This window comes from Mirounga leonina, unplaced genomic scaffold (assembly GCF_011800145.1).
Source record: "Mirounga leonina isolate KUSES-001 unplaced genomic scaffold, KU_Mleo_1.0 Mir_151, whole genome shotgun sequence".
Taxonomy (NCBI): Eukaryota; Metazoa; Chordata; class Mammalia; order Carnivora; family Phocidae; genus Mirounga; species Mirounga leonina.
This window is the reverse complement of record NW_023270377.1, coordinates 80,592,662-80,664,750: the sequence shown is the minus strand read 5'-3', so window position 1 is coordinate 80,664,750 and position 72,089 is coordinate 80,592,662.

Here is a 72,089-nt window from a genome sequence, read left to right as displayed (position 1 = left end):
CCAGAATGTTATGGAACTCTTTCGATCTTAGTTTTAACTGAGCTTACTAGAGGGGTACCAATTATTCCTAAATTTCAAAATGAGATACCAAACAATCTAAGCAGGATTTACAAAGGAGTTCTCAAATTGTTTTTGTGACCTTGTCCCCTCAGCCACTCATGGCATATAAAGAAATCATCTGATAAGGCTGGGAAAATGGAAGGCTGGAAATTTCTACCCTCACCTCAGTACCAATGAGAGCGACCTCAAGACCTGGTGAGCTTGTTAGAGGTCTCCTGGACAGTGAGTGACATAGTGAATGGAAACTGGGCCATACATGAGAAATATAAAGGGCCATAGCTGGCTAGAGTAGCCTGTTGAAGAAGAGTAGAGAGCTATAAATGGAAAGTAACTGTATTCCGACAGAAAGAGAATTGCAGATGTGGGTCAGAGAGATGATGGAGGGGGTGGAGGAACTATAGGCCCTTCCCAAGAGAGAGATCATGGGCAGAATTCTAAACCTTCAAGATTCCAGTCCCTTGTGTCCACTCCTGTATGATCCCCTCTCCTTGTATAATCACCTCCATTGAGTAAGACCCAGGAATATGATAAGATATCACTACCATGATTAGGCTACTAATCCTCTGAGTTAATCAAAGGAGAGAGTTCCTGATTCATCCTGACCTAATTAGATGAGCCTTTAAAAGATGACAAAGTATCAAAGAGACAGTCTCCTGCAGGCCTGGAAGATGCAGCCTCCATGAGTTCTAGAGATGCAAGGAAATAAATGTTACCAATAACCAGGTGAAATTGGAAGAGGAGCCCTAACAGCATTTGAGATCACCACTCTAGCCAACACCTCGACTTCAGCCTAGTGAGACCCTGAGCAGTGGACTCAATTAGGCTGTGCCTAGACTTCTGATCAACAGAAACTATGAGAGAGTAAATTTACATCGTTTTAAGCCACTAGGTTTTTAGTAATTTACTTCATGGCAATAGAAAATTAATATGAGGACCTTCCAGAGGAGCAAGGAAACCTCAACAAAAATGTGCTGGAGATAGATCACCAGATGCCTAGAGCTGAGGAAGGTAATATAGGCAACCAGTCAGAATGTACTTCACTTGGGAGGGACCACAGCAGGCAAAATATCCTCAGTGATACATTCATTGTTGAGGGAGATCAACAATGTACCCCACAGGTTTCCAGCACCAGCTGATAGTATTCTAGTCATGCAAGACCTCTCCTCTCCCTCTATGACCCTTTTCTGTCATAGTCATTCCCCAACTTCAAGCTGACATCGTGGGAATGAGGGTCAGAAACCATGGTTAGCAAGCTGGGGGAAAAGGGGAAAGAATGCAACACAGAGAAATATAGAAGAAGCCATTCTGGTACCTACTGAGCCCACTTGCCCACTACTAGCTTTCTACTTGCATAGGCCTAAAGTTTTACCTTTGAGTGAGGTTCTTACATTTGATGGTTACTCTAAACTAGGACTAGAAAAAGAACTGAATCTAGCTTTTTGTTTTGTTTTTTTTTTTTTTTCTAACTAAAGTGACCACAGAACATTTTATTATCTAAAAATAAGAAGATAAATTCTGAGCTTAGCCAAGATTTTATCAAAGGGTAGAGGAAGGACCAACTGAGTTTACAGAAGCATCATTTTTAAAAAAAAAGTTGGCTCTACAGTGGCACTATGCTAGTCTGTTCTTGGGACATAAGAGTTACTGAGATTTGGGGGCACCTGATTGGCTCAGTTGGTAAAGCATGCAGCTCTTGATCTCAGGGTTGTAAGTTTGAGCCCAACATTGGGTGTAGAGTTTACGTAACAATAAAATCTTAAAAAAAAAAAAAAAAGAGTTACTGAGATTTTAATGATTCGACACACCAAGAAAAATCTTTCTGTTCTGTTTCTAGATAGAAATCATCAGGTTGGGGGCACCTGGGTGGCTCAGTTGGTTAAGCGACTGCCTTCAGCTCAGGTCATGATCCCAGGGTCCTGGGATCGAGTTCCGCATGGGGCTCCCTGCTCTGCGGGGAGCCTGCTTCTCCCTCTCCCACTCCCCCTGCTTGTGTTCCCTCTCTCGCTGTGTCTCTCTCTGTCAAATAAATAAATAAAATCTTTAAATCAATCAATCAATCAATCAATCAATCAATCATCAGGTTGGGAAAATGAAGAAAATTTTGTCTATGTGAACTGAGGAGAGCCTTGAAATTGATCTAGTATTATGATGAATAATACTAATCAGGCCATGATCAAAAATTCTGCCATTAGGTTGTGCTGAATTCTGTTCCAATGGGGATCTCAGACTCCGGATTCCACCCTATTGGGGAAAGAGAAGAAGGTTGGGGTACTCAGTATCACTCTCAGATTCAAGCATAACATGGTGGTGACAGTTCTCCTAGCAATTCTGCTTCCCCACTGAAATGAAAAGGAATTATTGTACACTAAGAATTGAAAATTCTTCCATAGTATATCATCATTTATTCAGTGTAGGTACACTTGAGAGCTGTCCAAATAGGATCCATAATTTACCTAAAAGTCATGGTCCTCACTTCTGAAAAGACTATTGTCTAATAAACTGTTTTTATTTTTTTTTAAGATTTTATTTATTTATTTGACAGAGAGAGAGAGAACAGAAGCAGGGGGAGCAGTAGAGAGAGAGGGAGAAGCAGGCTCCCCACCGAGCAGGGAGCCCCATGCGGAACTCGATCCCAGGACCCTGAGATCATGACCTGAGCTGAAGGCAGACACTTAACCATCTGAGCCACCCAGGTACCCCAATAATAAACTGTTTTTAATATAAATTTCCCTCCTGAAAGGAAGATGAGCATGAGTGGTAAGTACAAACACACACTCAGAGACACCCCCTTATTAAAAGATGTCTATGTTTCATTGAAGTATGAGACGTGGCAAAATTGCATTTTTATTTCTATTCCTACAGAGAAAATAGTTAGAAGACATGTAGGGCCATTGGAGAGATGGAGGACTCTCAAGTAGTAAGCAAAGCAAATAAGTATGAAGCAAATGGCCTAAGAAGAAAGCCTGAGATTTAGACCAGAGAAGAGAGCAGAGAGAAGCAGGCACAGAGAATTCACCAAGCCAGAAGCAAAGGGACAGTGTAAGGACCAAGGACCCCAGCATTCCTCCGATCTCTGTGACTTAACTTCTGGTGAGGACTAGGCCTGGAGGGCAGTCCTGGTGGGAAGGTCTCATCCCTGCATTTCACTTCTTGGCATAAGGGAGGTGGCCACTGAGGAAGCCTCCTTCTGAGCAGTTTTATCTCATGTCTGAGAAGCTGGGGCTGACCACTGCATATTTCTAACAGTGAGTCATCTGAAGACTTACTCTAAGTCTCTGGCCATAGTCACTCTTCCTCCCACCTACATTCCCTGCCTGGAATGTCTTTCTATGACACCCTTTCATCTCCGTATTGAAATCTTGCCCTACCTATAAAACCCAATTCAAAACCCATCACTCCACAAAGTCCACAGGCATGTTCCTCTTTTCTAACATCCTATTGAATTTAGAAGGAAGGAGATGGACATAGTCAGATCACCTACCTTATACAAACGACTGTGTTGGATGGTCTCCATTCTGTTCCAGTTATCTCTCACTGTGTAACAAACCATCCCCTAAGCATAGTGACCTGAAACAACTGCCATAATTTATTAGGCTCATGAATGCTGTGTGTCAGGGATTGGGAAAGCACACAGTAGGGACAGTTCTTCTCTGTTCATCTTGTTTGGGGCCTTGATCAAAGTGACTTTCAGGTTGGGGATGACTCAATAACTGAGGACTGGAATAGCTTAAGGATCCACACCCAAGATGGCTTCTTCACTCCCATAATGGTTGCCCAAGTTGAGATGGTGAAAAACAAGCAGGATTCAGTCAGAAGGCCTACATGTGGCCACTCTAGTATGATGGCCTCAGGATAGTAGTCAGACTTCTTATATGGGAACTCTGGCCATTGATGACCTCACTTTGGAGGTCACATAGTAACACTTCTGTTATACTCTTTTGGCCCAAGCAAACACAGTCCATCCAAATTCAAGGGGAGGGTACATAGACCCCCCACATCTCAATAGGAGTAACAAAGAATTTTCAGATGTATTTTAATCTCACCACAGATAGAGTGACACAATTAATTCTCAGAGAAATGTTTATAGAGAATATTAGTCTTCACACTTCACAGATGAAAAAAACCAAGGTTCAAAGAAGTTAAGCCAGTGTATTATTAGGTCACATGCCGAGAGAAAGGTGTCCAAGTTTGTCTAATTTCAGTGCCATTGATAATTTCATTTAGACTTTCTGCCACCCTTGAGTCATCATCACGTTGACATTGCCCTAATTCTAAACTCTTTGAGAGCACAGATTGTATCATTTCTTTCTTATTACATACACATGGCCTAAATACCTAAGTCAATAGTGAGACTTGTCATTAATATTAGCCAGCTGATTTTCAATCCTTTCCCCTGCCAAAAGCATTGTATCTTTCATCTTGCTTTCCTTCCTTATGTTGCATAGGTAAATAAACTTGACTGACACCAAGGCTACTCCCTCTCTAGGGAAAGACGGAAAGTATGGCAGAAAGTCAAGTAGCTGTTCCTTTTTTTCCATCAAAGAAAACAGTGCAAAATGTACCATTCATTAATTCAGCAAATATTTATGGAGCAGTGCCATTGACAGACACTGTTCCAGGCAATGGAGATAACCGAGTGCCTCAAGCCCCTGCCCTCAGGGACTCACACTCTAGGGGCTGAGTTAGACAAATCAATAAAAACAAAATAAGTCAGGTAATGATAAGTGCATAAGGAAAAATCATGGGGGCAAGGCTGTAGAAAGTAACATGGTACTGTTTTAGATAGCGTGTCAGAGAATACAATTTGAAAAGGTGACAAGGGAAATGAGGTTAGAAAGTCATCTAAGGGTTCTGCTACATACAATCTGAGCGTGATGGGTAGACCTATAAGAGTTGTAAAGCAATAGGGAGTGACATGATTTGATTACATTTTTTAATGTTGGCTTGTGATACACTGAAAATAACTGATTATAGAAGGACATGGAATATTAAGGACAGTTACAAATTTTTGACACTCCTCTCATTGAAGGGTAGGATCCAGTTTTCCTCTCCTTGAAACTGGGCTGGCTCTGTAATTGTTTGGACTAATAGAATGTAATGAAAGTGATGCTTTGCCAGTTGTCAGGACCAAGGCATTCAGAAGCTGGCAGCTTCTACGTCTGGTGTTTTGGAACACTCGTTCATGTAATCCAGCCACCATGCTGTTGAAAGCCTCAAGGAAAGGCCCTTTTGGAGAGGAAGTGAGGCCCCCAGATGAGAGCCCTGGATAAGCTCATAGCCAAGAGCCAGCACCAACTTACCAGCTATATGAGTGAACTATCTTGAAAGCAGATCCTCTGGCTTCAGTCAAGCTGCCTAGGTGACAATGCAAGGGAGTAGAGACAAGCCATCAGGCTGAGCAATTCTGAATTCCTGACTCAAAAAATTGTGAGCAAATATTTTAGTGTAGTTTGCTAGGTAACAATTAACAACTAGAACAAAGAATGAGAAAGGAGGCAGAAGGACCAATGAGGGAGCTCCTGCAATAATCTAGGTGAATGATAAGGAGCCGAGTCTAGATTGTTGTCAGTGAGAGGCTAAAAACTATTCGAGTCAGAACGTGTTTTTACACAGAAGGAATTACTATTTACGATGGCCTAAAATCTTATGCCCAGAGTGAAAGTACTATGATCTAAAATTAATGGTAATAGGTTACATTATCAAGTGTTCCACTATATGTCAGGTATTGTTCTAAAAGTCTTGTATATGATTTAACCTGATTTAAGCCTCATGACAACCTATGAAGCGGATACCACTATTAGCCTCTGTCACATATGAGGAAACCGAGGAATGGAGGACTTAATTAACTGTCTGAAGTTTCTTATTTGGGGAAGAGTTGTTCCTGGTAGCTTGAATACAGGCTGGCTGTCTCCAGAAACTCTGTTCTTAACCAATCTTAACCTCTGTGTTATACAACATACACTACAGTCTGAGTTATTCCAGTAACTAGCTCTCTGACCTTTGACAAGTCACTTGACCTTCCTGGGACTCAGTTTTGTGAGTAAACTGCAGAGACTAAAGAAGATGATCTATAATTTCTGAAAACTGTAACATTCTGTGATTCTAAATGCCAGAATTCCTAGAATTGAGCCTGTTTGTTTCTGGAATTCAGAATGGATAACCTCAAGTGTAGTCACAAGAAATAAGAGACAGAAAGTTTATCACAGACCCTAGAGATACTCCAGGACAAACCCCCTCAAGACAAAGGCATGTACCTAGAACCAGCTGCAGCCTGTCTCCCTCCCTTCTTTCCTTCTGGCTGTAGCTCCGTGTGACAGCAAGATCACCCACAGTTCAGCATTCCCCCTCCCCCAGTTCAGACAATGCTGTTGAAAAAACTACAAGTTCTCTCAGGCCCAAAGACCAGACCAGGTCATCATGTATGTGCTTTAGAAATTACCCCATTCCGTGTAGAATGAATATTTTAGTGGGGAATGGAAAGATCCTAAGCCCTCCCTACCTACCCCCACTCACAAACCAAGAGAAAGTGTTGCTAATATTATTGGGTAAATTTCAGGTTGCTGACAAAACCACACTGGATAGGGCTATTGTATAATCACTTTTTTCTACTTCCAGCTTCTACGCCTTTGGGTAGTTTGGACCTGAGCTGATTTGGTCACCTTGCTCTGGCCTCTGCCATTACCATGTCATATGGCCAGCCTAGTGAGCTGAGCCAGATCTCTCCAGGAACCTGGCCATCTTGCTGTCTGTCGTCTTGTTTTTCCATGTGGCTAAATGGCCAGGTAAGTAAGTCAGAATCTACCTTAGACCCATGTTATGCTTTGCCACTCTCCCCATGAGGTGGGTTTTACTGAACGGGCCAAGATCTACTTGGGAACTGGTTTTCTTGATGCTTTTCCTCCTCTTCTATCCACTGAACTGCAGCATTCTCATTCCTCTGGTCAAGGTCCTAGCTGGCAGTGGTGGAGTCATGGTTCAGTGGGTGGAATCCCTATACATCCTGAAAGAGAAAGACTGCTCACAACCACCTCTGGAACTGGTCACCAGCCTCTACTTTTCCCACAACTGGACATGTCTGGGCTTGGAAACATTTTCACCCTGATCTGTTTCCTACCCTTGTCCTCATTCTACTCTAAAAGGCATCAAATAATAAATCTAGATCTTCTTACATTTTTTTGTCTCCTGGAGCATTTTAAATTAATCACTGTGCCCTTCTTGAACCATCACCCTGAACTGCCACCAAGTCTTCTCTTCAGAAAAATTAAACTTCCCAATTTGACTGAATGCCTTCTCATGGGACATGGCTCCAGACCTCATACCATTTTTTTCACTTGCCTTTGGATGTGCTCACATTGTCAAAGCTCTTGTTTAGGTGGAGCGTGAGCTGCCCCTTTGTTTATATGAATTCTAACATCTCTTTGTGCAGTCCATGAGTGTGTTGAATTTTTAGCAGCTATATGACACTGATGGCTCCCTATCTGCAGGTAGCTAAGGACTTGGGTTTAAAAGGGGAGATTTAAGAAAATGACTAGGCTCCTGACTCCTTCCTTCTCTGAGCTTAAACTCTTTCCTGGTTCTAAAAGCCAATTTCTGAGGCTTTATGTATGAAGGCATTAGCCCTTCTTGAGAAACATACTGTAGCTGGCTAGAATGGGAATCCAGCTACAGTGCAGGGTAAGGCTACTAAAGGCGCAGGAAGGGGCCTCTAGAAGCAAAGCAAGTGGAGCATTAAGAGGAGCTTCTAGTAGCATTTCACTGGTCTCCACCCACTCACAGAGTTTAAGAAACTTGCCCCAGATTGCAAAACTATTCAGTAACAGAGCTGAATAAATCTGAGTAGTGTTCTTGTCCACTACTATATACTCTCTATCCTGCTAGTTTAATATTTCTCAGATCACAGTCCATGGACCATTACATTAGAACCATAAATATATGCATTCTTTGATGCCATACCAGTCTTATTGAATCAGATTCTCTGATGGGACGCAGAAACCATCTTTTTCAGAAACTGCCCAAGTGATTCTTAAACACATCAATGTTTGGGAACCACTATCTTAGGAAACTCCAGTTAAACCATTCTGCACCTGGAAAAATGAGAGGGCAAAGACCAGAAAGCCCTTCTGGAAACTAACAAATTCTCCCAGGTGTGTAATGGAAGCTCCTTCTCTCCTAGTCTTTAAGATTTACTAGATGCAAAAACAAAAACAAAAATAAAAACAAACAAAAAACTCCCAAACATCATGGGATCTACTTGATACAGAACATCAAGTAGGGGTTAAGCAATAATGCCCACAGCACTTTTCTTTTTCTTTCTTTTCTTTTTTTTCTTTCTTTTTTTTTTTTTTTTTTTTGGTGGGAAAAGTGTTGATAAAAGCTGGTTGGTCTCATGAGACTAAATAAGATTAAAAGATTTGAATAATTGCTAGTTACTGTTCTACTGGCAAACAATATTATTACCTGAACTATCAACACCTCAGGATCTCTATGATTTAGTGACTTGAAATGGAATAGAGTTCAAGAGACAAGATGCAGCTCTAGAAGTAAACAGAACAAACCATAAATGACCTTGTAGTCCTTGATAAAGAGTTTAGACTTCATCTCCTCTGAGATAAAGAGTTGTGACAGAAACTGGTTAATTGTTCCCCAACTCTCTTTTCCTTCCTCCTAAGAGACTGCAACTGAACTACATATCTCAGCTTCCCTTTGGTTAGATGTGGTCATGTGGCTATTGTCTGGCCAATGGGCTGTGGGTGAAAGTTTTATAGTCCACTTCCAGGCCTGGGACATAAAAACCTCCCATTCTATCCTCCAGGTTCTTTTTCTCCCCATCCACTAGTTAGAAGTTAAGGACTACAGAAATCTAAAAGTTGGTAGAGTCAAAAGAAGAAAGGAGCATGGGTCCCTGGCTCACCACATTGAAAGTTGCCTATTTGAACATTCATATTACACTACTGCTTGAACAAGAAATAAATTCTATTCTATTAAGATACTGATATTTGAGAATTTATTCATTATAACAACTAGCATTAACTAATGCAGGAATTATATTAACTAATACAGGAATTATAACAGGACTTCAGTTAACATGATGAGTTCTTTTTATAGAAAAGCCACCCTGACACCACTTGGCAAAAATTAGATTCAAAGGTAAACAAGAATTTGAGTTGCTTACAAGGAATCTTGTCTGTTTAAAAATAAAAAAGAGCAAAGAGCAAGCATACTAATGATTATGTGGCTCAAAATGATTTCTATGGGTCATTTACTTTAGTCACCTGCCTATGGGCAGATGAATATCCATCAACCATCAAATCAAAGGGTGGTTTACATAATTTCAAAGAGCTCCAACAATTATATTACCTCCCATAGTAATTCAGAATTGTTCTTTGGCTCAAGATAGTTTTCTTCATGTATATAGTTTCACTACATTTGAAAAATATTCTCTGAACAACTGGTATGGAAATCTGCTAGTTTCTCCCCAAATCCATTCTTCCTTTCTTCTAAAGTATCATAGCTCTTAAAAGGCCCAAGACGAACCAGCTAGAAACTGTTTTGCAGCCTCTCTTGCAGCTAGGTATGACTATTTGACTAAGTTCTCTCTGGTAGAATGAAATGAAAGTCTTGAATATAACCAACTCCAGCCATAGAGGACATTTGTTCATGTAATTGACAGTGTAGTGCTCTTTCAGAATTCCTGGCAACCAGGTGCACTCAATAAATGTTAAATTACTCCCTACCCCATGTTATCTCTGTCATAAACTCAGAACAATATGCTTAATGTGATACTAGGGGTGCCTGCGTGGCTCAGTCAGTCAAGCATCTGACTCTTGATTTCAGCTCAGGTCATGATCTCAGGGTCGTGAGATTCGAGCCCCAAGTTGGGTATGGAGCCTGCTTAAGATTCTCTCTTCTTCTCCCTCTGCCCCTCCCCCCACTCGAGATCTCTCTCTCTCTCTCTCTCTCTTACACACACAAAAAAAGTTAAAAAATATGCTTAATATGATACTATTTTCTGAGTGGAAGGAAATGGAAGTAGAGGAACGAGAAATTAACCTTTCTGGTACATAGTACCATATTTTAAGATTCCCATTTGGTGCTCCATTTCTAGGCCCACAGTGTCTCTTTAAGCAAAAGTGAAACTTTTTAAAATATGTCTAAAGCAGCCATCATTTATCTCCTCTTTCTCACATTTATAAATGACATTCATCTTCAAAGTTTTATAAAACTAACCAGCATAATTTTTGTAATTAGAAAAAATACAGTAAGTACAAAGAATTGGAAAACGCAAAATTCTTATAATTTCATCCATAGTGGTAACTGTATCATTCTGGTTTTTAAATATATATATTTACATATATATAAATATTATATATATTATATAATATAAAAATATACATTAAATATATAAGTATATATACATACATAGTTAATATATTTAATTCCTTTTAATATTTAATATATACATTTAAATAAATATATTAACATACACTATATCTTGTTTTTACAAAAACAAGATCATAAATGCATGGAGTTAGGTAACTTGCTTTTTTTGCTTTTAGTCTTTTTTAAAAATAATACCTTTATTGAGATATAATTTACATAGCATACAATATAGTTTTAAAGTGTACAATATAGGGGTTTTTTAGTATATTTAGAGTTTGCAGCCATCTAATTGCAGAAAATTTTCACCACTCCAAAACAAAACTTAATATCCATTAGTAGTCCCTCCCAATTCCCTCCTTTGGCTAGGCCCTGGAAATCACTACTTTCTGTCTCTTTGTATTTGTCTGTTATGGACATTTCATATCAATGGAATAGTATAGTATATGGCCTTTTGTGGCTGTCTTCCTACACTTAACATGTCTCCAAGTTTTATCCATGTTGTAGCATGTAACGGTATCAGTACTTCATTCCATTTTTAGGCCAAATAATATTCTGTTGTATGGACATACCACATTTTATTTATCCTCTCATCAGTTGATGAACATTTAGATTGATAACTTGCTTTTTTGATTATCAAGTTTTTCTTAACATGGAATTAAGACCCTGTTTCATGCCTATGGAGTATTCCATTGAAGAAGAACCAAGGCATTGAATGAGATGCGCCATGTTTTTTAATCCAATTCCCTGTTTACAAACTATCTTGCAATAAACATCCCAATAGACAAACCTTAGCAATTCTGTCTCACTTTAATTTAGAGTTGGGCAACTTGAATGGGATTGACTTTTTCCTTAATGCCACTGTACTCTGGGAGGGAAGGTAAGTGCAAATATGGGGAGGAATAGGGCAATGGGTGAGAGAGCCAGGCTACTTTCTTATCCTCCATCAGGGTAAACAGTTTAGGAATATGCCCCTGAAAATGTATGTAATCCTACAAATAAAATTATTTGCCCGACCAAGGGCAGACATAGGTCCTAGACTGCCAGCGGTGGTTCTAGCCTCTTTCAGATCTCAAGCAGCCTGAGGCAGTACTCTCTCAGCCCCAAAAGGCTGAATATAAATTGTGCTTGTTGGCAACTTCTGCTGACGTGCTGCCTGACACATGGCTAAAAGCCTTTCCCAGAGCCGAAATAAATTCCAAGACAGCAATGACAGCTATAACAATGATGCCACATGTTAAAGTGTTTAAAAACCCTCATCAGGAGTAGTCATCCAACACAACACCCTTTACATAGATGGATCCTGTACACTGGAAGACAAGTGGGCGGACAGTGTGCTATGCTAAAAAAGGGGGAGAAGAAAGATTGTTCCGCAAAAGGTTATCAGATTGAGGGTTTTAGGCACTATTTAGACGAAGTGGCCCCTGTTCCACCCTTACCTCTCCAAACCCAAAGGGATCAAGTTCTTCTAAGGCATTTCAGTCATGAGCAGATGTCTACCGTGAATAAGAAAATAAGACAAAGGGGAATACAGCATCACTTGAAAGAGCATAATAAACACAAATTATGCTGCCTCCAATGGACCGTACGGCTTTCATTTGCAATCTGGCTTATTCCACGTGATTTGTTTCAAAAGGATTCACGTTTGTTCTGGGAGGGGAAGGTGGGAGGTGGTTAGGCTGACATTGTGTCTTGAGGATCAGCTTCTGTAGGGTGTCCACACAGGACATGTGCTCTAAGAGCATTTTGGGGGGTTAATGGTTTTGCTTAAAAGCAAAATCATGAAAGGGAAAAGTTTGCCAGTCTCTTTGAAGAGAGAAAACTTATCCCTTTTTAGCAAGAATTTGCCACAGACTAATTTTTTAACCAGTAAAACTATGTGTGTGCGTGTGTATGTGTGTGTGTGTTTTCAGAGAGTTGTTTTGCAAAAGGAACATGCCTTGAGATTTACAAGAAGAATTGGCAACATGAAGCGAACTGAGGGACCTTCTTGAGTCAAAAGAAAAAAAATCCCCGGTGGTTTCTGGCTCACAGATACTCTGCAAAATGTCCTGGGATGGGGACCATCTGGACAAAGATACTCCCACCCTACCAAACAAAATGCAAGTTAGAAAACAGGAAAAACACACCCCCACACACAGAGCAAGCCAAGAAGCCAAATGATTGAAGGGCAACAACTTTGCACAATGCAGAAGGAAGTGGAGATCCCCAGGCACCTTGGGAAGCAGAACTGCTCACAATCCTGGGGGAATGCCCCCCAGAACACCCCAGGAGAGGGAAAGAGTATAGGTTCTGATGAATGTGGGGCTCAAGAAGACTGCCTGGCAAAAAGGGATACAGGAAGATAGGAAATGGAGAAATTTGATTTTCATAACCATCTTCCATGCTGTCTCCAAGCACTCAAAACCTGGTCAAAATAAAGGCTACTTTCTGGATGGCTTTGAATGATAGAATGACCATTTCTTGGGGTTATTTAGTATGTTTAAACTGTTATGAGCTCTAAAAGGGTGCAAGACTTCCTCTGCTAAATCAGATGAACAGTCAAGTTATCAAACATATAAACAAGCATGCAAGATAGTCACAAATACACGAGGAACTTTCATTGGCATGATATACTATCTGCAAATCTAACGAAACCTTTTTAGTTTGCTAGTGTTTACTATAACACTTTTAAAATTCTTCTACTCGACTAGATTTTCCAAACTTATAGATTTGAAAAAAACTTTCATCATAGTTATTAGAGGTCAATGGGAATAACCCACATATGTGTGCTGTGGTATCACTGTTGTTTTCATGATGTCGGTTTTCCAAGTACAGTAAAGATGTCAGGCTCTCCATTCTTTACATAGGAAAATTACCAGTGATTTTATTTAGAGTGGAGTCTAAACACATAAAACATTGTTTTCCCATCAGAGTGGTGAGGGCATGCCTTCCTCTGCATCTCATAGCTCAACACCTCACTCTTCCCCCTCTTCCGATAAACCACTTCAACATCTAATTCTTTTGCCTGTATCTTTGAACTATGTAATCAGTCTTTTCTGCCCATCAGCAGCCCATCCTTCTCCATTTAAGAAAGCTGTTGGTTATGGACTTCTGCTTTCCAGAACAGCTATTCACAACTTGTGGTCTACCATTCTGTGCTGGTCCAAAAAGACTTGACAAGTGATCCAAAGTGTCCTCCCTACATAGAGGCGAAGTAAAGGCAAGTTGACTGCTGCCTGTCAAACAAAATAACCTCACAAAGACACACAGGGAATCACTGATCCAGGCCACAGGATAGTCTCCAGCTGTTATCAGAGTTTTAAAAAAGAAAATCAATCCATGTGGCCAGGGCAGAAATATTGTGGTGCTGGTTGCTAAGCATCCACTTTCTAGTCAGGAATTTTGCTTCACCATCCAGCTTCCATTACTTTGTGATTTTTTTCTAAAATGCTTTTGTTTGTGTATGTGTGTATCTCTCTCCATTTTCACCTCTGAAATCGGAGATAAAAAGATACAGGCACTTTAAAATTAATCTATTTAGAAAAAAGAAAATAAAGTGAAGAAAGATAGTCCTGTGGTAGTCTTCCTTCCTACTTTCCTCCCTTCCTTCCTCTTTTCCTTTTTGGCAATGGAATGCTTTTCCCCAGAAGAATATAAAATTAACCACACTATATACAAAGGTAAAAGCGGGGATGCTCTGGTCAGATGGGATAAAGGAGCCTGATCCTTGCTCCATCTCCCCCTTCCAGTACTGCTTTCCTCTGTCAGCCAGAGAGACCAATCCACTGCGTCCTACAGATCTACAAGAGGTCTGAAAACCATTGGTTTTGTAGAAAGACCATTGGGTGGGTGTCAGGAGACTCAAATTTTCATCTAGAAATGGATCTCAGGCCATTGTCATCCCATGTCAGGAACCAGAAGGACCAGGATTATCTAGGAGGTAAGAGACAGTCTCAGTGGTCACCCTGGTGGAAGAGAGTTGGCATAGCTCCCATGCTTCAACAAAAGTAGCTCTTCTTAGAGCTGGTTCCTATATTGGGGTTCCACTGGAGTTCTAGAATTTGTAAAACTACTTGAACAGGTGATATCTAAGGTCACTTCCAATCATGAAATCCTATACTAAGGTTCTAACTTAATTGTAGTCCATCTAACTTTTCTTTGGAGAAAATACTATCAAAAAGGCCCCCAAATATAGCCAATTTATTCATTTGCCAGCTGCTGAGCAAATATTAATAGTATTTTCCAGGGCTCCCTCCCTTGTTATGCTTAAATTCCCATAGTAAAGATAGCTGGCTACTTCTTTCAGAAAAGAAAGATAATCATGACAGTTCTGGAAGCAAGGTATTACTTAATTCAGTTCTCTTCCTTAAAAATGGCTTATTACAGCCATGGACGTAAGATGTAATCACTTTAAACCCAGTTAACTTTTTGAGTTTGACCCAATTCAACTCTTTCAGCTATAATGCTGTTCCCAAACATACACATTTTAGAAACTCATCTTCTTTGTAGTTACTCAAATTATACCAAGCATCAGGTTGTTTGTATAAAAATTACATATTGAAGAAATAATGGAACTATCATAACTTTTGCAAAAAAAGCAAAAATTAATCCCCAAATAAACCAACTTTACCTCTATTCTTAATTTTGCCTATTACCTTCCAGTTCCTATGTATACTTTACAAAGCTATTACCATGGTGTCCATACCAATTTGCAATATGATTTTCAATTATTTTGTAAAGAGTGTTAAGTTTCTACATTTTCTTTCTGGTTATGATTGGTAAAGACTATGGAATATTCCATTGTGTTGATGCATTATAGTTTGTTAACCATTCCCTGACTGTATTTCAGTCAGAGATCAAGCAGAATCATAATGCCAGAGGTTGTAGTTCTGCTTATGAAGACCTATCTCTGAACCACCGAAATACTTTGCTTGTCTCTGCTTGTCTCACATTATCACTGAGTCAAGGATTAGCGGGCCTCACTTAATGTTCTCAAGGCTAGAAAATATATATGGTAAATGGAGTGCAAAATGCATACCATAGAGGGACTTCTCAGCCTACCTTGGCCTCTAAATACAGAGAAAATTGGAAATGTGAACCTGCAAAGTTTCATCAGGTTTTGATCAAGGATCCCAGGTTGTAGACACTACTATAGCCAAGTCATTCTTGGTTACCTTTGATTCTGCCTTCCAGGAAAATCTAAGTCAGAAATTTCTGTAGGGGTAACTCAGTTGGTAAGTAATTTCTTCTTTTAGGAAGTATTTATGTGAAATATTATGTGAAATAAACTCACAAGCTTTGGAGCTGGAAATTTTTAAGGATGGATCCATGGGTGGTACCTAGGAAATATGTCCTCATCTAAACACACTTCTGTTTGGTGTTCTATGAGCATTTGGATATTGTGAACAAAGTTTTTGTCATCTGCTAAAACATCAGATGACACTGAGCCTTCAGAATGGATTGGCCTTGATTTCTTCTTCAACCAGAATGTGGTTTTCAGATGTAGTGGGTGATTATTTTGATTATGTTCCACATATGTTCAGAGGGTTCGTCAACAAGAGCCTAAAAATGTCACTTTTTAGAAAACTTCCTTTTTGTTCTTCTCTTACTATTAGTCCTTGTCATTCTTGCTCTAAAACATGCTAAAAAATTCCAACTTTCCAAAGCTGTTTGCACCTTTCTAATGCTCGTAGCAGGTACATGGGGCTGTATAAATACTAATGAGGAAATCGGTCTCTGAAAAGTGCTAAATAATCACATTGTTGGAGTTATAACAGCAATACAAAGCACTTTCATTTTCACAAGTACATTTTGAATGTAATAAAATAAAGAGTGTTAGTTAAACAGAGACATTTGCACCACGGGAGTTGCAGAACTATTCAAAGGTAACATTGATAGAGGTTAATATATGAAAGAGGCTGTTGGGAACAGATTATTATTATTTCAAGTGGAAATATAGTTACATCATTCAAAAGGAATAGGACTGCTATCTTATTATGACGGGTCCTCAAGTTTGTGATTTAAAAAAAAAAAATACAAATTTGCATGTGATTAGTATATCATTCAATAAAAGCTGAAATGCCTCCAGCATTTTCCCATCTTCTTTCTTTTTTCACTATACCCTTCCAAGTTCAGTATGTCAACTTGGGACAGACTACTAGCTTGGAATGAACTTTGATTCTCAGTAACCACAATCATGCAAAGAATAATGACCACTTTCCTCAGCCACCACCAGAGCTCAAGTGTCTAAGAGAATGGAATCCTAGCCTTTGTCTTCCCCTAGGAAACCCATTATTGGGACTTAGAAGATGGGAACTCCATTGCAATCAACAACACCAACCATCTGGAAGCATTTTGTGCCAAATATAAGTGTACTTTAGGCCTTCTTCCACACCCCTTCTTTTAAAATTTCGAAACTACACTTCGACAATCACTAATTTTTTTGAGAATTTTACTGACTCATCCAGTCATAACAAAAGATAAATGCACGGTCAAAGTAGTACTTACTTTTCCAGAATTGTCATAAATGCATTTAAAATTCTCTTTCTACTTTCCTTGCCTCCCAACCTCATACTTTATACAAGGAAAATTTAAAGATACATTGGATTCCTTTACATTGGATCTTTGGATTCCAAAGATGCCTTGGACCAGCATGATTTGGCCTTAATGAATAGTATTCCATCAAACATGTTTTTTAAAAACTTTCCTTGCCAAAATCATTATATAATAGAAAGGCAGGAAATATCTCTATTATTACCTCTATTCCTTCTTTTCAATCCTCACAACTCCTTAGTCAATCAACTACTTGTCAGAGTGTTCAAAGATCTGCCAAAATAATAATAATAATAATAATAATAATACCCCTCAAAAAATAGTTATAGTTCTGGGCCTCAGGGAGCTTACAAACATGTCTTATTATTCTAATTCATAGGGTGTTCACTGATTGGCAAGAATCCCTAATTCCCCATCAGTTTGTTTGTCCCCACTGTAAACATTTTAAGTTTCAGTAAACAAAAATCTCACTAGACCCTAGGAAAACAGCAGAGCATATTAATCTAAAACAGACATCAAATCAAATTGCACTTCTGCCACCCTCTAGCTTTTGATATGCAACAATTACTTCTCCAATCCTCAGTGTCATCATCTGTAAAATAGGATGACTGTGCTTATTGAGATTCTGGTAAAGATTTAATAAAATGTTTGTGAAGTAGCTATCTTAGGACTTGACACAAAATAAGCCAAAAAATAAGGCTGTTTTTTCATCAGCTTTGTATTTAATTTTATCTGCTCCATTTTGTTCAGTGATGGCCACTTACCCAAGACTAAATGAATACACCCTCTACACATGTCTCATGGGTGAAATCCATCTGTCCTATGTTATCCTCCTTCTGATGGTCTGTTAACTTCTAATATATTCTTAAATTACTGCTTGTTTGAACTTCTCACATGGATTATAAATGCTTTTAGGAAAAGGACCATATCATATCCTCTTCTGCTGGAGAATTATTGGAGGAGAAGATCACTTCTGGAACACTATTAGGTACAAAGTCCTCCACACATTGTCAATCACTCAGCAAGCTTTACTGAGAGCTTGTTGTCTACATATAAATATATCAAGATGGTTCATAGGCCTCCAAAAGTTTACCTTGGGTAAAGGTAACTTTTCACATTTTGGTCCTTATTTTGTAGAAGTCTCATGTTTAAAACAATGGGGCCACTCCTTTTGGTGTAGTTTTACACTGCCAGCAACTCTTCCTGTTTAAATGTAAACATCTCAATGTGAGCAGGAAGATCAAACTCTGCTAGAAAACATTCATGTACAATAAACACAGAGTAATAAAGATATCACAATTTAGATGCAAGTCTGCAGGGAGCCCAAGGATCTCACAGCCATATCATGCTATAATTTCAAAATACTTTTAATGAGCATCTGTAGGAATTGAGTTATAATGCTTTTTTTCAAAAGATTTGCAACATGACATGAATTCTCCATCGAAGTGAACCTCACGTTAGCATCCAATTTAAAGCGTTACAAAAATGACATTATTGCCCAACATCTGTTTTATCATCTGATGATTCTGTTGTAAGATTATAATGGTGAAGTTATTTCAGCAGAAGCCAGGAGAGACCCTTATGCTGCCATTATCCTTAGATTACTTTCCTATTACTCCCACATCAAGCTCATGGCTGGGAGCATTGACAATCATCTGGTCAGAGGAGATGGTAGGCTGTAACCTTAGCCCATTCTCAGATTCCATGCAGGGCCCCACCTTGTCTGCTCCAAAGAAATGATTGTCTATTTGTTAGGCAATATAGTTGTTGGTATGCTCTGAATGTTGCATCCCTCCTCCCCAGTTCTTACGTTGAAAGCCTAATACCCAACGTGATAGTATTAAGAGGTAGGGTCTTTGGGAGATGCCTAGGTCACTAGCACCTGAGGGTAGAGCTCTCATGAATGGAATTAGTGCCCTGTAAAAGAGACACCACAGAGATCCCTTGCCCCTTTCCACCACGTGAGGATGCCAAGAGAAGGTACAAGCTATGAACCAAGAAGAGGGTCCTCACCAGAAGACAACCATACTGGTGCTTGATATTAGACTTCTCAGCCTTTAGAACTGTGAGAAATAAATGCTTGTTGTTTATAAGCTACCCAGTCTGCTGTATTTTGTTGTAGCAGCCTGAATGGACTAAGACAGCTGTCAATTACCAAATATAATTTCTAGAAATTCAGAAAGAAAACATGTTCTGATTTCAATTCTATTTTAATAAATTATATTTCTTTCTTTGGCCCAAAGTGTCTTAAGTTGAAAGATCCACAATAAATGTGATGATCTGTCTAGTGGTAAGATATGTAGATATTCTTTCATGGATAGAGACTGTTAATAAAAGCCATCATGCTGTTCTTTGTAAAAGTGGTGGGGAGTGGGAGGGATGGGGTGACTGGGTGATAGATATTGGGGAGGGTATGTGCTATGGTGAGCGCTGTGAATTGTGTAAGACTGATGAATCACAGACCTGTACCTCTGAAGCAAATAATACATTATATGTTAAAAAAAAAAAAAAAAAAAGAAGAAAGGGAGGGAAGAAGGGGGGGGGGGGAATCGGAGGGGGAGACGAACCATGAGAGACTATGGACTCTAAGAGACAAACTGAGGGTTCTAGAGGGGAGGGGGGTGGGGGGATGGGTTAGCCTGGTGATGGGTATTAAAGAGGGCACGTATTGAATGGAGCACTGGGTGTTATATGCAAACAATGAATCATGGAACACTACATCAAAAACTAATGATGTAATGTATGGTGATTAACATAACATAATAAAATAAAAGTAACTACTATACATATGATTAGTAGAAAATTATTTTTGTGTATTTAAGCTATTTGAAATAATCCACTCAGACTAAATTTGTTATCAGAAGTCTCCACTACCATACCTCATATATAAATGGCATTCAATTACATGCCGGAAAAAATAAGTAACTTATATATTCATGGAACTTTTATTAAAGCCTTGAATTTTATATTCTTGACATTAGCAAACCAAACCTCACTAACTTTCATGGTGACACTAAATATTAAACACATATTCACTCATTCATATTTTTGGAAGACATGTTGTATGAGGAAAGGAGTAGATTCCATGAATTTCTTAGAAGATACAAGGCTAATGTATGAGCTTGGTTTTTCCAGAATGAACAAGAAGACAGGAGAAAATTTTAAGGTAATGTGAGCACATTGCCATCACTATTACTGGAGAGAATAGAGTCCCTCAAATAGAGGGGCTGGTTTTTCACCTCAGTTATAATTTTTATGTTGAATGTGTTCAGTTATCACATATAGGGAAAGCCTCTAGCACACTGCCTCAGACACAATAGAGACATACAGTAAATGCTACGTATCGTCTTCCATTCAAAATTAAAATAAGAATAGGAGCAGCAAAGCTCTCATGCTACAGATGTCCTGCATCTTGCCCCCATTTTTCTGGTTAAGTAGTGCAGAAGTCAGCTGCTGGAGAACAGAGACTGCCTCTTTTATTCACTGCTCCATCTCTAGGATCCAGAGTAGTGTCTGGCACATAACAGGCATTCAATAAATGATTGCTGGCCAACTAACCATCTCTTCCCCTCCTGCCCCCAGTCACCCCATCCTTGCCTCTCTTCCTCTAATATCACTGGATGCTAAACCCAGGAAGAAAGAGCAGGCAAGGAACAGAGAGGAAGGTGGGTCAGGGCTGGGTATCTAGATGAAGGAGGTCTCGAGGCTTGGGACTTTTAGCTCTAAGTCACCTATAAAAGCATCAAAGATTAATGGCACAAATGCACTATTCAGACCTGACTGTTCATTATGGTAAATAACGCTTTGTTTGAAATTTGTAAATAAAAAATATTTCTTTAAACTTCACCAAGGTTTCCATCTTAATCAATAAGACCTTTGGAATAATTCAGAATGGCAGGAGATTCAGATGGGGAAAACATTTTAAAATGTAAATCAATATAGGAATCCCATAAAAAGATTGAAAAGCAGTATCAGTGAAAAAAAATAAAAAAGAAAAAAAAGAACAACTAGGTTCTTACTTTATTTTCTGAAACAAAAATTGAACTAGGCATGGTGTATTGAATCACTTCGAAGGGTCATCAATCTCCAGATTAGAAAAACATCACATTCTGGGATGCCATGATATTGGTAGGTTTATAAATCAGCCTCGTTTTTATTTAATCATTTCAAAAAATATATATAAGATTTGAGCCTCTAGTCTTTGCAGAGGTAGGCTGATCCAGAAAAAACAAAAACAAAAAACAGTACATACACACATTGTTATTTACACATGCTTACATAGAGACATATATACACATATATTTATTAGGGAAAAAATGTGCCTACATTTTATCCACATTCTTTTTTTTTTTTAAGCCAATATTCAGAAAGATCCAACTTGAATTCTAGACTCTATTCAGCATGGTTTTACTGCCTATTATTTCCCATTTCAGCCCACTAGATATATTATGTTTTTCCCTACAAATAATATAGCACAAATACTCTGTCAGCAATGTGGGAATAATGCTAAATACAGCTAGAACTCTATTAAAACACACACACACACACACACGTGCACGCACCCTTGAGCTTAAGCTACATGGAGGCCAGAGATTATTTTCTTCATTGCTTGAATCAAGAAGAATTTAACTTATTTTATAATGTTATATTCTTATAGGAGACGTTTAGAATTTCCAGCCAAAAGAACGTTTATATTCTAACAGTTGTATTTGATTTTTTAAAAGTCAGCTTAATAAGCCAGCCACATTTCTGGAAACATTTAGGTCCTCTCAGCCTGGTATTGTGAGGAGGAGTAGGATGTTACATTGCGATAATGAATTATAGATATTCTCCACTGAATTGAAATTTCACTGCTATTAGTAAAATAGGATATAATTCTAAAGGAATGTTGGAATATTCTTGAACATATGGGGCAAATTATAAGTAAGATAAAATAAGTCAAATGGGAGATGTACTGTCATTATGTAGAAAGAATTGGCTGACTTCAAGAGGTGTGATTCTTGAAGTCAAAGGCCAAAGGTCACTTACCCCACATGTATGTACTCAGTAAATGTTGCCTTAAGTAATGAATAGATGTTAATTTAAATAATGAATCTCCACTTTACAGACTAACAAGTTGTGATGCAGAAAATTTAAATACCTTGTCCACATCACACTTTTAGAAGCTAGAGCTTGAAGCCCAGATCTGAGTCCCCAGCAGCAGCGCAGCTCCACACCATGCAGACAGCTCAGGTGTAGACACACCCAATCTTGCAAAGGGAAGAGAGGAAAGAGCTATAGGGAAGGAGACAAGGAAAGAGAATGGAAATATATGGGATTGTACAGTGGGGTGAATGGGAGCATGCAGAGTCCAAAATGACAAGTCCAAAGGATGGGAGCCAAACTCAAGTCCATCCCAAGCAGGAATGGGTTCCAGGCAAGAAAGAGAGGACTTCAAGACTTCTACAAGGTGGTAGTTCCTATTAGGGAGCAGGGTTATACACTAGAGATTAGATAGGTAGAAGCCAAGTCAAGAAGAGACTCCTGGCCTACTGGAGACAGGTCCAGAGTAAACCCCAGAACACTGAGTGCATTCACCTTCCACATGGAGGAAATGCAGCAGAGAGAACAGAGGCCAGGACTCTATTCAGAATATCAGTTGGGATTGCCTGACCCCATATGGATGGGAAGGGCTCATACTGAGGCCTTCAGTATGACCTAGACCAAGACTACAACAGCCTCCAGACACTTGGACAGCCTACCATTATTCCCAAACCCTACCTCTAATAGAAATGTGCCTACAGACACCATATCCATTCAGTGCCCACTGGTTCCATGGCTCTGGAAGGACTGAGCCTGCTGGGGTCAGCTTGGTGGGGCTGGGACAGGCAAAGACCACTCACCCAGAACTGCTTCCATAAAATACATGGCATCCAATGTCCCCATGTCACAAAAATAGACATAAATGTTGGCTTGGTAATTTCAAGGCTACATAATAATCAGCCAAAGGTAGAGATACTAAGATTACAGTAAAAATTTAGTCACATTATAGAAGCTAACTAAAAGAAGCAAAATGATGGACATGGTGCTATGGAAGATGGCATGAAGTGGAAAAACATGAAAAAAAAGTTTAAACTCAGTCTTGCTAGCGTGAAATATCAATATGCATTTTAACCAAAAATTGTAAGGGACTTTTAATAATACTACTATATGCAGAGATTGATTCTGGTACTCTCCTATTTGAAAATTAAGTGCATGTATTAGGAATACAACTTGACTGTAAGTATACAGAGCCTTAAAAGTTGTGTTTTTACCTAGTGATTCTACTTTTAAGTATCCCTCATGAAGAAATAATCTGGGATTCAGATACTCTTAAAACTACAAGTTTCATCACACTATTACTTATAATACTGAAGAAAGTTGGAATTGCCTACATATCCAAAAATAGGTGAATTACAGTACATATATTCCATAAAGCATTAAGTAATTATTAAGCGTGTTGATTTTGAAGAATTTTAAAACCATACTGTTTGTCAATACAGACCATAAAATTATTATACGGCACATGATCCCAATCATGTTTGTGTATGTGTACAAAGAAATGCGTCCCTATGCTTTTGGTCATATATATTTCATATACATATACATAGATATTTATATACATAGATATAAAACAGATATAGATGAAAAAATATATTTATATAAGACACAGCAAAACACTAAAAGGAAATTGAACAGAACTTCATCAAAACATAGCACTTTAAAAAAAAAGTTTTTATTTAAATTCCAGTTAGTTAACATACAGTTTAAGATTTGTTTCAGGTGTACAATATAGTGATTCAACACTTCCGTGCAACACTTGGTGCTCATCACAAGTGCCCTCCTTAGTCCCCATCACCTGTTTTACCTATCCCCCAACACACCTCCCCTCTGGTAACCACCAGTTTGTTCCCTATAGTTAAGAGTCTGTTTCTTGGTTTGCCTCTCTCTCTCTTTTTTTTTCCTTTGCTTATTTGTTTTAAAACATCGTACTTTGGGTGATGTTTATTTTGTTTACTTTGAACAAAGTTTCCTACAATGAGCCTTTTTATATATTGCTTTTCACAGTCATAAACATATAGTAAGTTGTTCCTTTATATTGGTCTGTTTCTCATTTTAGATGAAAGACATACCTTGGAGCCATGTAGCTTTGTACTAAAGTCCTATTTTGTCCCTTATACCAGCTCTATGATCTTGGGCAGATTATTGATCTTCTCTGAGATAAATTTGCCTCATAAGTAAAAGAGAGATAATATCACCTCAAAGAGTTTTGAAGATTAAATAAGAACAGAAAAATATAACATCTATCATGATACCTGAAAATGGTTTATAGATTCAATAAATGGCAGCTATTATAATATTATTCTCAGTAACCTTGCCCCCACAACTCTACCATTCTACCACATATACTTTTCAAAAGTATTCATCCAGGTTTATAATGATGTTCAGTGATACCTGGGTGGCTCAGTCAATTAAGCGCCTGTCTTGGGCTCAGATCATGGTCCCAGGGTCCTGAGATTGAGCCCCGCATCAGGTTCTCTGCTCAGCAGGGAGTCTGTTTCTCCCTCTCCCTCTGCCCCTCCCCCCTCCCACTCGTGCATGCTCTCTCTCTCTCTTTCTCTCTCAGATAAATAAAAATCTTTAAAAAAAATAATGATATTCAAGTAGCACCCTATCCCAGACAGTATATTACCTCCAGAGTTATAAGGGACCTGACTCTAGGGTGAGAAAAGAAAACTATTTAGAACATTCTATATACAACTAAGTCCCAGCAATTTCCCTGGCAATTCATTCCAGCCCCATGATTACCTTCTTCCATATCTGAGGAGGTTGTTTTTTTTTAAGATTTTATTTCTTTATGAGAGAGAGAGAGAAAGAGAAAGAGAAAGCACACAAGCAGTGGGGACAGAGGGAGAGCGAGAAACAGACTCTCCACTGAGCAGGGAGCCAGACATGGGGCTCTATCCTGGGATCCTGGGATCACAACCTGAGTGGAAGGCAGATGCTTAACCGACTAAGCCACCCAGGTGCCCCCAATATCTGAGGAGATTTAAGTTCACTGCTACAGCAATCCCCCCTTATCCACAAGGAATATGTTCCAAGACCCCCAGAGAATGCCTGAAACTGTGGATAGTACCAAATCTATATATACTATGTTTTTTTCCTATGTATCTACGTACCCATAGGTACACACACACCTATGACAGACTTTAATTTAAATTAGGCACAGTAAGAGATTAACAACAATAAATAATAAAATAGAATTATAAAAATATACTGTAATAAAAGTCATGTCATTATCGTTTCTCTCTTTCTCTCTTGAAATTTCTTACTGGGTCGCCTGGGTGGTTCAGTCGTTAAGCGCCTGCCTTCAGCTCAGGTCATGATCCCAGGGTCCTGGAATAGAGCCCCGCATCGGGATCCCTGCTCTGCAGGAAGCCTGTTTCTCCCTCTCCCACTCCCCCTGCTTGTGTTCCCTCTCTCTCTCTCTTGCTGTGTCTCTCTCCGTCAAATAAATAAATAAAATCTTAAAAAAAAAATTTCTTACTGAATTGTAGTCACCCTCCTCCTTGTAAGGATGGGATATCTATATGATGAGATGAATTGTGCTGAATGACAGACATTATGACCTAGCACTAGGCTGCTACCTACCTTCTGACAATACATCAGGAGGATCATCTGTCCTTGGACCACAGTTGAACACAGGTAACTGAAACTGAAGAAGGAGTGCGGGAATGACTGTACTTACAAATCTAACTCTTTTGTTGAATTGCATAATGTCCTATACTCCCATATTCTGTAAGATTACATTCATATGCCATAACTTGACCTCCATGCTAAAAATGTAATCTCCTTCATCTTTATTTTTTGGACATTTATTTGCTCTTTACGTATTTCTGGACATATGTTGAGTTAAACAATTTGATCAACACACAGAGTCCCAGTAATATATCCAACCTACTGGTTCACTGCAAAAAAGAAATGTGCATATAAAGACTAAAGACAATACAGTTGTAAATAAATATTCAGCAAAAAAAAAAACCCAAAAACCTCTGACACACACTGTTTCACCTGTTAGCTTAAGAGGTTTTGATATACAGAATTATTGTTTACTCTGGCACAAGATGGGGGGGTAGAGGAGGAATTGGAGGAGAAAAGGAAGAGAAACAAAGAGACACAGAGAGAGACAAAGAGGGAAAATTTAATGTATAATAAGATAAAAAGCTCTCATCAAAAAAGAAAAAATAATAAAATTTTTCAGGTGACAGAGCTCTTTAAATGCTGACAGAAAAACTTGGGAAAGTTGTGGAATCTTCTTATTTTGGAGAAGTGGGAGATAGTAGAAAATTTGGAGACAGATTTTCATCTGCCTAAGTTGGTGAAAGTGGCTGAACTGAAGTCCATTGATTCCAGAGATCATATTTATTTGATTATTCTACTTTAATCCTCTTCTTTGAAGATTGTGTGCAAAAAATAACCTACACAGTGGAGATATTTTTGGATTTCTGAGATGTTTCTACCTGAGGTCAATACGAGAGAAAGAAAAACATGCTATTCTACGCAACAAGTACCATTTGCAATACACTCTGATTCTCTCAACAAATATTTTTTTGAGCATCTACTCTGTCCCATGCTCTCTTTTATGGCTGGGAATATAGCAGTTAACAAGACCTGCAAGTCCTTGATATCAGGATGGAATATTTTAAATAGTCTTAAGGCCAGGATAACACAGTCACATTTGCCATATAGATTACCCCCAAATAAAGTGACTAGGAATTCTCAGTGTTTTATGTCCTGAAAATACATAAAGGGATGAATGGATGGATGATAGATCGATGGGATGGATACAATCAATCCTAATTATATGCAGCTTCTGTATTTCCAAATTTGCCTGCTCACTAAAATTTATTTGTTACCCCAAAATCAATACTTGAGGTACTTTCACAGTTATTCATGGACATGCTGAAAGCAGCAAAAATATTGAGTCACCCAACATATATGTCCCCAGCTGCAGTTGAAGAAGGCAGTGCTCTGCCTTCTTGTTTTAGTTCTTGTACTGTAGACAGATCGTTTTTGGATTCTACTTTGCAGCATATTTTTCACATTTTTGTGCTTTTCATTGAAGCCCCCAAGCATAGTGGTTAAGTGCCGTCTATCATTCCTAAGTGCAAGGTTGTGATGTGCCTTATGAAGAAAATACATGTATGAAAAAAGCTTCATCCAGGCATGAGTTATAGCGCTGCTGGCTGTGAGTTCAATGTCAGTGAATCAACAATACGTATTAAATGAGGTGTCTTTAAAAAGAAACACACACTGAAACAAGGTATGTAATAATGAGTTGGTGAACATGAAACCCAACCCTGCATTTCCTCTAGGAGCAATGGTTCAGCATTCACTAATTCAGTGTTCACAGCAGCTATACAGAACGTAACTACCATGTATGATGAGAATTGATCATAGATGATAGACAGATAGGTAGACAGACAGACAGATGGATGAGTGGCTTTTAGTAGCCTGGGAGAGATCATACACAATGAAATAAAGATACATGGTTTTTGTTCTGTGGTGAAATGTCTTTCTTCTGAAATAGAAGTTTGCCTTGAATTCTTCTGGGGCAATCAGCTCCAGTTAGGAGGCTGAGTGTCCTGAAGGAATATTCTAAAAAAGAAGGTCTAACCCCTAAATTTCTCCATGTGTGTCAGCTGTTGGCCTTTCATGCCTGCCCCATCAGAAAGGAATATTTTCCCAGGCATGTGTTTGATTTCAACGCTCAATTATTTTCTTCAACCTCACCCACATGCTAGTACATGTCCAATAAAGTGTTGAATTTTTTCTCTTTAACTATAAACAGTACAAATCCAACTCCCACATAAACAGTATCTGCTGCAAAATCTTGTAGCACCCACATATTTGTTTAATGAAACAAGGCCCAAATGGAAAAGTTACAATCTCATTTAAAGTTTAGATGCCTGGGGATAGTTTTGATAATGTTTAGAGGTAGATAATTGTGGGAAACAGAAGAAATGAAAGATAAATATTGGCAGTGGCTGAAAGAAAAGGAAAAGGCTGTATTCAGATTCGTGAACAACAGTAATAAGTGGCGTGATGGAAAAAAACAAGGGATTTCATGAGTATTTGATGTCTAGGTACGTATTTCCCTCAAGTGCCAGGAGCCTTCTGATTTCCACAAGGACAACTGCATATGAAAGGAATATAAAGTATTTATTATTGCAGAGTATTCAACAATAGCCTTGCATTTACAAAATTTAACTGGAAGTCCTACTAAGAATCTAAGGACTTCTAGGTAGATAAAGAACACTCTATGAAATCTCTATATTGGTAGCTAGATAATGCCACAAGGCAAAAACAAGAAAAGAAAGATGCTTTGGAAATGCTCATTCCCAGAGAAAGCAACACCACATTCTACAAACTTAAAGTCACTGAGAAGCCAACACTTGGTAAGTGGATGGAGTACAAGGACTAATCACAAGAATCTCCTTTTGGTTCGGTTTGGTTTTTTAAGACTTAAAAAAAATAGAAATTATGTAATTGGGCCTAAATGTTTATGTAGTTTAGAAGATGATTTATTGCAACATTTTGACTGGTGTTTACAAGAAACCTTTCAATTTACTTGCTTTCATTGAAGGATCCAAAAAAATTCAAAATTTTCTTGAAAGTGGAATAACTTCTTGGAAGCATCTTCTGACCAGATTTGGCTTTAGCTAAAATTACACACTTCTATTATTCTTGTTTTTGCATCTGGTGTATGTATATCTGATGGACACTGATGATTTTCCTCTCAGAAAAGGCCCTCTAAATATCCACTTGAATTTCAGTGCTCAGTGACAAGGAAGAACATCACAGGGGGAGCAGGGAGTTAGGGTCCCATAAGTGAGGCTGGAAAGGGCAAAGATCTAGGAGAAATAGATCAACAAAGACCACGGATATAAACAGTCAGTCTCAGGGACATCGGCCATGCTGCTTGGTTAAGTTGGCCAAACGACAGGCTCTGAACTGATCAAGCACTATCCCTGTTTCGTTCCTGACTGTGGCTATAACAACCTGCCCCCCACCCTAGTGATGTTATGGTGCTAACAAAACCAGTGTGCCCAAATCCTGTACAGGCCCTTACTTTACTCTGTTTCACAACCAAAGACCTCCTTACTCTCTTCAGTACATCACTATCCCCCTGTGCACACTCTACAGCTGAATTATAAGACATAGTGGCTCAGAGTATGAGTTGTGGAGTCAGACTTCTGTTCAGGTCCTGCCTTTACTACTTTATACCACTGTGGCCTTGGACAAGTTACTTTCTTCACCCACAAAGGATGATCTACAAACAGTTTTCTTTTTTTCCCCCCTTTTTTAGCTGATTAAAAGCTAATCATTGGGGCGCCTGGGTGGCTCAGTTGGTTAAGCAACTGCCTTCGGCTCAGGTCATGATCCTGGAGTCCCGGGATCGAGTCCCGCATCGGGCTCCCTGCTTCGCAGGGAGTCTGCTTCTCCCTCTGACCCTCCCCCTCTCATGCTCTCTCTCTCTCTCTCTCATTCTCGCTCTCAAATAAATAAATAAAATCTTTAAAAAAAAAAAAAGCTAATCATTATTTGTAACTTTACTTATATCTGGAGAACCTCTACATTTAGGAATCTTTTTTTTTTTTTTTAAAGATTTTATTTATTTGACAGAGAGAGACACAGCGAGAGAGGGAACACAAGCAGGGGAGTGGGAGAGGAAGAAGCAGGCTTCCCGCCGAGCAGGGAGCCCGATGCGGGGCTCGGTCCCAGGACCCTGGGATCATGACCTGAGCCGAAGGCAGTCGCTTAACCGACTGAGCCACCCAGGCGCCCCAGGAATCTTGATACAAGGCAGAGACGGCTTCCCAGTATGGAAACTGGAAAGGTGGGACGGACATTCATCATGCCAGGCTACCTTGCAGCTAGGGCGCAGTCACATGATTAAACCTAGCTAATCAGACTCACCCCCTCAGAACTTTGACTCAAAGAAGCAGGGCTGGTAGAGAATCATTCCAGGACTAGGTGGCACAAATCTGACAGGAAGGCCCACTTTTTCAGGCAGCAGAGACAAAAGGGTCAATGGGTACATTAGAGTTGTCAACAACAGCAGCGCAAGTTGAGACATCTGGAGTTTAGTGGTGTTAGTTCTGAGACATAATTTTGGCTGAGGTGAAAAGTAGTTGCTTAACAGAAATATATTAAGACTAGAAGGAAAACAGCAACAGAGCAAGAAAAACAGAACTGATCAAATCAGTCCTCTATTTTAAAACCTTTAAAAGCTTTCTATCCTATAGAATAATAGGCAATTAGCTTGACCATAAATCTCCTCAGAATTTGGTCAACTGAAACTTTCTAAACTGAAATCCTGGGGCTAGATCCATACAACTTAGTCTCAAACCACAACAGACTCCTCTCCAGGTTGCAAATATTATCATTCACATTCATGCCTTTACTACCTACTCCCACTCACCCTTAAGGGCCCTTCTCAAAAATACCTTCCCTGGTGCAGCCTTCTCTAACTCCTTTACCAAGGTAGAATCAATTGCTCCCTTCCTTGATATTCCCCTAGTCCTCTGTTAAGTGCCTAATGTAAGTATTTACCACAGGAAATTGTGATTTGCACGCCTGCCCCAGAGTACATTAGTTTTTAAATTTTCTTATTCCTAGAATCTAGCACATTGCCAGTCAGTTGATGGGTATTCAACAAATAAGTAAGTGTAAATATGAAGTGCAAGAATCTAGTTTGAAAAGAAACCAACAAAAAAAAAATCTAATAATTAAGGCTTAGTTTGGTCCTCGTCAGGAAATACATTTGTGTCTAGAGGGTCTATAAAGGAACAGCAAAAAAGTGTGATTTTTTTTTTTTTTTTTACACACAATTTGCTGATGGGGGAACCACATAAATTCAGGCACCTAACTGGAAGCAGAATTAAGTGAACAGATCCTTACATTCCAATAAACGTTTTTCTCCAACAAACACACGATCAGTGCTCCTCAGGCCACAAAGAAGTATGTTAAGACAGGAGGCAAGAGTAAGTGAAATTTAAGATAAGCTTACTTGTTTTACTCTTCTACTTTAGTTTGGAAGCATAAGAATTTTTGTGGAGGAGTTCTAAAGATACTTTGTAATACATAACGCAAATAAGGATATACGGCACTTGAAAAAGGAAGACCCTATATGCATGGATGAAACCAACGTCCTGTGTAAGAAGTCTTGTCCAATGCCCTGTCTTCATCAAGTCTTCAAATCTGTAGACTTCTCCATTTCTCTCTACTCATTAAGCCCTCATGTCCTCAAATCCTTCCTTATCAGATCAAAATCATTGCTCTATCACTAAAATTACTCCTGGGCAAATATGTACAAACCCCCTGCCCCTTCTATAACCCCTGCCTAGCAAAATCCCAACCCTGTTAACTATGGAATTTTGGCAGGGCTCATTCTTGATCTACCTACCCCTTCCCACCTTCTCAGAGAGGCTGCCCCATCATTAATTCCTCTCTCCTGCATCCTCAAACACCTCCTCTTTCTTTTTCATTCCTGTCAGTACTCAAACATACTCTAATATCCCCCATCTTTTAAAAAAGTCCTCCCTTGACCTGCAATCCTCACTAGAGACCATCTTCTCTCTGCTTCCCTTCATAGCCAATCTTTCCCTAAAAGGTTTTCTACGTATTCATATCCACTACCTCACTGCCCATTTACCATAACCTAAATCCTGCCTCTATTTCTAAGGTTATTCCTACTAAAGCCACCAACGACCTCAAAATCATTAAGTTCTCATCTTACTAAACTACCAACCACATCCAACCAAACTGACCTCTCTCTTCTTATTTAAATCCTCTCTTCAAGCCCTCCTATGACACCATATTCTCCTGAATGTCTTCTTAATTCTACTTGTACCTTATTAGGCTCATTAAACAATAGAACCTCTTCTATGTGGCCTTTAGATTTTAGAGGTTCAGGGCTCAGTTCTGGGGCTTCTTCCTTTCTCTATTTACTATATGATATTTATTAGTAATATACACTCATACACTTATACACTTATATAGATGTTTTAAGTGGCATCTACGTATACTGATCAATTTTCAACTTATATCTCTAAACAGAGACCCTTTTAACTAACTAAATCTTTAACATTACTACTGTAATGTCTCAAATACATTTCAACCATAATATATTAAATTTTGATTTCCCCCTCAGTTGTTCTAACTCCAGCCTTCCTTATTTCAGCAAATGGCATCTTTTCCACCCTCCTAATTGCACTAGCCAAAAATCTGGGAGTCACACTTGTCACTTCCTTCTTTCTCATCCCCTCCTCCAAGGCATTTCCAAGTCCTGTCTACCTTACTGACAAAATATACCTGAATCAACTAACTCCTGTCCATCTTCATGCTATCCCTGGAATCCAAGCTGCTATGATCTTGTCTTGGGCTAAAGCAGTAATACTACATTACCCATTCTTGTCTCCTCCAGTTGATTTTCCACACAGTAGCCAAAGTGGTCTTGGCTACTTAAATCCAATTGTGTAGTTCCCTTGCTTAAAAGCTTGCAATGGCCTGTCATTTTTGTTAAGATAAAATCCAAAGTCCTTAAAACAGACCACACACCTTGCATGATCTGGCCCCTTCCCATAGCTCTAACCTTATCCCATCACCCTCACTCCCACACACACACCACACTCCAGCCACACTGGTCACCTTTTCCTTCCTCAAATGCTCCCAGTTCTTCTCCTCCCCAGGGCCTTCATACTTGTGCTTCTATCTGCCTGGAACAATCTTCTCTCCAAGTCATTCCTCAGCTAATTGCTACTCATCCTTCAAATCATCTTTGTGTCATTCTCAGAAAGGTTTTTCCTGACTTCCCAAACTAACATCAATTATAATCTTTGAAGATTGTACTTCCCAATTTTCCACTGCAGTTCTTACATCAATTTGAAATTACATAATTTTACATAGTCTGTTTCTCAAGTAGATCATAAGTTCTACAAGCACAGAACTGTGTCCATTTTGTCCACTGCTATGTTCTCAGTGCTGATAAACATTTGTCAATGGATGGGAAATGAGCATTTTTTTAAAGCTGTGTTTGGCTGTCCTCATCTGATTTAGGAGGGTAGGAAATTGCTGATGTCCAAAGAAGACAAAATTGACTACACACCATTGAGACACAGAAGGACAACACACAGAGCAGGGGACATGGCCAAGATACTATGGAATAAAACCCCAGCTCTGTTCTCTGAATGACTGGCATAGAGAGAAGGGGTCAGAATGGAGATTAGAGCTGATTAAAGTTACACATTCTATTAGATGGAGTTGCAACTATTCATTTTAATTTCTGCTCTCATGCCTCTCTTCCTATTGTTCATGAACTTAAAGATTCTATTAAACCACCAGACTGAAAGCTTTAAGTGCATTTATAAAAGTATGTACTTTCGTACATTTGGCATAAAAGTATTAGGTTTACTGCCTCATTTCACTGAGCTATACACTGGTTCCTCTGTCCAAGAGTGCAAACAAGAACATTTTGCTTTTGATTTTATGACTCATCTTGTTACAGACATAAAATAATGAGGCTGAAAGAGATGCTAGATGGATGGGGAAAAGAAAAAGTCTAGAGCTGTGAATAATATTCTTGTAGACTCTCCAGTAAAATGAAATAATAAACAAATTTCATACCACTCTTGGGCCAGTCCAGATCTAGCGATTAAAATGTTATATTCCAGAAATCCTATCAATGATCATGGGAATTACATGAACCAGTAATCAAAAGAGTCTTCAACCCACCATTGCTTCCCCCCAAAGAATAAAGGTCAGGACCTAAAAATCATAACAAGTTTGTTTCACTTCCAGATACTTTCTCATTCCGAAGCTGAAAAACTTTAGCCTGTTGGGTATTTCCTAAGCATAATTTTCTTCTGTTCTGCAGAATACTCAAACCAAATAAATTAAGAATGAAGTGGATATTAATTCCTTTGCTACGCTGGTGACTAAATCTAATTTTATATTATAGTCTTCAAAATATACCTTAAATACACTGTCTTTCCTGCTAAATGGGAAGTCAGATACCATTCCATTCAAGCACCTAGCTTAGCAGGTTTTGGCTTTTTTCTAAAGGGTAATAAAACTTATATCAATCAGCATATTCAATATAAGATTTGATAATGAGGGTTGTTAAGCAAGAAAAATTGAGCTTCAATCTTCGGTACTCTTAAACCTTTCTGGACCTTTAATGATTTGAGGTTTTGCTTTGCCTTCGGTCATTTTTGAATGTTAACCATAGTCATAAAGTATAGTGAGAAGATAGCAGGTACAGGAGATTAAACATATTTTCCACTAATCTCAAATCATGATCTGAAAGATGGTTTCTTGAACAAAGCACCAATAGGTAATTCATTGGCATTTTTTTCCTCCTAAAGATAGATTATACGAAAATTGCAATCAACTAGAAGTTCTGCTAAATTAAGGCTTTTGTATAAAGCTTTAAGAACAAACAAAATGTTCCTAGGTGAAATCCTATAGAGCTAGGGAACTTCTAATACAGTAATCTTTTGCTGCATTAAAACCAGTCCAAGAGCTCACCAGCAGTTTCTTCCCCTGGAATTCAATAACAGAGATGCAGTTGTTAGAAAGAGGAGTGGGCTTCAGATTCAGAAAGCAACTGAACATATTTGCTCAGACCACTATGATCTTTGCTTCCTGAATCAAGGTGTCTCCATGAAGTATTATACTGTAAGCATTTTAATATTGTCATAAATTGATATGCAGCTTGAGAAACCACACATTTTCACAATTAAACCCAAATAAACCAGGACATTACACTTCAACCGTTGTACATTTTTCCTTTGTACCCTATCTACTTTCCCAGCTTAGGCCACAAAAACCTGATCTGAAAGGCTTATTTTCATCCTCAGAGCTGAGCGCATGAGAATGAGCAATTTTTAAAATCAGCAGAAGTAATGCAAAAAAATAAAAATAAATTAAAAAGGAGACAGGCTATGGAAAGTAAAGTAAGCAATAGGGAAAATCATGACCATTTGAACTGGGCTTACTCTTAGGCCCAAATAACCTACTCCTACACTCTGACAGACACAGACCAGCTATCCGAGAGCACGGTCGGGGAGGACTCTGCTTTCCAAAGGTCTTTGTGAAATGGAATCTGCACTGTCTCACTGGTGACATCGTTCAACTTTTCACCTTTGAAGACCCGAGGAAGCTAATGCCAAAGAGCCTCCGTGTGCTCTCTCCTCACCCGGCAGGCCCTGCAGCATTCTGGATCAGCTTACAAGAGGCTCCTGGGAAGCTGAGTTCCAGCCATTCTCTCCATTACTCTTGGCATATGTCTGGGCTGTCAGGGAGTCGAGGCCAACAGAAGCAAAATCGTGATTCCTAAAAGAACTGCTCCATCTTGACCAGCACCCAGGACCCAGTCAGAATCAGAACTGGCCTCTCATTTAAACATGATGAAATCACAGTCTAGAAGGGATGTGTTACTTAACCAATGTCATACCACCAAGGAGGGCTTATACTAGGAGATGAAACGACAGTTTGACCCCGACCATCTCTTTTTCCTTTCCTCCTCTACTGCCATCCCTCAACCAAACCGGCCAGCTAGAAGAAAGGCTGGCTCATGCAGCCCTATATTTTGCTAGCTTATTTGTCTAAAACTTGTGTTAACGTGACATGAGTTGAGAAGCAGAATAGCCACGGAGGAAAGGCAGCAGTCTGCAACATGATACAATTTTACAGAAGTCACTTCTCCTTGTAAGATGGTCCAGCCACCAGCTCTCTGTTTCTCCATGTTTCCCAACCATTTTGGCAGAGTGTCATCTCTCTAGCCTCTAGAGTTACATATGGTGTAAGATCTCACTGTGTAAACTGACAGCAGAACCACTCCAAGTTCTCCCCCATAGAAAGGGACTGGTAGGATCCCCCGTGTCAGAAAAACAGAAAGAATTTGTATTGCAAATAGCAAAGTTTTCACCAGGAACAAAAGGTTCCTCTTTCTAAGTAAGGGTCCCTAATCATTTTGTGCATAAACCCCTTTGCAGTCAGGTAACATCTATAATGCTTTCTCACAATAATGTTTCTTAAGGCATAAAAAAATCCTAAAAAGAATACAAAGGAAACCAGTTATATTTAAATACCAGTATCAAAATGTTAAAAAAACTAATTACTGATATAACAATATACTCTATATTAATGTATGAAATACAAGGTCTATTTATGGATCTAATTATATTTTCAAAGTAGTGTTGAATGTAAACAATATCTTAGGATATAGGAAACAAACGTAATGTGATACAAAAATATCTGTAGTTTCTATTAATAACTAAGTCACAGGTAACTTAAATACCATTGTAAGTAGGTGCCTATATTCATAATGAAAGAAAATGCTAGATTTCATTAGAAATTAGGGAAAAATCAAGGTGTTCTTTCTTTTCAATCCAAGTCCACAGAATGTCTGAATTCTATCCATGGACCCCAGGTGAAGAATCCTTGCTCTGAAGAATCATTATGACTTACTGATGGCCATTTGCACTGCCTAATGAGTACATATCATGTACACTTGAGCGTACTCAGTTTAACATTTCTTAATGTCATTACCTTTAAATTGAAGGTTATCCAGGAGCCAGTAGGAATTAGATTACTCTGCCATCACTTTCACTAGACCAAGAGCCAATATATTCTCATTAGCTCAATTAGCTCAGAAGCATTATTTCCCAGAGTGAGATCATTGCACCAGCAAATATTGATTATTCACATGGATTATAGCAGGTCTTAGGTGAAAGTCTGTCTCTGGGGTTGTATACACAGGCCAACATCTCAGCTGAGAATGTCATGGTGAAGCACTGATTAAATGAGTTTAGGGGTCTCCATTTATCATAGGGAAGTAAAGAAAGATCCCCTACACAGGAAGTGGGGACCAGCTGTTGCCTACCTCCATGTTATGGAGTTAGACAAAACCACAATGCTGAGAAATTCAACTTGGCTCATGAAATTCACATTGCTTTCTTTGTGTTTTCTAATTCTTTATGTTTACTAATACTCTTATTCTATTCTGCTATTCTTGTCTCTACGTTTCAGTAGATAATAAATGCATTCTTCACTAAACACTATCTCTAAATCATTCTCTCTTTTTACCTCTGCATGTTAGTATTTGCTACACAACTAAATTATAAGTCATGTATAAGGCAGAATACACACTTACTTGCCAAAGCACTGAGCACAGCTCAGCTCTGGGCACATTATAGAAATTTTTATAAATGCTTGCCTATTGACTAGAGGAAACGGGAAATATTGAAAAAGACAGGAGCAAATATATTAACTTCTTTGCTGACCACTCTTTGTTTTCACGGGTGTTTTGTTTCTAAAAAAAAGTAAGTAAATACATCAGACAAGTCAGAGGGAATTGATGCATTGGGATTGTTTAGATAATAGTTGCCAAGGACAGATAATGTTCTCTTTGGGGAAGCCATAGGAGTAAAATGTTATTTATAATCCATGTATGTGTTGGTTCTTGGTGACAGCAGCATCACCCAAGCCTAGTGTTCATTCATTCATTCATTCATTCATTCAACAAACATGTAATGAGGGCTCACTGGGTATGAAAGAGAAAGAAAACTTACTTCAGGGCTTTAGGAAATCAAAGCTTGAAAAGCTAACAATAATCCCATCTTATTCCCTCCATTCCTTCCTTTGCTGCTACCCAAATTAGACATGGAATCAATGAAACTTCTTCTTGTCACTGGCTCCCATCTCAGTTGTGTGTTATTTGTGTAACAACTTTCTTCTCTAAATCATGTTGCTGCCAAATGAATCTTAATAATTATAACAGTATTTATTTTATTTTTATTTTTATTTTTTAAAGATTTTATTTATTTATTTATTTGACAGAGAGAGACACAGCGAGAGAGGGAACACAAGCAGGGGGAGTGGGAGAGGGAGAAGCAGGCCTCCTGCGGAGCAGGGAGCCCAATGTGGGGCTCGATCCCAGGACCCTGGGATCACGACCTGAGCCGAAGGCAGACACTTAACCGACTGAGCCACCCAGGCGCCCCTAATTATAACAGTATTTAATAATAAATAGATAATAACTCAAATGTTCACAATAAGCAAATGGTTGAGGAAAAAAGTATTCCTACAAAATACGGTACGACTAAAAAAAAAAAAAAAACTATGTTCATGAAGAGTTTTTAACCATAGGGGCATTAGTGTTGTTATGTGAAGTACAAAAACTGAAAATAAATTGCATACACATTGTTATCTCAACCATATAAACACACACAAAGAAATAGAACTGGACAGAAACAGCAAAATATTAACCATGAGTATGACTCTTAGTGACTGACCATAGACATTTTTTATTTTATTTTATTTTATTTTAAAGATTTTATTTATTCATTTGAGACACAGAGATAGAGAGAGAGCATGAGCAGGGAGAGAGGCAGAGGGAGAGGGAGAAGCAGGCTCCCCGCTGAGCCAGGAGCCCAATGTGGGGCTTGATCCCAGGACCCTGGGATCATGACCTGAGTCGAAGGCAGACGCTTAACCACCCAGGCGCCCCAAAGACATTTTTTAAATGTAGAAACTTACAAAGAATAATGAGAATGTACAACTTTTATACATCTTTAGGTCCACTATTTCCTTTTATTGACCAAAAAAGAATTCCCAAACTACGAATCTGATTTTGCGAATCATAACCCTGGCTCATCATCCTTCAGTGCCTTACTATGACTTAGTGAACAGAGGTCAATTCTCTTGGACTAGACTAGCCTTCAAAGGCCTCTACACACTGGAGGCCCCTCCTTTGCAGCAGTTTCTCCCACTGCTTCCTTCCAGATGATACTTCATGGTATATCACCCCCAGGCTCTCTAGTCTCTGAACTTTTGCTCAGATTGTTGCTTCTTTTCAGAGCTGGATTAGGGAGAGGGCCAGATGGCAACTACTCCAGCAGTGTTTAAGAATGTAGTGAAATGGAGCAAACTGTGTTTACTAGGACTCCATTCAGAAACAGCACTGTAGGTGTTAGGAAGGAATAATTTAATAAAGCCACTTGGGCTTGGGGAGGATTGGCAGGGGTAACTGTGAATAACCACAGATGGCAGGTGGCTAGACTGCCTTCCAGGGGGAGTGGATCCAGGTAACCATAGGGTTTTTACTCTGCTAAACAAATAAGGTACAAGCTGGGGACCAGAGCTAAATGACTTGGGGCAGTATAGAAGAGGCTTCTGTCGGTCTTACCTTCTCCACTACACAATGTTGAACAGATATTTTTAAACCACCAGTTAGAAGGACTACCAAGCCATAAGCCCGGTCATGGGGCTTACACCTTTGTCCAGCTTCTCCTGTAAGGCTCTCAGCTCCTTCCTGCTCTATCATCACCTCCTTACCTCTCCCACCCAACACCATCTAAACACGGCCATTTTCTGAATTCTTTTTGCTCTTGGTTGATATGGCACTTCTCATTCCATTTTGTTTTAAGACTATTTGAGGATGTTCCTTACCTCCTTCATTAGATTAAAAACTTCTTATTTATTTTTAATTGCACCTAGCAGACTACTCAACACATATTAAATAAATGAATGACTGAATAAACTATCAGGATGCTAAGCCTAGAAGACAGAGATTCATTAAGAATAAGAAGAGGTCCTACAGATATATTACAAAAGGTGATTCATTTGGACCACTTTGACTTAAGAGGTGTGAAAAAAGTCAGAGTTGCTTAAGATTCTAACTCGGTGTGGCCATAAGCTAGAGAAATAAACTCTAGCATCCAGGGCCCATCTCAGAGTGTATTTCAGTGTCGCTGTCTGACAGCTGACTATAAACCGTCCTATATCTTTCATGAGAAAATGCCATTGAAATGTGAATAATCTGAAGCTCCACTGGAATCCCCTAAGTAATTTCACCTAGATGAGCGGCTCTCCAGCCTGATGTCACATTGAGTTCTTTGGGTGGAGGTGGGAGCTGAACAGACGCTCAGAACAGCGAGCTATAAATAGAAGACTGCCTCACACATTCTAATAACAATAACCACCACTGAACTATTTAGCCATTGCTTGCTATATTTCACACTCCTCATATTTCCCGACTCCCTCTGCCATGAATCACAACTGTGTTGCTGGCTTAATCTATTCTTCCAGAATTAACTTCCAAACTCAGCAGAAAATCGCAAGTCCCAAAGTAAGTGGTCCCTCACACAGGTAAATTGGATCATCTCCCTTTTCATTCCTCTGGCATCGCATCTCCCCTGGGAAGCTGTTCCCAAACACATGGCTAGCCAGCTCCTATCACAATCTTTCCACAATAGCTCCAGTGCTCTCTCAAGCCCTGGCTGCCAAGACCCAATTTTATCACTTCCTATAGCTTGTTTGGTAGGAACTTTATTTGTATGGGCTCTGGCTATCTAGTTAGGCTGGGATTTTCTTAAGATCCTGGTCAGATCTTCCCTTTTCCTCTCCATCCAGAGCTCTGCAAGTAATAACTGCTTAAAAGATTTAAATACTAATTTATAGTGTCATTTGTTTTCAATCTTGTGAGACTCCCATTAAAAATTCTATATTGAAAGCAATTCAGAAACAAAGAAAAAAGTACAGTCCGAAGAAGATGTTTGGTATACATTAGGTTACATGCTGCCTATTAACTACAACTTATACATCTTAAGCCCATTTTGTCCATGTCTAATTGACCATTCTAACTTTCATCATGCTGGTGAAAAATATCTAAATGGACCCTCTTAGAGGGGCCCGATGAAGTCAGTATTTTCAGGTCTGCTAAAGTGAATATTCTTCTAGATAAAAATCTTCCTTCACTAAGCACCAGAAGTTAGCCTTTTATGAACCTAATTAGGTATTGAGATTTATAGGAGCTCTGAAGAAATTTACAGTTCTCATGTATCTTCCCTACCACAAAAAGCTGCCATGGAACTAGAAGCTGCTCTATCCACATGTATTCCTTTTGAATAGAGGCAGTGGGTTTCCCAGAAGCCCCTGCATTGGGTGTTTGAATGTCCCCTACAATATCCAGAACCACTGCAATAAAGGGAAACAGGTTGCGTCTTGACTCCTTTCATCCTCTTCAGGATATTTTCAGTTAAAGAAAATAATTAATTGAGATATAGTAAAACAGACACTCAAATTCCTACATTTAAAATTTACATTTTGATATTTTATCTTTTTTATTATAAAAGAAATGAAATATTACAGATAAAGTTGAAGTCCCTTCCCATTGTCAGTCTATACCTCCTTCCCCAAAGAATTTAGTGTGATAAATTCATAAATATATAGAAGTTTTTTAAACTTCTACATAATTAGTTTGAATAATATGGATTTGTTAATCTTCAACTGTTTTTGACCCAGAGAATGCAATTTCACATCGTTTTGTGAGTGTGGCTTTTAAAATGTACATAAATGATACTGTACCATATAACTCTGTAATTTGCTGTTTTCACTCAATAGTATGTTTTAAATGTCTCTATCTACATTTGGAGAGTTAGTGCATTCACTTTAACAGTTATATGGGATCCTGCTATATATTGGTGCTGCTTTGTACTGTTTGCCATTACAAAAAAGAAAAAGGCTAACAATGGGCATCTGTGCTCGTTCCATCCTTGAATACAACAGTGACAGATTCTCAAGAATATATAATAAAGGGGTGCCTGGGTGGCTCAGTTGGTTAAGCGACTGCCTTCGGCTCAGGTCATGATCCTGGAGTCCCGGGATCGAGTCCCTCATCGGGCTCCCTGCTCTGCAGGGAGTCTGCTCCTCCCTCTGACCCTCCCCCCTCTCATGTGCTCTCTGTCTCTCTCATTCTCTCTGTCTCAAATAAATAAATAAAATCTTTAAAAATAAAATAAAATAAAATAAAAAAAAGAATATATAATAAAAAGTAGAACTGCTCGATTACAAAATGCATTTTCAATTAAACAAGAGAGTGTCAATTTGCTGTCCCCAGTGATTATACTGCTCAAACTTCCACCAGCAATAAATGAGAATTCTTACTTTCACACACTCTCACCAAACTTGATACTATCAGATTTTTTTAATCGTTGCCAATGTGAGGGATAAGAAGTCATTTCTATCTGGGACTTTCTTTTTTTTTTTTTATTACTAGTGGGATTATAATAGCTCTAATTTTCAGCTAGTACTTCTTACCTTAAACTAAAACCTACAACTTACACCATTTCCTATGTCAGTAATTCTCAACCTTTTGTTCTTAGAACCCCTTTATGATCTTTAAAAATTATCGGGTACTCCAAAGAGCTTTTGTGCATGTGAGTTCTATCTATTAATATTTACTATATTTTTATGGCAAATTATTTAAATATTTAGTAATAAATATAAAAATTATAAACCAATTATATATTAACATAAATAAAATATTTTACTAAAAATAACCATATTTTCCAAAACAAAATATTAAGTGAGCAGAGTGACATTATTTTGCATCTTGGAAAATAACTTTAATGTTTCTGACTTAATAGAAGACAGCTGGATTCTCATACCTGCTTCTGTACTCAATCTGTTGTGATATGGTGATTGGAGTATATAAAGAAAATCCAGCCTTACACAGTAGTTGGAAAAGGAAAAAGAATTTTGATAGCTTTTTCAGATAACTGGAAATTCTTTGATACTACCCAAAACTCAATTCATCATAGTGTCTTACAGGTTAGCTGCAATATGGACTCTGAAACCATATCAATGACCATTTTGTCTTCTGTTGCATTAAAATCTATCTTTGATCTATCTTACACGTTAAATGGATCTTGGATCCATGAAGGATTTTGTGACAGCATGCATTGGTCATCTAGAAAATACTAATTCACTGGGTTATCAGATCTTCTACATGTTGACACATTTCATTATATAATATCAAAAAGTCATACTAGTGATATTGCTGTTAATCTCATCAGAGAAGTCTTTAAGGATTAGGAAGCTGTCAAGTTCCTGATGGGAGATAGAGGTTTTCCAAAATTCTAATTTCCACTTGAAAGCTTGAATTTTTATCATTGGCAACACATGCTCAGGTTTCTTTGGATTGATAAGCTCATTTTGTTCATTTTTAAGAAAATGTATACCAAATACCCAAGTCTGCATAACCATAGTTTATCAGGCATTCTTTTAATTTAAAATACCATCTCATGGTAAAAAGTAGCCAGTTCAGCTTGCAACTAAAACAACTGCACACTTGCTTTTCCTCAGAGCAATCATTATAATCGGATATACAGAAGACTTACTTTATGCATTCTTCCCATTCCGTCACACAGAATATTAAAAAGATGTGTATTCAAGGTTTGACATTTCATAAAATTAATCATTCCTACTGTTTCACCAAGGAGATCTTTAAAAGAAGTTATTTATTTCTATGTCTCATGTATGGTAGTAAAGACTCCAATGACCATTAGTACAGTTTGGTACCACTATATTTTTTGCTAAGGTTCCAGCAGTTTTACTACCATTGTTTTTGTACCACGAGTACCAACACAGTAAATAGGCAAATAATATTTTAATATTATTATGAAAATAGTTTTGACCTCACAGATGCCCTGAAAGGATCTCCGGGAACCCAGGGATCCACAAATCACACTTTGAGAACCACTGTCCTATGTTATATGCCCTTTAGGACCACTTGCCAGTTATCAATTTACTGCCTCTCAATTCCAAATTCACCCTTCATTGCCTGCTCTGTGAATAGAAATGAGCCCTGAAATATTTTCCTCTGTCAGCAGGCATGATGTTAACTTTTGTCAATAGAATGGGAAGGAGAGACACTACATGAAGAAGGGAACTTTCTTCCTGATTTCAGATCCAGCATGCATGGCTTCTCCAACACCCAGCCCCTGCAGCATCAGTCAGTGGCCAACAGCTTACCCCAGCACTCTCCTTTCACAGCAGAACATCTCCAGCAAGATACCTTCCTGTGATGCTTTCCTCGACATTCTAGAGGGTGGACTTCTGGAAAATTCCAGAGGACAGATTTTCAGCAAGCTCCACCAGCAAGGCACCATGCAACAAATGTTATCCAATGAGCCACAACCATGCCCTCTAGCAAGATCTGGATCTCAGCCCTGGGGGGACTTTTCCTTGGGTGCTCTGGGGGTAGTTCATGCTCCTCATATGTGCTTTTTCTATACTCTCTAGCATTCTTTAGTTTTTCTAATTCCTCACAACTCCAATCCTCTTGCTATAGCTAATAATTCTTTATATGCAACTTTACATGGTTTATACCTTCATATTGGATCCTGACTGATATAGACCATATAGAACATAACTTAATTTTCCCATTTCTAAAACATCATCTTTTTTTTTTTTTAAGATTTTATTTATTTATTTGACAGAGAGACACACACAGTGAGAGAGGGAACACAAGCAGGGGGAGTGGGAGAGGGAGAAGCAGGCTTCCACGCAGCAGAGAGCCTGATGCGGGGCTCGATCCCAAGACCATGGGATCATGACCTGAGCCAAAGGCAGATGCTTAACAACTGAGCCACCCAGGCGCCCCTAAAACATCACCTTTGATAGTTACTATCAAAGATGTTCTAATCTGTAGAAAAAAAACCCTAAACAATGAAACTCAGGTGATTTTAGGAAAGAAAATAGAAGATACAGAGAAATTAAAAGTCCAGGGCATAATGTTTAAAATGGGGAGGATATGAATGAGGGCTAATGAAAATGCCCTCAGGAAATTCAGGCATTTGAGGGATCCAATCAACCAGGAGGGGAATTAACTAATAATCTATTAGGGTGACCTATTTTGTGTTCACCTTGTGTAATGGTTTTCTATTGCTGCAATGTATTACCATAAAGTCATGGACTGAAAACAACAAAAAATTATGATCTTACTATTCTGAAAGTCTGAAGTCCAAAATGGGTCTCCCTGCACTAAAATCAACATATTGACAGGGCCACATTCCTCCCTGCAGGCTGTAAGGGAGAATCCATTTCCTTGCCCTTTCTAGCTTTTGGAGGCCACTCATAATTCCTTCAAAGCCAGCAATGGAGGGTTATGTCCTCATGTCATATCTCTCTGACCTTCCTTTCTTAATCATTCTTTTGCTCTTAAGGATCCTTGTGATTACAATGGATCTACCCAGTAAACAGGATAACCTCCCTATTATAAGGTCAGCTGATTAACGTCAATTCCCCTTTGCCAAATAAGGTAGCATATTTACAGGTTCCAGGGATTAGAATGTGGACATCTTTGAAGGACCATTATATTGCCTATCACACCTTAGTGTAGGATGTCTTCTGGAGCTCACTCAGTCAGGCTTAAAGGAAGGAATGTTGAAGAAAAAAAAATAATGATATCAAAGAAAGTCACCATTTTTTAAGACATAAGCTTTTTAGGAGACTGTGTTGTGTTTTGTTTTTGTTAAGTACATTTATGACTATAATGCCAGCTTTTACTTTCAAGGAGGTTAAAATTTAACATAGAAAAATAAAACAGTCAGAGGGGTTGTTCAAGATGGTGGCGTAGGAAGATCCTGAACTCACCTCCTCCCACAGACACAACAAATTCACAACTACATATGGAACAATTTCCTCTGAAAAAGACCTGAAAATCTACGAACACAGCCTCCACAAGAAAGGATAAAAGCTCAGCATCACAACAGGTAGGAGAGGCAGACACACAGTCTCACAAAAACAAACAACACACACACACACACACAAACAGACACACACACCATGTTCTGTGATCCACAACTGGGAGGGATCTCAAAAATATGGCATTATTTTCCTGAAAAGTGAGGGGTCTGTGCTCCACATCAAGCATCCTAATATCTACATCCTACATAGGAGTCAAGACCCCAAAGCACCTGCCCTTGAAACCCAGTAAGGATTATGTCCAGGAAAACCACAGAACTGTAGGGACCAAGAACCTCCTCTTAAGGGGCTCACACACAGACTCACACAACCTCAGGACCCAGCACAAAAACAGCAGATTGAAAAATGCCTAGACCATGTGTGAAGGACCCACACTAATCTTGAAGTGTCTGCCAGAGAGGCAGAAACTTGTTGAGACTCCTTCCAGGGATAGAGACACTAACGGGGGCCATTTTTGTAATCTCGTTCTAATCAGCTGGTGCCAGTGTTGGTGGGCACCATTTTGGAACTCTTCCTCTAGGTTGTTGTTGTGGGAGGACCCCCTTGCTGAGGGTCTTGTTCACCCAGTGCCACAGCTGTACACTGTGGCCAGATCAAATGAAAGCTTCGCCCACCCTCATACCACAGTTGTGACCCCGCCACAGCAGGCAGGCACACACAGCTTACATAGGCAACACCTCTTGAACACCTGGCCCAGGTAGGGAGGGATAGTACTTCTGAGCCCCATGGGACATCTCCTCAATTGCAAACACAACAGTTAGAGACATACCTTTCAAGTCCATACTACTTTAGTTACTACTGTACTATCACAGTAGGAAGAACAGCTCAGCCAATGAGAAAGTGTCACAACTCAGCCAAGAGACAAACCAAGAAACAAACTCTTAATTATAGAGAACAAACGGATGGTTACCAGAGGGTAGGGAAGTGGGGGGTTGGGTTAAATATGTGATGGGGATTAAGGAGTACACTTGTGGTGATAAACACTGGGTAATGTATGAAAATTGTTGAATCACTATATTGTACACCTGAAACTAATATAACACTGTATGTTAACTAACTGAAATTAAAATAAAAACTTTAAAAAAGAAGCCATTATACTTCAAACTCCCAGTTTACTCCAATAGACATTTAGTTTGTAACAGCCCTCCTAACTTCCTTCTTTGCTCTCTTAAAAAAAAAAATACCTCTCTTTTGTTCTCCAGACTTCCTGCTTTTACAGTAGCTTCCTTGTCCCAGATTGTAATTCTCTGCTATTCCCTATTAAGCCCATTTTTGTTGGAAAAATAACTGGCATTTTTATTTTTAAGGTTAACATACTAAAAGGAAAAAAATGCCAACCAATTCTACATGGCAAGATTATCATTCAGAATTAAAAAAGAGATAGTTTCCCAATTTTGCAAAAACTAAAGGAGTTCAGCACCATTAAACCAGCCTTACAAGAAATTGTAAACTGACTTTTTCAAGCTGAAAAAAAATTAAGTAAGTAAGTAATAACAAGAAAACATATGGAAGTAAAAATCTCACTGTAAAAGGTAAATATATAAAAAAGATAGTGGATCAATCACTTATAAAGCAAGTATAAAGGTTAAAAAATAATAGCAGTAAAATGAACTAAAACTACAATAATTTGGTAAGGAATACAGAAAATAAGATGTAGAATCTGACATAAAAAATGTAAAATGTGAGCTAGTGGAGGATAAAAATGTCAAAGTTTGGAGTGTATTTAAATGTAAGTTCCTATCAACTTAAAACTGACTGTTATATACTTAAAATATTATACATGAACTGCACAGTTACCACAAAGCAAAAACATATAGTAAATACACAAAAGAAAATGAGAAATTCTAAACACAACACCAAAGAAAGCCATTAAGTTACAAGGGAAGAAAGAAAGAAAAGAAAGGAATAGAGAGAAACTACAAAAACAGCCAGAAAACAAATAACAAAATTGCAATTAGTACATACCTATCAATAATTACTTTAAATGTAAATGGACTAAATTCTCCAATCAAAAGACATAGAGTGGCTGAATGGATTAAAAAACAAAACAAAACAAAGAAAAACAAGACATCCATATACTGCCTTCAAGACTCACTTCAGAAGTAACAATACACAGACCAAAAGTGAAGGAATAGAGAAAAATATTCCATGCAAATGGAAACAAAAAGAAAGCTGGTATAGCTATACTCATATCCAACAAAATAGACTTTAAAACAAAGACTGTAATAAAATACAAAGAAGGGCACTGCCTAATGATAAAGGGGTCAATCCAGAAAGAAGATATAAAATTTATAAATATCTATGCACCCAACATAGGAGTACCAAAATATATAGAGCAAATATTAACAGAACTAAAAATTGACAGCAATGCAATAATAGTAGGTCTTTTTAACAGCACATTTACATCAATGGATAGACAGAGAATCAATAAGAAAATATTGGCCTTGAATGACACTATAGACCAGGTGGATTTAATAGATATACACAGAACATTCCATCTAAAAGCAACAGAATACACATTCTTCTCAAGTGCACATGGAATATTATCCAGGACAGATCACATCATGCCAAAAAAACAAGTCTCAAGAAGACTGAAATCATATCAAGCATCTTTTCTGACCACAATAGTATGAAACTAGAAATCAATTTTAAGAAGAAAACTGGAAAAACCACAAAAATGCAAAGATTAAACAACATGCTACTAAACAATCAATAAGTCATTGAAAAAAATCAAAGGAAAGATTTTTAAGAAAAATACCTAGAGACAAAAACAAAAATGGCATACCAAATCTATGAAATTCAGCAAAAGCAGTTCTAATTGCGGAGTCCATAGCAATATAGGCCTACCTCAAGAAACAAGAAAAATCTCAAATAAGCAATCAAACTTTATGCCTAAAGGAACTAGAAAGAGAATAACAAATGAAACTTGAAGTTAGTAGATGGAAGGAAATAAAAAAGATCAGAACAGAAATAAACAAAATAGAGACTGAAAAGACAATAGAAAAGATCAATGCAACTCAGAACTTGTTCTTTAAAAAGATAAACCAAACTGATGAATCTTTAGCTAGATTAACCAAGAAAAAAGGAGAGAGGGCTCAAATAAAATCTGAAATGAAAGAGGAAAGGTTACAACTGATACCACAGAAATACAATGCATCATAAGAAACTACTACAAACAAGTATACACCAACAAATTGGACAACCTAGAAGAAATAGATAAATTCCTAGAAATACACAACCCTCCAAGACTGAGTCATGAAGAAGCAGAAAATCTGAATAGACCAATTTCTAATAAGGATACTGAATCAGTAATCAAAAATCTCCCAAAAATGAAAGCCCAGGACCAGACCATTTCACTGGTGAATTCTACCAAACATTCAGATTTAATACCTATCCTCAAACTTCCAAAAAACTGAAGAAGAGGGAATGCTCCCAAACTCATGTTACAAGGCTGGCATTACCCTGATACCAAAACCAGACAAGGTTACCACAAGAAAAGAAAATTACAGGGCAATATGCTTAATGAATATAGATGTAAAAATCTTCAATAATTAGCTAGTGAATTCAACAATATATTAAAAGGATCATACAGCATAAGCAAGTGGGAAAGTGAGACTTATTTCAGGTATGTAAGGATGGCTCACCATCCACAAGTCAATCAACATGATACAACACATTAACAAAATGAAAAATAAAAATCATATGATCAACTGATTCAGAAAAATCATTTGACAAAATTCAACATCATTTTTATGATAAAAAATCTCAACAAAGTGGGTATAAATAGAATGTTCCTCAACATGATAAAGGCCATATACAACAAAACCACAGCTAATATCATACTTAATGGTGAAAAGCTGAAAGATTTTCCTCTAAGACCAAGAACAAAGCAAGGATGTCAACTCTTGCCTCTGTTAGTCAACATATTAGTGAAAGGCCTAGCCACAGCAATAAGAAAAATAAATAAAATTATTCCAAATTGAAAAGGAAGAAGTAAAACTGTCACTATTTGCAGATGGCATGATATTATATGTATAAAACCCTAACATCTCTACCAAAAAAAAAACTGTTAGTTGTAATAAATTCAGTAAAGTTACAGTATACAAAATCAGTATACAGAAATCTGTGGCATTTCTGTATACTAACAACAAACTATCAGAGAAATTAAGAAAGCAATCCCATTTATAACTGCATTAAAAAGAACAAAATACCTAGGAATAAATTTAACCAAAAAGATGAAAGACCTATAAACTGAAAACTATGAGACACAAATGAAAAAAATTGAAGATGACACAAATAAATGGAAAGATATTCCATGCTCAAGGACTAGAAGAATGAACATTGTTAAAATGTCTATACTACACAAAGCACCCACTCTACAGATTCAATGCAATCCCTATCAAATTTCCAATGGCATTTTTCACAGAACTAGAATAATTCTAAAATTTACATGAAACCACAAAAGATCTTGAATAGCCAAAGCAATCTTGAGAAAGAAAAACAAAACTGGAGGTATTTACACTCCCTTGTTTCAAAATATACTACAAAGCTATAGTAATCAAAACATTATGGCATTGGCATAAAAACATATTACACAGATCAATAGAATGGAAATGAGAGCCCAGAAAAATTACAAACAATTAAGGGGGGGTTCTATAAAATGAGAAGGACCCTAAGAGTGATAAAGGACAGAAATTTACAGGGACAATCTATAAAAACAAGGTCTTCACAGGCAACATGATGACAATAAATTCATATCTTTCAATAATCACTCTCAATGTGAATGGCCTAAATGCTCCCATAAAACGGCACAGGGTTGCAGATTGGATAAAAAGACAGGACCCATCCATATGTTGTCTATAAAAGACTCATTTTGAACCTAAAGATACATCCAGACTGAAAGCGAAGGGATGGAGATCCATCTTCCATGCCAACGGACCTCAGAAGAAAGCTGGGGTAGCAATTCTTATATCAGAAAAATTAGATTTTAAACTAAAGACTGTAGTTAGAGACACAGAAGGACACTATATCATTCTTAAAGGGTCTATCCAACAAGAAGATCTAACAATTGTAAATATCTATGCCTCCAACATGGGAGCAGCCATCTACATAAGCCAACTGTTAACCAAAATCAAGAGTCATATTGATAACAATACGTTAATTGTAGGAGACCTCAATACTCCACTCTCAGCAATAGACAGATCATCTAAGCAGAAAATCAACAAAGAAACAAGAGCTTTGAATGACACACTGGACCAGATGAACCTCATAGATATATAGAGAACATTCCACCCTAAAACAACAGAACACTCATTCTTCTCGAGTGCACATGGAACTTTCTCCAGAATAGACCACATGCTGGGTCACAAATCAGGTCTCAACTGATACCAAAAGATTGATATTATTCGCTGCATATTCTCAGACCACAATGCTTTAAAACTGGTACTTAATCACAAGAAAAAATTTGGAAGAAATTCAAACACTTGAAAGCTAAAGACCACTCTGCTCAAGAATGTTTGGGTCAAACAGGAAATCAAAGAAGAACTTAAACATTCATAGAAACCAATGGGAATGAAAACACATCGGTTCAAAACCTATGGGATACTGCAAAGGTGATCCTAAGGGGGAAATACATAGCCAACCAAGCCTCACTCAAAAAAAATAGAAAAATCTGGAATACGCCAACTAACTCTACCCCTTAAAGAACTAGAGAAAAAGCAACAAACGACGCCTAAGTCACGCATTAGAAGAGAAATAATTAAGATTAGAGCAGAGATCAATGAATTAGAAAACAGAAACACAGTAGATCAGATCAACGAAACTAGAAGCTGGTTCTTTGAAAGAATCAATAAGATCAATAAATCACTGGCCAGACTTATCCAAAAGAAAAGAGAAAGGACACAAATTAATAAAATTATGAATGAAAGGTGAGAGATCATGACTAACACCAAGGAAATAGAAAAAATTATTAGAAATTATTATCAACAACTATATGCCAAAAAAAAAAAAAAAAAAAAAAACTATATGCCAATAAATTGAGCAACCTGGATGAAATGGATGCCTTCTTAGAAACGTACAAACTGCCAAAACTGAAACAGGAAGAAATCAACAACCTGAATAGGCCAATAACCAGTAACGAAATTGAAGCAGTGATCAAAAACCTCCCAAAAAACAAGAATCCAGGTCCTGATGAATTCCCTGGGGAATTCTACCAAACATTCAAAGAAAAAAATGATACCTATTCTCCTGAAGCTGTTTCAAAAAATAGAAACATAAGGAAAGCTTCTAGACTCATTCTATGAGGCCAGCATTACCTTAATCCCCAAACCAGGCAAAGACCCCATCAGTAAGGAGAATTTCAGACCGATATCCCTGATTAACATGGATTCCAAAGGGACGCCGGGGTGGCTCAGTCGGTTGAGCCGCTGCCTTTGGCTCAGGTCATGATCCCAGGGTCCTGGGATCGAGTCCCACATCGGGCTCCTTGCTCGGCAGGGAGCCTGCTTCTCCCTCTGCCTGCCTCTCCCCCTGCTTGTGTTCTGTCTCTCTCTCTGACAAATAAATAAATAAAATCTTAAAAAAAAAAAACAAAAAAACATGGATTCCAAAATCCTCAACAAAATCCTAGCTAATAGGATCCAACAATACTTTAAAAGGATCATCCACCATGACCAAGTGATATTTATCCCCAGGATGCAAGGGTGGTTCAACATTCACAAATCAATCAGTGTGATAGAACACATTAATAAGAGGAGAGAGAAGAACCATATGGTCCTCTCAATTGATGAAGAAAAAGCATTTGACAAAATACAGCATCCTTTCCTGATTAAAACTCTCCAGAGTATAGGGATAGAGGGAACATTCCTCAAGTTCATAAATCCATCTATGAAAAACCCACAGTGGGTATCATCCTCAATGGGAAAAAGATGAGAGCCTTTCCTTTAAGATCAGGAACAGGACAAGGATGCCCACTCTCACCACTATTGTTCAACATAGTACTAAAAGTCCTAGCAACAGCAATCAGACAACAAAAAGAAAAAAAGGTATTCAAATTGACAAAGAAGAAGTCAAACTCTCTCTCTTCACAGATGACATGATACTTTATGTGGAATATCCAAAAGACTCCACCCCCAAATTACTAGAACTCATACAGCAATTCAGTAATGTGGCAGGACACAAAATCAATGCACAGAAATCAGTTGCTTTCTTATACACTACAATGCAACTGGAGAAAGAGAAATTAGAGAAATGATTCCATTTACAATAGCACCAAAAACCATAAGATACCTCGGAATAAACCTAACCAAAGAGGTAAAGGATCTATACTCTAGGAACTACAGAACACTCATGAAAGAAATTGAAGAAGACACAAAAAGATGGAAAAACATTCCAAGCTCATGGATTGGAAGAATAAACATTGTTAAAACGTCTATGCTACCCAGAGCAATCTATACCTTCAATGCCATCCTGATCAAAATTCCAATGACATTTTTCAAAGTGCTGGAACAAACAATCCTAGAATTTGTATGGAATCAGAAAAGACCCTAATCACCAAGGAAATGTTGAAAAAGAAAAACAAAGCTGGGGGCATCAAGTTGCCCGATTTCAAGCTATATTACAAAGCAGTGATCACCAAGACAGCATGGTACTGGCACAAAAACAGACATATAGACTAATGGAACAGAATAGAGAGCCCAGATATGGACCCTCAACTCTATGGTCAAATAATCTTCGACAAAGCAGGAAAAAATATGCAATGGAAAAAAGACAGTCTCTTCAACAAATGGTGCTGGGAAAACTGGACGGCCACATGCAGAAGAATGAAACTCAACTATTCTCTAACACCATACAAAGAGATAAACTCAAAATGCATGAAAGACCTCAATGTGAGACAGGAATCCATCAAAATCCTAGAGGAGAACATAGAGGAGACATCAGTCACAGCAACTTCTTTCAAGATTCATCTCCAAAGGCTAGTGAAACAAAAGCAAAAATGAACTTTTGGGACTTCATCAATATAAAAGACTTCAGCACAGCAAAGGAAACAGTCAATAAAACAAAGAGGCAACCCACAGAATGGGAGAAGATATTTGCAAATGACACTACAGATAAAGGACTGGTATCCAAGATCTATAAAGAACTTCTCAAACTCAACACCCAAAAAACAAATAATCAAGTCAAAAAATGGGCAGAAGACATGAACAGACACTACTCCAAAGAGGACATACAAATGGCTAACAGACAAATGAAAAAATGTTCATCATCATTAGCCATCAGGGAAATTCAAATCAAAACCACATTGAGATACCACCTTATACCAGTTAGAATGGCAAAAATTGACAAGGCAAGAAACAACAAATGTTGGAGAGGTTGTGGGGAAAGGGGAACCCTCTTACACTGTTGGTGGGAATGCAAGTTGGTACAGCCACTTTGGAAAACAGTGTGGAGGTGCCTCAAAAAATTAAAAATAGAGCTACCCTATGACCCAGCAATTGCACTACTGGGTATTTACCCCAAAGACACAGATGTAATGAAAAGAAAGGCCATATGCACCCCAATGTTCATAGCGGCAATGTCCGCAATAGCCAAACCGTGGAAAGAGCTGAGATGCCCTTCAACAGATGAATGGATAAAGATGTGGTCCATATATACAATGGAATATTACTCAGCCATCAGAAAGGATGAACACCCAACTTTTACATCAACATGGATGGGACTAGAGGAGATTATGCTAAGTGAAATAAGTCAAGCAGAGAAGGTCAATTATCATATGGTTTCACTTATTTGTGGAACATAAGGAATAGCATGGAGGACATTAGGAGAAGGAAAGGAAAAATGAAGGGGGGGAATCAGAGGGAGAGATGAACCATGAGAGACTATGGACTCTGAGAAACAAACTGAGGGTGTTAGAGGGGAGGGGGATGAGGGGATGGGTTAGCCTGGTGATGGGTATTAAGGAGGGCACATACTGCATGGAGCACTGGGTATTATACGAAAACAATGAATCATGGAACACTATATCAAAAACTAATGATGTATTATTGTATTGTGACTAACATAACATAATAAAATAAAATAATAATAAAAAAAAGAATTAAGTACAACCAATTAATTTGCAACAAATGAGCCAAGAACATATAGTAGAGAAAGGACAGACTCTTCAGAATAGTGCTGGGAAAACTGAAGAGCCTCATGCAACAGAATAAAACTAGACCACTCTCTTACAGCATACACAAAAATTAACTCAAAATGGATAAAAGATTTGCATGTAAGGCCTGAAACTATAAAATTCCTAGAAGAAAATTTAGGTAGTAAGGTCTTTGACATCAGTCTTAGCAATGTGTTTGTGGATATATCTCCAAAGACCAGGGAAAAGCAAAAATAAACAAATGGAACTAAATCGAAACTAAAAAACTTCACAGAGCAAAGGAAACCATCATCAAAATGAAAAGGTAACTTACTGAATAAGAAAAGGTATTTCCCAACCACATATCCAATAAAGGGTTAACGTCCAAAATATATTTAAAAAAAAAAAAACTCATACAACTCAGCAATAAGAAAATGAACAACAATTATAAATGTTATATATGGACAGAAAATTAGAAGCTCTAAATGGGCAGAGGATCTCTATGTTTTTCCAATGTCATATACATATGGCCAACAGGTACATGAAAAGATGTTCAACATCACTAATTATTAGGGAAATGCAAGTCAAAACTAAAATGAGATATCACCTCACCCCTGTTAGAATGGCAGTATCAAAAAGCAAGAAATAACAAGTGTTGAAGAGGATGTGTAGCAAAGGGAACATACTGTTGGAGGGAATTTAAATTCATACACCATTGTAGGAGTGTAAATTGGTGCAACCACTATGGAATACAATATGGAGTTTCCCCAAAGTATTAAGAATAGATCTACCATATGATCCAACTCTTCCACTCCTGGGTATTTATCTAAAGAATACAAAACACTAATTCAAAAAGATATATGCACCCGTATGTTTATTACAGTATTATTTACAATAGCCAAGATATGAAAAAAACCTAAGTGTCCATCAAGAGATGAGTGGATAAAGAGGATGTGCTTTATGTATACAACAGATGGCTACTCAGCCATAAAGAAGAATGAAATCTTGCTATTTGTGACAACATGGATGGAAATTGAGGGTATGATGCAAAGTGAACTAAGTTAGCTGGAAGAAGACCTATATCATTTGATTTTACTCATATGTGGATCTAAAAAATATATAAGAAATGAACAAAGAAAATAATACAAAAATAAACTCATAGATACAGAGAACAGATTGATAGTTACCAGAGAGGAAGAGGGTCAATTGTGTGGTGATGAATGGTAACTAGACTTTTGGTGGTCACTTTGTAGCACATACAGATGTCCAATGACAAGCCCAGCTAAAACTTAGATAATGTTATGTATCAATTTTGCCTCAATTAAAAAAAATGTTTCTCCAAGAGAAAAGAAATTTGCTATTAAGGACAGAGACTATTTTATCATTCTTTGTTTTTCTGAGCCTAAAGCACACTGCCTCGAAGATAAGAACAAATGTTTGGTCTGAGAGGAGGTGGAGAGAGGATTGATATAAAGAATAATATATTTTATACACACAAGCACACACACATTCTGGAAGGCAAAGAAGAAGATGTAAGTTAAGATAGTATTTAAAAATAAAAGGGAACTGTGGAAATAGAAAAAGTTTTAATTCCAAGCCCACATTACATTATCTTATATCAGTGGTCTCTCAAAAATAGCCAAATGAAGTAGGCATTTTATGTTTATTTTCTAATTTTAACATGGCCCAGGAGGGGAATACATCCTTCTCCCTCTTCAAAAAAAAAGCAAAGTATCATCAAAATAAGTTTCAAGCTGATAACTTTCAATCCAGAGAGTAAATGTTTATGGTTGCATTAAGTTAGTCACCTGAGGTCTCAGGAATGGAAATGTTGACAGGCCCTGAAATACAGCCTGGTACCCAGGGCCTGCCCCTCTCTCTCTGTCTCTCTCTCTCTCTCTCTCAACCACCTTCTCGATTGCTACTCCCATTTCTACTACCAAAAGGAAATAGAGCTATTTTTTGACTAGCTTCTGATTTCTGTACTCAAAGAAAACCCTACCTTGTATCAGAGAAACTCATAAAAATATTACTTATTTGCCAAAAGTTACAGTATCTTTGATGGACCTGTCTGTCCCAGAAGGTGCTATCCAACAACATCTCCTTTGTGTGACCCCAGACATTCCCAGTTAGAGATTCCAAAGTGCAAACACAGCAGCAATAACCGCCAACCCTTTCTGTGTGAATCCCTTGCTAACTGTATAATGGGCTCTGAAAAAAGGCAAGGGAGGAGCAACAGAAGGGGGTCGTGAAGGATGCAGAGGGAGGTGTCTTGGGACACACTGCCTGTGACTGTTGCCAGAGTTTCCTTCCTCTTGGAAAGTTCTAGGATTGTTATGGTCCCTCAGGATCACTCTCTGGGTTTACATCCTGCCGAAGTCTTTTGGAGGATTTTTAAGGAAGTGAATGCTTTTTAGAAATTCCTCCTATGTACAGAACCAACTCTTGCTGATCTGGAAAGGAGGAATGTCCTCACGGGTGGTAACTCACCTGGCCTGACAACAGGTGTCTATAGTTCTGCTGAGAGTAGTCATAGGGGTGGCACGCAGATGTGGGTGCATACATTTAGGGGTCTACGCTGGGGGGTAGCCATTCTGCATGTAGGCCTCAGATTGCATTGCAAAACCTCACAGGCAAGACTTTCTAATTGCCCAGTGTTTTAAAAATCTCCATCTCTTATGCTGGGAATCTTAGAAAAGATGCAAAAAAAATCTTTTGATACTGTCTCTTAGCAGCATCTTCCCCCAGGTGCCCCTTGCGTCGGACTCTCTGCCAATAGCGCTCCCACTTCCCATCCTACTCACTGGCCTCTCCCATCCAGAATGCATCCACCTGCATCCCACACCCTCGAGGCCCTATTCCCAGGGAAAGGTAACACACTACCTCCTCCTGAGAAACAGAATATCTGCATATATTCAGGCTCAATTTCAGGCACAATATACATACAGTCGTGGTTACATTTTTTCAACTATGCATGCTGGTCTCACTGGAACCCTAGCGAGGCTTAACCCCCATCTCTGTTGATGGTTTAATGGCAGTAATAGCAAATGGAAGAAGAAAGTTATCTGATGAGAGAAGAAACACAATTATACAGCTTATAAAAAGACCCAGGATGATTATTTTTTTTCCTTCCTAGCTGTCACCGATTTCAAAAACAAAAGACAAATCTGTAATCTGATAAAGAAAGCAGAGAATTGAGCACTGATTTGATTTTGTAGGAGATTAAGAACATTTTTAAATGCATCGCAGCTCTTTCCACTTAGTCTACTTTGGCCAGCCTGAAGGGCAATCAAAGCTTGTTTTCCCTAGTTCTGCTTATCACTATGTAGTAGCTGGGATAAAATTTAAAATATTCATCAAAAGTCCATTTGGAAATATTACTGGTAGAAGAATAGCCACCCAGGCTTCTGGATATTTTATTGTTTTCATTTCAGAAATCTCACCTGCCTAGCAGATTGCTTTGCTTAAAGTGAGAAGAGAAAAAAAAATTGTGGTATCTATTTTAAGCATCATGATCCTTAATTTCTTAATATTCTGTTCTTGAGTTCTATAATAAATCCATTCGAAGCTGCACATATGCATTAAGAAGCATACAAAAGTCACCTTTTCTTTTCTCTCCAAAACATTAAAGCCTTTTCATTCTGTTTTAAAAGACTCTTTTAAAGCAAGTTCTCTAAGCCAACTTTCTAACCCACACATCACAGAACACCAGGGCCCAGTTTTTCTGGATGCAGTAACTGGTATAATATCTGGTGTAATTATTTCACCCATCAGCATCTCAAGGAACAGTAGCTTTGAGCAGGGCCAGCGCCAACTCGAGGAAAAAGGGTGGGAGTGTTGTGTTCAGGCGTGCATGCTCTCACAAGCACACTCTCTCAGGCTCCATTTAAATACAGCTCTATTTTCACCAAACCCCCAAAATATTAGCAAATAGAAGCTACTAAAAATTCACTAGAAATGCCTGAAGACTCATAAAGGCTCCTTCATATGCCCAAACCCAAGATATGCCAGAATGCCCCCAGTAGGTTCTGGGATAAAGGTGCTTGTCCCAAGTTATTGATCAGGGCAGAAAGTTAATTTTCTGGATCACTTAATTTAAAAATCTCTCTCTCTCTCTCTCTCTCTGGAAAAAAATAATAGATGACTATCTTGGCAATAAGATAAAGAGCGAGACAAAGATTTGTAAACGCCTCCTTATTGCCATGTAGTAATACATTTGCTTATCTCAGAAATTCAGAGATAAATTTCCTAAAAAAAACTGGCCTCTTTTTGCAGCTACAGTATTTGTTTGACATAATGCACCGTCCTTTAAAGGTTGATGGGGCCAAGAAGCTATACCATTAAAACAAGCCCCTAGTGCAATTTATATTAATGAGTAATACGCACATTTGCACAATTGATAATTACAATCACTATTATATAGTGAAGTATATTCTAAGCAGCCCTCCATGGCTTGTCTCATGCTTTGCCTCATTAATTCCTCTGCTCTCACCACTCTACAATCCTCCTCTCAGGCCAGCCCATCAAGAATCTCTCCTGCTTTCAGGCTCAGCTCAAGGACCACCTCTTTGATAAACCCTTCCCTAATCAGTGTCATCCCCTGCCTCTTACTACCATCATTTAATAACTGCCCACAAGTCACAGCTTGCGTTGTGCAAGAGCTGGTATAATTTCGAACATCTCATTCAGATCATATTGCCTTCCACCCACTCGAGGACACTTCCAGAAGTCCTCTATACCGGGTTCCTCTGGCAGCACCAACATACTCGGTGACATCAGCATTCACATAATGATTCCTTCAACACCCTCATCTCTCAGTTCCTCACTGATAAGCTCCAACCACTCGCTTGGGCCAAGCCTTGCTGTGGCCAACACCTCCCAGCTTCCAAACTCACCATGCTGGTGCTGCTGGTCCTCCATCGGACACCAACCACGCAGGTCTCCCAAAACTCTATAGTCTATCAGCTTCACTTTTCTCCCCACATCCAACATCAAGATCAGGCATTACAAGTATATTCTTGCCAGAACCCTAGGATTCCTCAAAGTGTTTACTTTTCCACCTACGTAACCCATGTTGCCAACCCTGGATCCTGAGTAAAATTGACCCTGCCTCTGTGTTCCTGCCCTGAGCTGCTCACACCAGCAGAAGAACTAGCAGCCGAAGGAGAGCTAACTGGCTCCTGTCCAAATGCACACCTGAGTGTTGAGACAGGTCACACAGGTTGCCTTTCACCTCTGGATAGAGAAGAAATGCCCTGAAATGTTGTGTTAGCTTTGCTGACTCTGTAAAAGTTGAGACTTATTCTAGCTCCCATAGCTTCTCTCATCCTCTCCTTCATATAGTAGACTTTCCTAAGGGTCACAGCTCTCCCTTCTTCTCCAGGGGAATACCATCGTGAACTTTTTCTGCAGAAGCCCAGGGGGAAGAGAAAGCCCAGCCATGTGCACAGTGCACGTCTTTCCAACCAGCTCCCTGAACGGAGGGACAGACTACGTACCTAGTGCCAAAGCCCCCAAGACAGACTGCTGAGCTCAAATCCTGGATCTACTGCTTCTTTGCTGTGTAACATTGGGCAACTGACTTCTCTGGGCCTCAATTTTCTCATCTGGAAAGTGGGAAGAGCAATAATATCTAACTCACTGTGTTGCTGTGAGGATAAAAGGTTAATACGTATAAGCCTATGAAAAGTGCTTAATAGGTGTTAATTTTTAACTAGTAGAAAGGAACATTCATTTTACTGCATGAACCGTCAAAAAAAAAAAAAGAAAAGAAAAGCCATGTCCCATCAGTGACTATCCTCATCCATCTCAACCCCCTTACCTTCTCTCCCAGGATTCTCCAGGGGAGTGCTGGAATCTCCCCTTTGAAAGGCTGGATTTCTACAAAGTCTCTCTCCACCCATGGGCATGCGGCAGGTTTTCCCCAGCTGCAGCAGAGAGAGGCTGGGGCCGGTTCGCAGGCTCCTGCTGGTTCCACAGCCCAAACCAAGGTCTGTCTGCCTATCGCCAGATGCACAGGTGGGCCACACTCCTCCAAGGTCCCCACATATATGGTGCTGGATCCCACAACTCTCACAGAAACACTTCTGTTCATGGATGGATGCCTAATTGGGTGTTAAAAGGGGGGCAAAAAGGAGCGACTTTTGCTGATGCTGACGTCACTGCCCAGGATTCTCAGGTGCATATTTAAATGCCCCTCCCCCCATACAAGATGATGTTCCCCATACTCCATCCTCCCTAAATTTTTACTTATTTTTCATCCTTGGGCTTACATCAGTAAGTCTTATGTCTGCTGCTAAACGGAAGGCAAGAGCCTGCCTTAGACATCTTCATCCCCCAAATCACCATGACCAGAGTAGGTATCAGTAAATTTTTCTTGACCTGACTTTAACTTGATTTTTTTTTTTTTTCAGTACTTAAGTTAATGGAAATTAAACGGTTTGTTCCCAGCTGGGACACACAAGTGTCTCCCCCGCCCCTCCACCTCTAACCAGGAGCCATTCAAATTTTGCCTTCTCTCAAATTTTACGGAAATTAACCTGGGAGATTTGTTTTAATACCAGATCCCTGGACCTAACCCCCAGATGCTCTGATTCAGCAAGTTCAGAGGTTCAGAGTGAAGCTCAGGTGTCTGGACTTTTATCAGGTCTCCAGGTGATGCTGATGAAGGTGATGACCTTTGGAGGACAGGGGAACAGGTCTTCTCCTTGGCTGTTTTTTCCAGCACCTAGCACAATGTCTGGAATATGTTTGCTGCTCTGAGCCCAAAGCAACCAGTCCTATCTAGGGGCAAACAATATGGCATTGAATTAAAATAGGGGCATTTGAGATGAGATTAGAGAATCAGCTGGTCTTGTGCTTTACCTGCACCTTTCTTTTCCCTGCTGGGAGCCACTCTCAGCCTCACTTTGCACTTTGTTTACAACCATCTGTCTGGTTCTGGGAACATCCAGCAATCTTACATCACCATCTTGGCCCCTGCAGTTATACGTGGGCACACAGCTCTGCGTATCTGCGTTCCACCATCCGCACCAGCCTCGAAAATAAACTCAGGTGACTAGAGAGACTACAAGCAATCTGGAGAAAAGGGAAGAAACTTGGGCCGATTCCAAGAAGAAAGTAAGCTGAGAGTACTCAGCCCTCCTTTCTGCTTTCTCTTGGCTTTACAGGAACTGGTGGAATGGGAAAATTGAGGCTATGGCTGCCGGCATTTGTACGTGCTGTCTGATGGGGAATAAGATGATTAGGTGGGCAGGGAGTGAAGCCAATGCAAATGTTGTGGGCTGGAAAAATGCTTAAGGAGTTTTGAAATCTTTTACAAGGCTGACTCCCATTGTGTCCTGACTTCTGCACACCCACTATCCCTTACATACCCCAGCTCCAACCAGAAAGCAAAGCAGAGGCCGGGAGAGCAGCCTCCCTACATCATCAAGCAGAGCTTGGGGTGGCTCAGTGGGAGGCACACTAAGATTGAACAAAAGTGCGGTTTAAGAAACAAAGTGCCAGGGACCCCTGGGTGGCTTAGTCGGTTATGCATCTGCCTCTGGCTCAGGTCATGATCCCGGGGGCCTGGGATCGAGTCCTGCATCAGGCTCCCTGCTCAGCGGGGAGCCTGCTTATCCCTCTGCCTGCTGCTCCCTCTGCTTGTGTTCGATCTCTCTCTCTGACAAATAAATAGGTTTTTTTTTTTTTTAAAGAAAGAAACAGTACTGGGGTTCTACCCATAGTTCCTTCACCTCTGAGTTTGTTCATTAAGGCTTCAGTTGTCTCCTTTGAAAAATGATGTGGTAGGAGGCAGTGGACTAGGAACTCTGGCATGTTGGACACCAAGATAAACCTAAATTCAAGTTTTTTCATCCACCCTTTCTTCAAAGTATTCCATCATAGGAAGCTCACTTCTATGCACATCAGGATTTCTGAATCCATTAAGTAAGAACAATTTGATAGCCTCCATTTTGCAGATATTGATGCACAGAAAACTAATATATGAAAGTCAGCACCTAGAAATGATAAATTATTATAAATTTGTATAATCATCTCAGGAATGATGGTGTTCTGCTGTCTTCTTCATTATTAATGAACTAGACAACCTTATTTAAAATAGACAATGGTGAGTAGCAAGAAGATAAATATTTTACATTTTGCATTCAGGACCTTCCGTCTAGGAAGAGAAATTTCATCTTATAAATATCTCATGTTATTTATTCAATTACTTCATCGTATACTGCTCTTTCCCACCGGAATTTATATGGGAGAACAGCTCAGGTTGTTTTTCTTTTGTACTTGAAACTCAGGGTCATTCCTGCATTTTGCACTAAATAGTAATTTTAACATGTTTTCCTTTGCCTTTTTTAGATTTTAATATTTGAAAATGGGCAAGTGCTTATCTTCTACAAAGGTGGTGATTTACTACTCACATAGCTCAACTTCAAAGTGTTAGTGCATAGAACTCATGCAAACAATGTTACCCTTTGCACTATGAAAATTTCAGCCAACCCTAATACTCATTATGCTCCAATTCTCAAGAAATAACACAAGAGCACTGGGTGGAAATCCCATCATCGCCCAAACTCTGCAAACAGTCTTAATAGAAGGCTTTGGACACAGCTGGAAGCCACTACATGCCCTTTAGCTAATCTGACCACTCTTGAAGCAGGTTCTAAATGAAATGAGAGCATAATGTCTTGTATTTAAATTGAACTTTCCAGTTTAAGAAAAGCTTTAACCTATCTCATTTGATCCCCACATTAATCTAGCCATTAGCCCATTTTACAGATTAAGATGCTGAGAAAAGGCACAAAATCTTTTCACTGCTTTCCAGAAAAGTCTAAAACCGTGCTACATGGGAAGTGGGAGATTTTGGTAACCTCCCACTTCAAGCAACGTTTATATCTATAAGGCAAAGCAGAGTTCACACTGTGCCGAAAGCCGTCAGATCTGAATTTAGGTTTGGTTTGGCTGCTAACTGGCTGTGTGACCATGGGCGAGTTACCTAACCCTCCAGAAACTCCCAATTTTCCATCTGTAAAAAAAAATGGAGCTAATAATAAGCAATCTCTCTGGGTTGTTATAATGGTTAAATGAAATAATGCAAGTAACAAGCCTTGCTTTGATGCCTGGCACTCAGTAACCACTCAGAAAAGGATGCTTTATATCAAATCTACACAGTACCACCTGCTCCTCCTAATTAACATCCCTCATAAACACACCCAAATGAAATAACAAACCAAGTAAGATTCCATCCATGTCCCTAGAAAGACATAAAAACATGCCACTTTATAATCAGCAACACTGTTCCTATATCTTTTATAATAATGAGGTCTTTTTTTCCAAAAGGCATACAAAAGCAGGTCTTCCTTAGGCTAGATACAGAGAGGAGGGTTTGGAAGATGAGTCTACTCCTAGGGCAATTTCCTTTGCATATTTGACCTACACAGAGAAGCATTCTTATTCCTCTTTACCATTGATTAATGGCATATTTGCAGGTGATTTACAAGTCTTTAACTCGTGATGTCCTGGGTGAAGCGTGACAAATCCATAATTTTTGGTTTATCCACCCTTCACATTTCACCAACCTAACTTGGGAAAGAGGTATCATTCTTTGTCAAAAGGAATTGCTTCATGCACTTGGGCACTCCATGCCTAGTTCCAGGCTTCCTTCCTCCCTTCCTGGTCCTGCTCCGACACCAGGTAAATGGGATTCCTTCAGGGAGGGCTTGGATGGAATCCAATTCAAAGACATATAATTGGCAGTTTTTTCATCTTTCAAAGGCCTTTTCAATACTCACGCTGCTACAGTCAGACTTGCTTTGATTCTCACAAAGCATTGCCTCACCTCCAAGACTGTTGCTAGGATATAGGGATATCACAACTCCTGAATACATAGGCGGAAGGAAAAGATTTTCCTCCTCCTTACAAATGTCATTCCAGTTCTTGCTCTGCTTTTCTTCAAGTCCAAACCGAGGACAAAGAATAGGATTACCGGGATGAAGTATTCAAAATAAAAGTCAGAAACCAGAGAGACCAGCGCCTGACTGGGAATGGGGGTGGGGAAGGTCCTGTGGGAGAGAAAGTTTTGCTTGCAATAGCGGTTGGGTGACTCACCAGATGTGGTCCAGATCCAGAACTAGCAAGGGTGATTACATATGTGTGGGGGGGGGGGGTACACATCACAATCAGGGGAGGGTATTAAAAAATCAACCAGAGACTGAAATGCCCCCATTATTCCCTCTCTAAAGTCAATAGGTCAGAGAAGGGAGCTCTAGCATTTGTTAAGCATTGAACAGCTTGAGGCCTTATTAATATGCAAATATGCTGTCTGGAAGGGTTAGCATATTACAGGGTTATCCACCATGATAATTTTAAAATACTCCGTGAATTCTTTGATACTCCTCCCTTCAAAAGGTGGAGCCTAATCCCCCTTTGCTTAAGTGCAAACTGATTTTAGTGCCATGTCTAGCTAAAAGAATGGGTAGAGAGGTCAGTGACACTGTGTGGCTTCTGAGATTAGGACATTAAAGGAGGTGTGGCTTCTTCCCCACTCTCTTTTTTTGTTTTATCATTATTATTACTATTAATATTGGAGTAGAGTTGACACATAATGTAACAGTTTCAGGTGTACAACTTAGCGATTTGACAAGTTCATACATTACACTGTGTTCCCACAAGTGTAGCTACCACCTGTCCGGTTACATCACTGTAACAGTATCATTGACTGTATTACCCTCTTTTGTATCAAGCAGCCCTGTGGAAAAAGAGAGGAGCTGAGGCTTCAGCCAAAGCCATGTGAGTGAGTCAACCAGGATGCTGGTCCTCTAGCCGCCATCAAGCCTTGAGATGATAATTGACAGCAATGTCATTAAAAACCCAAGCAGGAGCCATCCAACTAAACTCTTCCCAAATGCCGGACCCACTCAGTATTTGGTTAGTTTGTTTTGCAGCAATAGAGATCTCATACATCCACTTTTGCTCCACCAACAGCTTAATTCAGATTGGCTAACCACCTAGCCACTCAGGAAATCAGGCCTGGGACTAAAGAATTTCAAAGAGAGGGCAAAGTCAGATCATTTGTCTCCTTTGATCTCTTAGAGCCAATTCATACTCTCAGAGCCAGGGAGGAGCACAGTGGGAAATTTTATGACAGCAAAGCCAGCAGCGACCAAAGGGAGACACAGGAGGGATCCAGAGAGGAGCTTTGACCTTTTTCCAGTGTTGCCTAGAACTCACCTCGTGGTCATCACAGGTATGACCCCACATTATGCTTCCAAAACATGAGGCTTCCCTGCACCCAATGAGGCCAGGCGACAAGCACAGAAAACCATCTCTACAGACAACCAGAAGCAGGAAGAGGACCAATCATGACCAAAAAAGGCCTGAATATCCCCCATTTAAGCCACCTTAAGATTAAAGGACTGACACTGTAAAGAACACAGAAATTTCACAAATGCTAGCACTTAGCATGCACCACATGAGTTTAAACAAGACCAGGTAGTGTGAACATAACAAGGTTCCTACCACAACAGTTCCCAAACCCAGTTACATATCAGCACCTGAGGAGCTTTGGGAAAATGCAGATTATTTGGCCCCACACCAGAACCTACAAAACTAGAATCTCTGGGAGCAGGGCTCGGGGCTGCAGTTGAGAAATCATAAACTTCTCAGAGTTAGAAATCATCAGGGGATGTTGGTCATGTGGTTACCTTGCAGGTCCCAGATGCCCCATGTACAACGAAGGAATGAAAACGGGCTCCCCGCTTCCTCAGAGGGAAGAACAAACAAGAAGTCCGATAATGCCGGACACCTTGAGCTCATCAGAAGAAAAGCACCACAAACATACAAGGTTTGTTATTGCTGTTACTCTGCTCAAGGAACACATTTGTTTGTAGGCCTCCTAGAGTTGCTGCACAAGCCTGCTTCCCTTTGGAAAGAAATCTTCGGAGCCTGTCAGTATCCATCTGCAGTGGACAATATGCAGGTGGGACTTCTTCCAAAGACATTCACCCCGGAGGTGGCTTCAGGACAACTGGGTTTGGTGGTGATGGGCACTGGTGGTGTGTACATGTGCACGTGTGTGTGTGCACGTGCGTATTTCGGTAGAGGGGCAGGGGGCCCTATCCACAACTTGCCATATCTTGGCATTTGTGCCCATCATCCTGAGAATGGGACTGATGTTCTGATAGCAAAGCTTTTATCACAGAAGCTCATCCACAGATTATAGCCCCAAGAAGCCACAAATAACATCTAGTCGACGCTTCCAAAAGCATTCCCAGTTTATACGTATTTATAGCAGAAAAACACAGGAAGGAAACATACTAATATGTTGATTACGGTTATTGCTAGATAGTGGGATTTCAGGTAATTCAGCATTTTTCTTTTTATAGTTTTGTTTGTGTGTGTGTGTGTGTTGTTTTGTTTTGTTTTTTTTACAATGGCCATGCAATATGTATAATCAGAAAATAACGGGGTTTTTCACTACAAAGGGGAGGAGGGAGGCAGGAGATGGTATTGCCAGATCTCAGAGGCTGGGACAGCCTGGAGACAGCTGGATTTAGACAAGCCTGCCTCGGGCGGTGGGGGGGCAGCTGGGGTCACCAAGTGGAGCTGTTTGGGAACTAGAAACACTGCTAGAGTTGCTACCTGAGACAGAAAGAAAGCACAATACCCAGGTCTCTCCCTTCCTCCCACTCTCCCATTCCCTGCCTCTGCCTCCCTTTGGCTGACCCTGATGATACAGAGCAGAGCCTGAGACGGGCAAGAAATAGGTCTGAGGCAAACAAGCAAATGACCGGCACCATCACTTCTCATAATTATTTTCCATTTTATCTTTGGACATTTGGAAGCATAGGAAGGGAGGGATAAGCCCACACAATCCTACGGCACTCCTGGCACCATCACACCAAAAGAGAATGCATTTTTAAAGCATGTGAAAACCACCAAGCTGGATTGCATAAGATCATTTTTTACAGAAAGGCCCTAAGGCATCAAAACCAGAAGTGGGAGGAAGGAGTGCAGTTCACAAAATAAGCTGTATTGCTCATTGGAAATATTTTATAGATAGGCTTAGATATTTAGGCCTATTCATAAAATGTATAAACAGAGAGCTCTTGTGGATAAGGTTTCATCACTTATTTGCAAGAGGAAGGAGATAGTGACACAAGGCTAGGTTTTCCAGGCAGGACATCACTTTCTTCATTGTCTTTGTTCTTTGTATAATCAGGCAGTGCTCTGAAACATGCAGACCCCATTACAACAACAATAATGATCCACTTGAAAGAAGGAGACAATCGAATACTCACCAAACCAACCCAGAATGTGCAGACTTTTGCAGTTTGTAATAATTCTAGAAGAGAGGCATAATCTATTTCTCCAGTACCTAGTCATGCACTTCACCTTCTAAAACAACATCAGATTCTATCGTGTTTTATGAAATTCTCTGTAGCTGTGGGTTAACTAGGTTTCAGTTTTAATTCTCTCTATACACATCTCTCATTCATTTATTAGAATTTCTTAAACTGCAGTCTTTGCTAAAAAGCCAGTCCACAAACACAATAAAAATTTTCATTAAAATATTTAAAACCCAGAACAGCAACAATAACATCAAAACGAAATGCTAGCAGCCTGCACAGCAAATCTCTGGAGACCCTTCCACCATGCAGCATTGTGGAAAGAGGCAGCGTTTCATGCTTGATCCTAAATGTTATCAAGCCCAGCCTCTTGAAGGGGCGTGGAAAGAAGAGCTATCAAAAATCTTGACCTGTCTAAAGAAAATGTCTGAAAGCCTTCCACTCTCTCCCTCTATTTTCTTTATAATGGATAGTTGGGTAGATGATAGATGGATAGCTGATAGATAGATAGATAGATAGATAGATAGATAGATAGATAGATAGATAGATAGAGGCACCTGTGTGGCTGTCAGTTAAGTGTCCAACTCTTGATTTCAGCTTAGGTCACGATCTCAGGGTCATGAGATCAAGCCCTGAGTGGGTCTCTGCACTGGGTGTGGAGGCTGCTTAAGATTCTCTCTCTCTCCCTCTGCCTCTCCCCACCTCTCCTTCCCACACCTGTGCACATGCATGCACACTCTCTCTCCCTCTCTTAAAAAACAAACAAACAAAAAAGGTAGATTGATCAAAAGATAGATAAAATGGCTGCATGGGGTTGAGCCTGCTGTGAATATGCTTAGCAAGGTACAATGCCCTAATCATGGGCACCTAAACAGAGTCGGGAACTTTTGATACCCCAAGAAGGATAGAGGGTCAACATAGCACCAAGAGATAGAGGCATCTGGGGACACTGCCTATATACACTGCCATATAACAAATCCATTGAAATGAGAATTCAGTGCCTGCTATACACCAAACATAATTATGTTTCCCAAACGAAATCCAGCAAACCAAGAAAATGGTTTCATACAAGAGTAGAGTGTTTGAAATGAGGACTGCTCTGGTAAACATTGGTCTCGAGGACTGTAAGGACAGGCCCAGAGAGCTAGCCCATGAGGCATGAGGACATGGCTCATTTCCAGGATTCTGCCTATAAGACCCTGCTCCCTTGGGCTCTTTTCCAGAAAATTCTGGAATTGTCTGTAATCCCTTTAACAAGAGCAGAGTTCCACAACTTGCAATAAAACCTCAAGTTGCAAACACACCTGGGAAAGGTAAAACTGTTAACTTGATTTCACACAAAGTCTAAATAGCTGCTTTCTTGAGAGTGGTTTTGATGTGAGGATGCAGGGTGAGTGATAACAAGGAGGAGATATAAGACAAGGATCCTGTGTACCTGAAAAGGAGTTGTCCTGCGGAGGAAGAACATAAGTCAAAAAGGATGTCTGAAATAAAATTCCCTTATGCCATAGTTTGGCCCAGCGAAGAATTTCTCTTGCTGACTTTGATGTTCACTGACAGGCTGTAGATATATCACAGCAACCGTCTAAATGACCCCACCCCAACTGAACGTAAGCCTAAAAGTCAGTCTCTGGAGGGTGGCCAGAAGCAGATTCCAGAGCCGGGTGCCACAAGCTCATGGTGATCCTGCAGCCAGGGAGAGAGCATCGTCAACAAGAAATACTGAGGGCTGCCAAGGAAAAGAGCAAAGAAACACGTTCTTTCAGACTATCTGTTGGTCTTGTAAAAAAAAACAAAAAACAAAACAAAACAAAAGCAAAAAAACAAAAACACCACTCTTCCTCCTTTGTTTTGGGGGTTGGTGATCCCAGCTCTACAATGCACTTGTTCATTGTGTTGCAGTGAGTTCCTACTTGCCCTTCCTAACCAGCTCTCATTTAACCCATGCACCCATCCTGTAAGGGTAGATGCTAGAACTGCATTTCACAGGAACAGTTCCATGACTCTCCCAAGGTCACAGAGCTCATTGCAGGTAACAGTATTTGAGCCCAAATCTGCCTTCCCTTTTGAAATCACCAAGCCCCTGAGAGCAAACATTATCAGGATGTAAAGTATCTGTATACTTAAAAATAGTTTTGTTAGTACCCAGTATTCCATAAACAAACCTATTAATTCACCATGTGTTTTTACATTGTTCTCTGTTTCCCTCCTCTGATCCTGTGGGATTCCTCTTTTACTTTTAACCTCCCCTGCCATTTCAGTGCACCCACTCCCTTTGTCTGCCCTCTTCTTTCTTACCTCTTTCTGATGTTTCTTCCCTTTCTTTACATCACTGAATGTCCTCAAAGCAGCGCTAATTAAGCTAATAAGTTTGACTTGACGAACAACTTCAAAAGCCTTTCTCAACCATGATTCCTCATCTGAATCACAGAACACAGGGGTGCCTGAGTGGCTCAGTTGGTTAAGTATCTGACTCTTGATTTCAGCTCAGGTTATGATCTCAGGGGCCTGAGATCGAGACCTGCGTTGGGCTCCATGCTCAGCGCCAAGTCTGCTTGTCTCTCTCTCTCTGCTCCTGGCCCTGCTCACATACTCTCTCATTCTCTCGCTCTCTCTCTCTAAAATAAATAAATCACAGAACACAGAATGACTGTTTTCAAGTCTCCCCAAAATTGTACATAGATAGTATTATTCTAAAGGCATAAGTGAAAAGTTTATTCATTACACACAGTGGACGCTTAACCTTTACTCAGATAAGGATACACTTTTACCTAGCAGTTAGTAAGAAATTAGTGGAAACTAATGGTTTTTGCCATTTATATACATATAATTTAGGGGTAGTGAGAAGTCAAATTCACATTTAAAGAGTAGCAAGCAACTCCGATAAAGAAATGAGAAAATGAAAACAAGTGTTAGATTTAGTAATAAACCCAAATAGTAAAGAATCCGGTCATTCTCATAGACTAATTCTTATGACATACACATACCACCTGTGCTGTTGTTTATTTAATATTTTCTTTAAATATCTTCATTTTTTCTACCTAAATATATTTAAAAGATACCTTATATCATTACCAAAAATGGAAAAGCAGTCTCATTTATACCAAAAGCCAAACAATGTTATATTAAACAATGTTATATCAAAGTATCTCTCTATGCTATTACAGTCAAAGGCTGAGGCTTCCTCTTTTTGCTTCAAAGGTAGTAGTGTTAAAGACATACTAGTACCCAGCTAAGCCTGTCTCCTTTACATAATCAGAAAAAAATGGAAGGAGAATTGAAAAAAGAAAGATTTTCTATGTGATTCTGTTTCATGAAATGTAGGGCTCCAGTCCCATCTAAAATCATTTTGACCATCGCCATGGTACTCAACTTACTCTGGAAAATCGTGTATTAAGAAAATCAATCAACAAATACTTACTGAGCCCAGTGATTTTTCATTGCACTGTACTTGGAATTACAAAGTCTCTTTGGATAAAGAGCCGATATTCTAATTTTGGAAGACCTACTCCACTACAATATGGCAGATGCTCAAAGTCAACTCCATCTGGCTCTTTAGAAGATACATAAAACCTTGCTACATGTAACTCGTTTCAAGTTTCGAAGACCCCAGGAAAAAAAAAAAAGTAGTTGCCTAAACAAAATCCAGCTCCACAATAAAACTTCTAAGTCCAAGTGCTAAGGAAGGGGTTCCAAAGCAAGGGCTGCACAGGTCAAATTTGAAGATTAAGTTCATATAACTAGTCTTTGATGACATGGATTATTTCCATGAATCTCATTATTAGCCAAAATTCTGAAATAAAATCATTTTATAGCTTAGCCCAGGGAAGAACTTACTTCTCTTATTCTCCTTCCCCAGTCCTTTTTATTACTCAGAGATGATACATATTTGAATAAAGAGAAACGAGAAAATTCCAATAAACAAAACTTAAAGTAAAACTCACTCTTCCTCCTCACAATTATTCCTATAATAGCTAGAAACACAAACACCAGGATCATTGTATTTCAGCAAT